Below are 72,089 nucleotides of genomic sequence, written 5' to 3' on the forward strand. Positions count from 1 at the left end.
GTCATCTAGAAAGTAGCAGAACCAAGACTCAAACCGAGGAGTCTTAAGCCCTGAACTTTGTTCTTATTCACATTGAAACTTACTCTGCCTGGTGAGGTTAAGCATAGGGTTGCATTGGGAGGAGGACTACTTCCTGGCAAAATGAAAAAGCTTGTGATTGATAGCTTGGGGGTGGGGGATGCATGCCACATTACATGTGTGAAGGCCAGAGGACAACTCCTCTTGTCTTCCAAAGGAGCCATTTCTCTTCCACTGTATGGAACCCCGAGACGGAACTCAGGCCGCCAGGCAACAGGTGCCTCTACCTGGTAAGACGTCTTGCCAGGCCAGAGGATTGTGGTTCTTTTTAAAATTAAAGGCAGTGAGTGTGTTCACACATTAACTATATGATATCTGTCATAAAACATGTATAGGAAGATTTCTGTGCAAATTTTATCCATCCCATCAACCATGATAATTTCTGTATCACCAGATATTGAACTCAGTATCAATACCTAGAGCCATGAAACTGAGGTTCTTTTTGTTTCTTCCATTTCTTTTACATTTGAGAAACAATTGACAGGAAAGCTCCTGGTAGGCCCATTTACACATGACAAACTTGAAGGAGAATGGCGTGAGGTAATTTCAAACCAACCAGACATGGTTGTTTTAGCTGAGTTCAGTTGTAGGACTGAGGGCTCCTCATTTCTGGTCTGGCAAGTTGTGTTCCTTCCTCCCCCTGGTTGATCTGTGGTGATTCTGGATGTCACATATACAGAAGGACGTCCTGTGCACTGTAAGAGCCTCCACGGGTTAGACAAGACAGTATAACTTGTTAAAAACAAACTCATGGAGTATGAGCACAGCTCAGTACCGAGCATGCTTAGCATACATAAGGCTCCAGATTCAATCCTCAGCTGGGGCGGTGGGCACGAAACGAGGCACAATAAACTTTAAACAGATTTATTTGAGCAAACAGCTCTTTCTGAATCAGGCAAACGTGGTTCAGTGAGCCACCGGGAACATTTTAAAAGGGTGGACACAGAAGTAAAACAAAGAAACAGTTTGCTTGACTGCAGAATATTGTAGCTCATGTTTATAATCCCAGATCTCTGGAGAAGGACACAATAGGATCAGGAGTTCAAGGTCAACCTCTGCTACAAGCAGAACTGGAGACCAACCTGGGCTTCAAGAGACCCTATTGAAAAGAAAGGCGGGAGGGGGAGGAAAGAAGCAGGCAGGGAGGGAAGGGAAAAAACCTGAGGCAGGCAGAGACCAACAGAGGCAGAGAGGAAAGAAAAGAGAATAAAGAAAAAATATTTGACTGGCTACAGTTACTATGTTTGGTGTAGTCCAGTGGAAACTCTATAGATAGATATTTCTTGGCTGCTTCTAAATGGTTGAGATTACATACATACGTACACACACACACACACACACACACACACACACACACACATACACACACACACACACACACACACACACATACACACACACACACACACACACACACACACACACACGCTTTTACAAAAACATTTCCACTTTGATTTGCCCATGAAGCAGAGTAGTTAAGGGCACCTGTGAACCCTGACTTTGTCTTCTCAGAGCTTTAACAGTTCCATAAACAAATCAGGTGGCCTCTAACTCACAGAAATTTCTGGCCTTTGCCTTCCAGTGCAAGGCCTGCACCACTTGCCCTCTAATATTAAACATTTTTGTCTGGTCCTTCTGAACTTTCTTGGAGTTTCCCCTCAGGATAACCACAGCTCAGCAGAGCGCTTCCTACTGCTGGGTTTCACCGACTGGCCCTCTCTGCAGCCGGTCCTCTTCGCGCTGGTCCTTCTCTGCTACCTACTAACGCTGACCGGCAATGCGACGTTGGTGCTACTGGCCATTCGCGACCCTCGCCTGCACACACCCATGTACTACTTCCTCTGCCACTTGGCTCTAGTCGATGTGGGCTTCACCACTAGTGTGGTGCCACCGCTGCTGGCCAGCCTGCGCGGCTCAGTGCTGCAACTACCGCGTGCCGGGTGCATGGTGCAACTGTGCTCATCACTGGCCCTGGGCTCCGCCGAGTGCGTGCTGCTGGCGGTCATGGCGCTGGACCGCGCGGCTGCTGTATGCAACCCTCTGCGCTACGCCTCACTAGCCTCGCCGCTCCTGTGCCGCACGCTGGCGGGAGCCTCCTGGCTCGGTGGCCTGGCCAACTCTGCAGCGCAGACCGCCCTGCTGGCCGCGCGTCCGCTCTGCGCGCCCCGCTGTCTGGACCATTTCATCTGCGAGCTGCCCGCGCTGCTGCAGCTGGCTTGCCGCGGCGGCCGCAGCGCCACCGAGCGCCAGATGTTCGCTGCGCGTGTGGTCATCCTGTTGGTGCCTTCGGCGGTCATCCTGGCCTCCTACATCGCCGTGGGCCGCGCGGTCTGGGGCATGCACTCCAGTTCCGGCTGGCGAAAAGCGGCGAGCACGTGTGGCTCTCACTTGACCGCCGTCTGCCTATTTTATGGCTCTGCCACCTACACCTACCTGCAACCCACGCATAGTTACAACCAGAGCCGCGGCAAGTTCATCTCGCTCTTCTACACAGTGGTCACACCTGCGCTCAATCCTCTCATCTACACACTGCGGAACAAGGAAGTGAAGGGGGCGGCACTGAGGCTCTTGCGGAGTCTGGGGAGACCATAGGAGGGACAGTGGAAAAAAGAAAGTGAGAAGGGTTCAGGGTCCTGGAAATAGGATGCTCATAATTTTTGTCTTTGCATGAGAATCTTCAAGTTTTGTGCACTATGAGTTCTGGGTTAATAGAGAGATTTTTTTTCTCTCACTGGATAAGGTTTGGATTCTTGGAGAGTGAAGGTGGGGGGACTCCTGAAATATATAAACACTATTAAATAGTGATGTGGAAATAGCTTTTGAGACTTTCGGTAAGAAGGGAAGCAGAATGCAGGAGGGGGCCAGATGCACCCTCAGGGGACTTTGTACCGGCCCTAGAGAATCCACATGGAGATAACATGATGAACGCCCTGACTTTTTCTCCAGGCTTACAAAAAGACCATGAAAAATTCTATGGCCTCAGCCATCAGGCGGAGGAGTCTCTCGGGTTGACAAGGAAATCTCTGGGCCCTACCTTACAGACATCTCTTCCAAGAACAGGACCTAGTTTCCGTTCTTGGGGAGACAGTCCAGCTAATGCAAACCCAGCCAGGTGACCACGCCCACTACAGAACGGTCCTGTACAAAGACAAAGGATGTCTGTAAATAATAGGCAACTGTGCTGGGCCTGGTTAAACTGGGACTCCCTTCTGCCAGATAGGATGTGGCTCTTCCCCTTATCAGAGCTTTTTGATAGGGTTAGACACAGTACATGAAGAATGTGCTAGTTTTTTGTTTCATACCAAATATCTTTAAAAAGGCAGGTGATGACTGAAATTCTAAATCATTTATTATACTATGATCCAGTTATGGTAAACAATAGTATTCCAAAATACATTATTTCTCTATACTCTATAATTAGAATTCAGTTTGGTTCAAATCATTCATTGATCCACCTGCCGCTGCCTCCCAAGTCCTGGAATTAAGTTTGCACCACCACGCCTGACTAAAGTTTCAGTTTTTGCTCTCATCAATAACCCTACTAATGAACTATGGTAGAAACAAGGAATCACAGTCTTGACAAATATTTTTAACCCACCCCACTCTCCTCAAATCTTTATTTTATTCTCATTAATGTTTTTATATCATCAAGAGATTCGATTGGTAATAGCTCAAAGGAAATGGGCTTTGAGCTTCTGCCGCCCCATCCCCGCAGTCAGCCCCCAATGCAGCGCGCTGTCAAAAAGAGCAAACTGCCACTCGTGATGTTGTAGTCAGCCATGATCTTTCCATCTTCCAGCCTCTTTCCGTTGCAAGTCACAATCTGCTTCTTGGGGGTCACAGCGGTCACACTCTGGATCATCTCTCTCACCTGGGACACGGAGCTGGATCTTCGAACACGGAGGAGGTGCCTTTGCCCCTCATTTCTTGACTCCACCAGATACAGGGGCAGCTCTTCATTACTGGGCTTCACCACCTTGAGGGTGAGGTGGATAGTGGTTTCCTTGTCAATCCCGTAAGATGACAGTTTTCTATGGGGCTTGAGGATCTTGGAGTCTAGCAGAAGGATCTGGTCCTGTACAGAGACCTTGGTTTGGGACCTAATATGTTCATTTATGTTCTTCACTTTGTCATTCTCAGTGGTATGAAAGGTCATTAGCGGCCATTGCTCTGAATGGACAACCTAAGCAAAGAGTCAAAAGAGTCATCTAAGCATGCCTGCCACCCTCTGCTCCCTGATCCTCACCTTCACTGTTCTGCCTGGTTAACCCTCTGGTTCCTTCCCAACAACCTGCATCTCTCCCTCTCGGAACTTTTAATTACTATATTATAACCCAAATCAGAACATTGGGTTCGTGATGCTACAGGGCTTCAAAAGCTGTACACAGATCCTTAAACAAACCCCAAAGCAGATTTCCAAGATTTGGCAGCCTCACAGGATGCTCTCAGCCATGGCTCACTCTCTGTGACTAATTCAGAAAGAAACCTAATTAAGCTATACAGTCTCTACACTGCTACGTTCTTATTAATGTTCCCGTTCATTTCTGATAATGTCCATGTGGTGGTGATGCTGTGTTTAATGGTGTTAATCTGCATATCTTGTATTTTTATATCTACTGTTATAGAACACAATATCCTCTTTTAATTAGACCAGGAACCCACTCACAGAAGATAGAAACTATATCTAAGTTTAATTTCATTTACAAAGAATTAAGATAGGAAAGAATCAGGCCTTGTAAACCTTATGAAAAGTTTCTCATACTGCATCCAAGAAATCTTCCCAACCTTGATATTCCAGATTCTTCTTCGGTGGAGGTTTTGTCTATGCCCTGTACTGGACATTGCCCTAATTGCACATTCTTTGCATTGGAGCATATCCTGTTTAAAGCAATGCATTAGTTATGCCACCAATTACAAGAAAAATGAGATTTGTGAAGTTTTCCTTTGAAAAGAGAGAGAAGCTTAAGGCTGAAAACTCTGAAAGTTATTTCCCTAATTTCACATCTTGCCAGCCTCATGAAGCACAGTGTCCTACCATTTCTCCTAAGTGGGGCTGGCAAAATGGATCAGCTGTTAAATAAATAGCAAAAAAGTAAATAAATAAGTAAGTAAATAAATAAATAAATAAAAGCTCTTGCTGCCAACCTTACCTCTAAGTTTGATCCCTAGAACCTGTATGGTGAAGGGAGAGAACTGACTCCTGAACGTTATCTTCTGACCCTGACTCTGCATATGCATGCACACATATAATAAATGCATAATATAATATTTTAAAGGTTTAATAAGTCAAATGACCAACCTCTCTTCAGAGTACCCTCTTCCTATTGTGCAGTTATCACTGTCTGCCTTTTCTCCTGAATGTTCCTCCCCCAAATGCCTCACCTTCTAGACCACTGCCCCCTCATGAGTTGTGGAACTGTATTCCCAATACATGGAAATACTTTTCCTTCCCATTCGTTTACCAAACCCAACTTACACAGATGCCGGAAGCCATGTCTGCAGTCAGAGTCTGAATGAGAAAAGAGTCCTCATGTCTGCTTATATGTGAGTAGCTGGGTTGGAAATCCCCAAGTTTGATGTGTTGTCCAGTTTAGCAACAACCTTTGTTCTCAAGAATTCCTTTCACTTTTGCTGGGGTGGAGTCAATAATGGACAGTCTTTGTACACGATTTCCCCCCTTAGCCAATCCATCTGTATTCCTAGTTCTGAACAATAGCCATTCTATGATAGGAATTTTTTCTTGGTTGACAGTCACCCTACCTTCTCCCAATCCTGCCTTAGTACTGCCCAGTCACTTTAATCTTCTACTAGCTAGCTTGATAGTTTGTGATGCTTGGTAGAGTAGCCCTACCTCACTGCCCAAATGAGCCTGGACTGCAGTCATGACTTGGTGTCCTGGGGTACTACTTGTTACATACATTATGCTATAGAAATATGCTCCCTTCTTTTAACATAACTTAACATATAAAGGCCATTCCTCGTGTCTCCCCAGCTTAGAAAAACCTTGATTATAAAATTTTTAAACACACACACACACACACACACACACACTTTGGATTCTTGATTCTTAAACCTCTAATACACTTCTCAAGCTGACTCAGGACTTGCAAACCAAACATACTACTTGAGAACAATCCAAAACCAAGAGTTAAATTCTGACTCCTACCTTTCTCCATATATGCACCACAGTTCCTGGATCCCCACCCAACCCCCCCCCCCACACACACACACACACTGACTCTCAGATGCCTACTCTGAGACCAGAGACATGTGAAGGTGCTATTCCCTCACTATTGAAATTTGGTTGAATGAGACCAAGATTGTGACTGAGTTGTGTGTCCTCAGGAAACCTGATACTCCTAACATTCAAAGTTTGACATTGCCTTCTCAGGCAGAACATTCCATGAAACTAATTTTCAAAATTATTTATTAAACATGCTTCAGGGTCCCCCCCCCAAAGAACTCTGTAAAATTTCCAAATTATTCCTCTTGTTTTCTGTACTTGAAGTGGCTAAACACCCACTGAAAAACCATTTTTTTCTTTTCTTGATCATGCTTTCCCCTCCCCCAATTCCTCCCAAATCTTCCTCGTCACCTCCCTACCCACTCAACTTTATGTTCTTTCTCTGTCTCTCAAACACACACACACACACACACACACAAACAAATTCAAAAATGAAAAAATAAGCAAAAGACTATAAAGACCATGAGACAAAGCAAAGCAAAACAAACAAAACAAAAACCTCCAAACAAAGCAAAAATAAAGCAAAAAGTCCACAAAATATACCATCAGTTAGTAATGGGTCAGCTACTCCTGGGTATGTAGCCTGCCCTAAAGTATGGTTAATTTACCTAATGAGACTCCATTGGAGAATTTTTCCCTTCCCTGGCCAGTATCAATTCCAGAAACTTCTTAGGGGTAGGACCCCATATCTACTCCCCCCCTTTAATAACATCTTAAACAGTGTCATTTTATTCTAGGGGGTTCCATTCTGAAGAACTTGGCTTACAGAGTACCTGTGCCAAGTAAGACAATCCAAAAGCTTGCCTGAATATTCCAATATTCTAATGAAAATTGTATTTGAAGTTCTCATTAGACAGTCATTGGCTAAACTGAAATTACTAATGTATATGATAGAGTAATATACTTTTTTTAAACACATAGCACGAAGGGGAGATTCCCTTGTAGAATACATTGGATGCCACTGGCTCTTCTGTTCTGTTGGCTCTTTCTAGCTCCCTGTTCTCAATGTTTAAAATTTCAGCTTCTGACCTTTAGATGCCACTATTGTCCAATAGGATATTAGAATTCTGAAGTATCATCAGTCTCCGGCAGAAAATGTCATCTCAGACTGAAAGTGAAAGCCTTGCAGTGAGGCAGCAGAGAAGGCCTGGCAGAAAAGAAAGAATAAGCTGCCACACCTGGTCTGCAACAAGCTTCCTTCACGTTTAAATTCCTATCTGCAGTCACTACTTTCTTATACATTTTAATACGATGCAATTCAGAATGGTTTGGGCCAGAGTCCGGGCCCTGCAGCCCTAACAACCTAGGCTTGGCCACCTGTGTCTTCCACATGCTGATAAACAAGTAACAGTGACAAACAGAGAAAGGAGACATATTCAAAGAAAGAGAGACTCAGGCTGGAGAGATGGCTCAGAGGTTAAGAGCACTGACTGCTCTCTCAGAGGTCCTGAGTTCAATTCCCAACAACCACATGATGACTCTCAATAGGTCTTCTGAAGTGTCTAAAGACATCAACAGTGTACACATATATAAAATAAATAAATCTTTAAGGGAGAGAAGGGGGAGAGGGAGGGAAGGAGGAAGGGGGAGGGGGAGAGGGAGAGAGAGAGGGAAGAGAGAAAGAGGGAGAGTCCAAGGAGGTTCTTCAGGTCCCTGCCTATAACAAGCTAGGTGAACTCATGACAAGGCCTCTTTACCAAGGTGTGGTACTTCCATCACCATTACCTAGGCTGTAGTCTACCCTACATGGTACCCTGACAGGTTGCCAGAACTGTGTGCAATCTCTTTCCAGAAGACAAGCTCTCCTCTCCACAATCTGGCTGGCACCAGGATTCAGTCTTTCCCTTCTCCCAGCATGAGATTGCTGGGAAAAAATTAAATTTGGTGGCTAGGAAGGTCCACTACCATTTCAATAATTTGGTAGATAGCTAAAAGGAGGGGCATAAATATCTCTCTGAGTATTTTTGTTCCTGCCAGAGGGAAAGTAGTCATTAAAAATGTTTAAAGCTACACACTATTTTCATTCTTTGTCCTTCCTTGTCTGTCACCTTCTGTGCGAGCAATTGAAATCACGGGTAACAAGAACCCTTGGCCATAGCTGCCAGCAGAGCACATTGCCAGGTTTCCACTCCTAGATATGACTTTATTAGGAATGGTTTTGTCAGCTGATACTGCAGAGCCGTGTCACTGCAAGTCAGCAGGTCCAGCTTCATAACTACCATTCTTCCATTTTCATGAGCACACAGAGTTCTGCCTTCCCCAGCCAGTGAGCATGCCTCTCCCTCCAACACCACCCTAAACACCATGAGCACGAGCAAGAACACCACAAAGGCATCATGGCATCGGAAGCCCCTACTCCTCTCTAGTTCTCAGTTACCCTTCCATACTTCTAAAGCCTTTTGAAGCCTGTCTCTCTAACAATAGGATCATCTCCTTATCTGTCTCCCCAGTAAGTACTTGAAAACCATGAGTATGTACAAGTTCACTTGAATCTCTGCCAATGCCCAGCTTGTTATCCGACAGGACACAGAAAGATTAAGTAAACAAATAATTGGATTAATAACAAAAAAGAAATGCTTAGTGAGAATTTATACTTCTGAAATGGCATAAGATTATTAATCATGATCTCACTTGCTGTTTTCATATCCTGGTGAAGTACTGGTATCTTTAGGGATAAACAAAGCCAACCCAGTATAGTCATGGGAGTACTAGTTAATCAACAAGAGGCCAGTGTATATCTTTGCTACTCTAGTCCTTGGCTTCTGATCATATTGTCGTTGCCTCCAAAGGAAGGAAAGAGAGGAGAAAACACCCAGGCAGTTGGGGATTTCCAGTACGGCGTGATTTGGAGGGAAAGTCTGAGATATTCCTGGGAAAAGCTACCTCAGTGGTTTACACACCAGAGAAAACTTAGATTCTCAGAAATGGAGTGTTTTCAAGTACTATAAACAATAGATCTGGACTCTGATCCCTTCTCTTCCTCTGTCCCTCTTCCTTTCCGCCACTTTCTTCTCTTCATTTGATTTCATAAATAAAAACACCAAGAAGACTTGCATGAAGGAGTATTTACAGATCTCAAAATCAAGCAAACTATCCCAAGAACAGAGAAAGGGGGAAATATTCCGAAATTCAGAATATGTTCACCTAACAGAAATGAAGATAAATCTAAATGCTACAAGTTACCGGAAGGTATTTAAGAGGAAATATGACCCTTGGAGTCACACTGACATCTTCCTGTCTTCCATTCAGAGTTACGCTACTGCTTTTAGCCAAATTTAATGTTTAAAGTAGTTTAGTCCTTAAGAGATACAACATGTGCCTAATTCTATTATAGATAATATTATGTTTTAAAACAAACATTCCAAAGTTATCACAGGCTAATTGAATAATATAACATTTTGGACCACACAGATATTATGTAAATATATAAAACATAAAAAAGTAAAATTATCCACTGCTTTGGCACATGTTGTTGACTCTCTTTGCCTCTTAGACATATGAGTACAAGGTACATACACAGAGGTTATATGCAGCTCAGTGATAGAGATCTTGGTTAGCATGCAGTCTTTAGGTCTGATTTCCTTCATGGAAAAATAGGAAAAAAAACCAAAAGGCTACAGAGAGAATTGGGTTGGATTCCCTTCAGGAATTCCATTGTAATTTTTTAGCTTTTGTGCTATTTTTCTCCACTTACATATATTCTTGTAAATAGTCTACCACTGAGATACATCACCAGCCCCATTCCTACAAATAATTATTATTACATAGACAATTTAAAAGCATATATATAAACAATACACATGGAAAAAAAAGTAATGGTGACACACCTTTAATCTGAGCACTCCAGAGGTAAAGGCAAGTGGATCGATGTGAGTTCAAGGCCATCTGATTTACATAGTAAGTTACAGGCCAGCCAGGCTATACAATGAGACCTTGCCTTTAAAAATTAAAAATAAATATAGGGAAAGATGGTTCAACAGTTAAGAATTCAAAGGACCATATCAGGCAGCTCACAACCAGATGGCTTTAAGGATCGAATATCCCTCTTCTGGTTTCTCTAGCCCGTTGTATCCATGTGCACACACCCACATACAGATACATGCCATTTTAAAGGATAGCCAGGCACCACGCTAGCTTCAAAATTAAGGAAATAACCAACAGTCCTACCCAGATATGATGCCTATAAACCACAATCGCCAGCATGCCATGGTAACCTCCCTAGACTCTCATCCTGTTTCTCAGTTACTAGAACCCATTCTTGTGGAAAAGGTCAGAGATACTTTGCAAAAGACATGTGCTTTGCAATGGAGCTTCAATGCAAACTACCTTTTATTGTGATAAGTATCATGAAAAAAACTTTCTCCAAAGTTGTACTATTTTTTAAGATTTATGATATATATACATACATATATATACATATAAGTATGTATGTGTATATACATATACACACATACATACACACACATATATATATATGACTAGACAGTCTTCAGACACACCACAAGAGGGCATCAGATCCCATTACAGATGGTTGTAGGCCACCATGTGGGAAATGAACTCAGAACCTCTGGAAGAGCAGTTGGTGCTCTAAACCGCCATCTTTCTAGCTCCAGTACTGTTTAAATATGTCAAAAATAAACTGTTCGGGGTCAAACTCCAGACGTTTGACCCAGACTAGTTAATTAAGCTACACTAAGCAGGATTTCTTTCTTGCCTCTTGATGTTAGTTTCTCAGCCAGCAGTAGAGCTTGCAAGGTTTCCCACAGTCTACTTTGGCAGTAGCCAACAGCTCTCTCTAGTCAGACTTAAGGCACAGTCAACAAGAGCAAAATCATGCCCAGTACCAGTAATCTATCCAGCTACCCAAGACTAATGAAGTCATGGATCTTGCAGGGCAGAGTTGTGGAGTCCAGTCCCAACGTATGTATCTACAAAACAACTCCTACACCTAAGGTGAGGGAACATTGCAAAAGAAGGGTCAGAAGATTGTAAGAGAGGGCTGGAGAGATGGCTCCAGAGTACTGGGATTAAAAGTGTGTATCATCATGCCCAGTTTAGTTCTTTTTCTTTCTTTCTTTCGAGAAGGGTTTCTCTGTGTAGCCCTGGCTGTCCTGGAACTCACTCTATAGACCAGGCTAGCCTCAAACTCAGAAATCCTCCCGCGTCTGCCTCCCAAATGCTGGGATTAAAGGCATGCACCACCACTGCCCGGCTAATTCTTTATTTCATGTATGTGAGTACACTGTAGCTGTCTTCAGACACACCAGAAGAGGGCATCAGATCCCATTAGAGATGGTTGTTAGCCACCATATGGTTGCTGGGAATTGAACTCAGGACCTCTGAAAGAGCAGTCAGTGCTCTTAAACGCTGATCCATCTCTCAAGGAAGAGAGAGAGAGAGAGAGAGAGAGAGACCTTAAAAAATAAAAAATAAAAATAAAAGATTGTAAGAGCTAGAGGACCAGGGAGTTTGCTGCGAGACTGTGCCTCCTAGTGATGTAAAAAGCTATACGCATAAAATTTCATCAACATGTCTGCCTGAACATAAGCTAAACAGAGACAATGATAGACATGTCAAAGTAAACCGAAAAAAGGCAAAGCCTCAGCCTTACACAAAGAACTACAGATACTTCTGAAATGGGAGAAATTGCCTTCCCCAGAGAAGAGCACACCAATTAGCCACTGAATACCAAATGGTCAGCTCCAAAAACTTACATGCAAGTAGCATTATGGAGACTGTGAAGCCAATATTTAGGAATATATATATGTATATACATATACACAAGTACTAACAATAAAAAAGAGGACATGAATCTGAAAGAGAGCGGGAAGAGGTATATGGGAGGGCTTGGAGGGAGAGAAAAAGGAATGGAGAAATGATGTCATTTATAGTAGAATCTCGAAAATAGAAATAATAAAAACATGTCAAAAGATCATAACTCTTTTTTAAAGAAACTGAAAAGCATGTGTCTCCACTATGATATTACTGTGCTTTAAAGTTCATACACTTGTTGTGTGTCTTCTTTGTGGTATTAAAGTAAGTTTAAATGTATTTATGCACATAACTTCTAACCCAGCAGGTCTATACTCATACTAATAATGTGTAAAATGAGAGATACTTGTGTGATACTACTTGTAGTAAACATGAAGGCAAGGCACACCAAGAGAACTAACTCAATGACTATAAAGAGGAATTTACTGAAAAATCAGGTTTAAAAGCATCTCTATTACACTCAACGCGGAGAAGGAAATCAGCCATGGGTTTAACTAGCTCTTTTATTTTTTGCCTCTTTGGCTTCACTCTTTCCTCTAACAACCTGGATTCCGGGAAGGGCAGGACTGACAGATAAACATCTTTATAGCAAGAAACTGAAACTACCTTCATGCTGCGGCAAGCCTGACAAACAGCTCCAGGGTGAGGTCACGCTCTCAATGAGGACAACACCTGGTGCTGCAAGAGCAGCCTGAGCAGCAGTTAGCGCCACGGGAGAGAACTGAACAATTTCTCCTAAGGCCTTGGCAGATTCAGGGCTGGCACTACAAGCATCAGGCCGTGGGCCTGACGAGCCTCACCTCCCCTGACACTGTATCCCAGCTCCTGCTTCGTCTCTCTATTATATAAGGTCTCAAAATTTCTGTCAGCTGCTTAGAGGCCATCTTTTGTTCTTCCCACTTGTAGCCACAGTGAGTAGATCTTTTTCTGCCCTTCACCCTTGCTTACTTCTTCAATTGGCATGCTGGGAAGTGGGTAAGATTAGTTTATCAGGGGCTTTCTTGCACTAAATCCCCCCACTTAAAAAAAGGTATTAAGTTATAAAAGAAGAAAGTATGTATGTTTTATGTATGTACGAATATACGTATGTATGTATATATGTATGTATGCATATATGTAGGATAAAACTTGCATGCAATACCTTAAAGGGAAGATATTGCCTCTCACTTGCCTTAATTACAGGAATGAGAGACTTATCATGTTGGGGTTTTGGAATTCTATCAGCCTGTACACACTTTGCGTAAGTTAAATAGATAGACGGACAGATGAGTAGGAGGAATCGAGAGGAATGGAGGGAGAAATGGGAAGGAGGAAAATGAAGAGAAACGGGAGAGAGAAATTGAGAGGAAGAACTGGAATTGAGGGAGAGGAGAGAAGGCAAGGGGATTTAAGTGAGAGAAATGCTTATGAGAGATTTATGTTTCTAGAGGCGGAGCGCTATTACTAGTGCCATTTAAGATGAAGAAATGAAGGCCACAGAGGGAAAACTGTTCCAGAAAGTAATGCTAGAAGCATGGGGGCAGAGGTAAGAACCCAGGCAGCTGGCTGAAGAAGCCACACACTAACCACAACCTTCCACAGGTCAAGCCATTCCTGTAGTAAGACTTGTAGCACTTAGAGTCATAGCAAAGAGACCCACAGTCTAGCCTCTAGATGATGGCCAGGTAGAGTTGTAGACTAACAAGGAATCCCTCCTTTCTCACCATTCACCCTTCCTATACTGATCCTCTCTCTCTCTCTCTCTCTCTCTCTCTCTCTCTCTCTCTCTCTCTCTCTCTCTCTCATTATTTACTTATTTGATGCATATGAGCACACTGTAGCTGTCTTCAGACACAGCAGAAGAGGGCATCAGATCTCATTACTAATGGTTGTGAGCCACCAGGTGGGTGGCTGGGAATTGAACTCAGAACTTCTGGAAGAGGAGCCAGTGCTCTTAACAGCTGAGTCATCTCTCCACCCACCCCTTTCTTTTATAAATCCTTCAGGTACAGCCAAAGGGAAGGAGCAATTGAGGTTTAGCCAAATTAATTATCTCATATAAATATACACAAAAGATTCTTAAAACCAAATTCTGAGTGGTGATGCACACCTATAACTCTAGCACCCAGAGGCAGAGCTAGGAATTCTCTTCAAGCTAAAGGCCAGACTAACCTACACATCAATGTCCAAGACATTCGGGGCTACCTAGTAAGAATCTAATTTTAAAAATAAAAAAAACTGCTGGCCAGTGGTAGCACACGCCTTTAATCCCAGCACTTGGGAAGCAGAGGCAGGAGTATTTCTGAGTTCAAGGCCTGCCTGATCTACAGAGTGAGTTCCAGGACAACCAGGGCTACACAGAAGAACCCTGCCTCAAAAATAAATAATAAATAAATAAATAATAAAAAAAACTTTCAACATAGCAGCACACTTCTTACAGCTATTTCTGTGCTATTACAAGAAATATTTTTCTTGGATTACAACAAAGATTACTGGGGTTGTGGGGGAACTGCCATAGTCATGTACCATATGATGTTCTGTCAGTCACCAATAAACCAAATACACTATGGGAGTCTTGTTATTATAGCTTTTTTTTTTTGGATTTTGGATTTGGTTTTTTTCTGAGACAGGTTTTCTCTGTATAGCCCTGGCTGTCCAGGAACTCACTCTGTAGACCAGGCTGGCCTCGAACTCAGAAACCCACCTGCCTCTGCCTCCCAGAGTGCTGGGATTACAGGTGTGCGCCACCACCACCTGGATATTATAGCTTTTAAGAATACTGTGTATGATTAGTTTGGATAACTACGCTACATTTTGTTCACACATGATTTAGTTATGCAATGATACATTTCTCAAAACGTATCCCCTAGTCTTGAGGCATATAATTGCACTTTGTGTTGTACCTGGGACCAAAGTTAGGGCCTCAGTCATGCTGGGAAAACACTCTAGCACTGGGCTATGCTCACACCCAACCCATACACCATATTTTATTTTCAAAGCTTTTGTCCTCCACCAATGAGTCAGGGGAAAGGGGAAAACATTGCAAAAATCTCAGAGTGATAAAAAGATGCTTTGATATATAGTCTTTGTTAAGAGATCACCAGAGAAGCAAAATCTCCCCCATGGCCCAGTGACATCATGTATCTGAGGACATCTGTGAATGAGGACCAAGACAAATTTTAAAACTTACTTAAAACTAATCACCCAATTCTCTGAATGTAAAAAGGATAATCTAACACCCTTTTCTGGCCTCCAAGGATACCTGCATATATGGGGTATACACTTACATACATTAAATGAAAATTATTTTTTAAAAGAATTCAAAGAAGCAAAGTGAAGTTTGTAGAAAGGTGGGAATGTTACTGCACACACTTAAAATCCGAATTTTTTATTATGCATAAACTGTATCTCAATATTTATATGTATGTGTTCATTCATGTTTATGCATTTGTGTGTATGTGTGCACATGTGGAATTATATGTGTGTAGGTATATATGGAGGTCAGATAATAACATGTCGTATCACCCTTCAGGTACCAACTACCCTGGTTGTTGTTGTTCTTGTTGGCTTGTTCTTTGTTTGTTTGTTTTGCTTAGTTTTGAGACAGTGCCTCTCACAGGCATGGTGTACTGATCAGACAGGCTGGCTGGCCAGCAGTCCTTGCTGATTTGCTTCTTTTCCCCCTCCCTGGAACTGGGATTATAAAGCATGTGCCTGATACATATTTTTTAAAATATGGCTTCTGGTCCAAAACATGCATCCTCGTGCTTGTTCTGCAAGCACTTTGCAAAATGAGTTTCTTCCCCAATCCTTTCTGCTGTGCTTTGTGAAGAGAAGACAGAGAGGGGGGAAGGAAGGAAGGAAGGAAGGAAGGAAGGAAGGAAGGAAGGAAGGAAGGAAGGAAGGAAGGAAGGAAGGAAGAAGGAAGGAAGGAAGGAAACATGATATACTTATGGAAGGGTTGAAATGAGATGAGAGAAGAAGGTTACGATGGCGAAGAGTCACAGGGATAAAGCAATGCCCACTGAAGAGGAATGGATGGTAACCTCTTTGTTTAATCTCAGGAGATAAACCTGCTAACAGATTTCTTCTGAATCCTCCACTTCACTCATAACCGTCATTATCAGCAGTGGCTAATTAACTGTCTATGGGCAGAGGCCCCAGAGCCCTGGCAGAGCTAATGAGTACGTGTCCCTATGGGATCCCTCTCATGGTACCCTTTACTATCTCCAGGGTCACCAAAATGATGCTAACTTCCAGGACTATAGCAGAATGGTAGTGTTGGTGCATGTAGAACTACGAGAGTCGGTCTCCTCTGGTTCAAATCTCAACTCAGATTATACTGTCCTGACTAAGGTACTTAACTTGTTCGTGTATTCATTATTCCACCTGAAATCAAAGAGAACATGCAGTAGTCATATCCAGGTAATATCACTGATGTAGAGTGCTTTGGGAAGTTCAGGGTGGCATTCCCATCCACAGTATGCTGAGCCCTAACACCAGTGCTGTCAAAGAGCACAAGCCATCAATTTGCTCTCACCTTCCGTGGTGTGAAGATCAAGTAAAGACTCCATTCAGGCCAGAAGCTCCTCAGCATGGGGAAGCCTCACCTGACAAGGAGTGAGAAGACTCTCACCTGACCATGGTAAGTCCTAGGATTTTTCTTCTGTAGGCCTGCAAAATCCCCCATGTCTTAAAGAGTGGGGCCACATCTATATTGTCCTGAACAAATTATTTAACCTGTCTGTGCTTCTCTTCATCTGCAAACAAAGGCAGAACGCAGTCATTGTACCTGGGTTGCACAGTGGATACAGAGTGCTCGAGTACTGGATAGGAAGTCAAACAGGGCTTAAAATTCAGGCCCAGCCTTCTTGACTGTGTAATGTTGGGTGAAGTGCTTCAATATCCTAGTAGTGCTTCTCTGTAAAGAGAGAACAATGCTAGTGAATCTTCTAGAAATGTAACATGGAGACAGAAGTACAGAAAGTTCTCAGCAGATGGTGACAGTCATGATGTGGACATCAACAAGGGCAGTATGGCAGGCCACTCCCTGTACCTTCTGGTGCATGCCTAGGTCTTGGGTAAAGAAAAAGAATGACTGGGCAGTGGTAACACATGCCTTTAATCCCAGCACCCTGGAAGCAGAGGCAAGTAGATCTCTGTAAGCTACTGGCCAGCTTGATCTACAGAGTGAGTTCCAGAACAGCTAGGGCTACACAGAGAAAACCTGTCTTTTAAAAAAGAGGAAGACAGACAGAAAGACAGACACCACCAAACAGTCAGACAAAGAATGCATCAATGAAAATGGAAATAACTGGAAGACTGTCAGGTAGAATTTTGGTGTCTCAGAATTAGATGAGGTAAAGGGTGGTGGAGTTTTGAATCACAGCACGAAAGAAAGAAAGAAAGAAAGAAAGAAAGAAAGAAAGAAAGAAAGAAAGAAAGAAAGAAAGAAAGAAAGAAAGAAAGAAAGAAAGAAAGAAAGAAAAGAGAAAGACAGTCAAAGGATGATGGACACTAAAGATCTTGAAAATAATGAACTCAGAGTGACCTGGATAGTAAGAAATCCAGGAATACAGGAAGGACTTTGATGAGTCCACAGCTAAGAAACCCTTGAATTGCTTTTTTTTTTTTTAAGTATAGAATAAAGTTTATTCAGGGCATAGGGAGGGGAGCTGAGAGGGTAGAGACAGAGAAAAACAGAGAGAGAGAAAGAGACAGAGACAGACAGAAACAGAGACAGAGACAGACAGAGACAGAAAAAGAGAGAGACAGAGACAGAGAGAGAGAGAGAGAGAGAGAGAGAGAGAGAGAAGGAAAAGAGGAGGCTGGCCATGAGCACATGGAGAGAGGGGGGGGAGGGGAATGGGAGAAGGGGGAAGGGGGAGAGAACAGAGCAAGAAGGCAAGAGCGAATTGCTGTTTAGTAACACAAGAAGTGCTAAAGACAGCATAGGAAAATCATAAGTCATCATCTAAATAAGAGTGATTGCCTCTTAAGGGCTGGGCAGTGGCGCACGCCTGTAATCCCAGCACTCTGTGAGGCAGAGGCAGGTGGATTTCTGAGTTCCAGGCCAGCTTGGTCTACGGAGTGAGTTTCAAGACAGCCAGGGATATACAGAGAAACCCTGTCTCGAAAAAAACCCAAATCCAAAAAACAAACAACCAACAACAACAACAAAAGCCTCTTAAGGGGTAGGAAGTGAATGTGATCAGGAGAGGCACGCAAATGGCTTCTAAGCCTTTTGCAGAAACTATTATGACAATAAAGCACTTAAAAATCAGGTTCTTCCCTGAGAGAAAAAAATGGAAGGAAGAGAAGACAGGAGACTCAGAATTAAACTGGAGGAGGAAAGATGGTACAGAACTTCCAAACACACAAGAGGGGACCTGTGAGGAGACATAGCCCACCTATTCCCTCCACGGGCCCTGCCCATCCACCTGCAGGGATCCTACCTCTCAGTTGTCGCAGTGACTGTCACTGCCTGTCACCTCTAAGGCAGGCTTCAGTGCCCAGGATGCCCTCTTTTTCTCAACAGTAGCATCACAGCCTGCAGGATGCATCACTGCTCTCTACAGTCCTGTCTCTCCCCCCATGTCACTCCATGGCTCTCAGTTCTGGGGTCCTGTGATTATGTTCAATGTCCTGCTGGGTTTCAAGACCACTCACCTCTCCAGCCTAAGAACTCTGCCACATTGTCTGTTCACATTGTCCATTATTCAAGACAGATCCCTTAGCTTGGTGCCTTAGCCACTGCAGAAAATGGGGACAGACAGAAGAACTATACAAAGTATGTCAGTTTTCACTAGATCCTATGCAAAATATCATTCTTGATAAAGGGCCTTATTAGGACGACAAATTGGAAAATAGGCTGTATATTAGATAACAATAGCAAGCTATTTTAATTCAATTGCTGCATTGGTAGACAATTTTGTAGCAAATCATACTTAAATATGAAGGACCATAACAGTATGAGCAACATTTTCACAAATAATGTGAATAAGAATAATATATAAACACATTAAGAAAAATCAGTAGCACATATCTTTAGTCCCAGCTCAGGAGGCAGGGGTAGCAGATCTCTGCATGTGAGGATTCCTGGTCTATGCAGTGAGATCCAGGTCAGCCAGGGCTACAAATAAAGGGGACAGGGGTGAAATCAAAGTACAAATAAATAAAAATACTAAAATTTGGTTATATCACTTATGGTAGTGTAGGACTCATTGTGGCTACCTTGCAATCTGGTTGTAAATTTGATCTTGGTTTAAAATAAAAGATTTGATTTCAATATGAAGAAAATCAAACAAAATTAAGATAAACCAGGACTGTGTTTGGATGCCCCAAATTAAACATGATAATGAAGTAGGATCTCAAGCTCACAGCTCACCTAGGCTACATACTCAAGGTGAAGTCAGTACCACTGATAATGTAACACTGTCTCAAAAAGGAAAAGAGAGGGAAAATTACATATTTAATTGAATAAATGTTATTTTAAAGGAAAAATAAAATATACCTTCTCTAGCTGCCCATTTCTAAACCTCTTCTTTTTTTAATTTTTGAAAAATGACTTCATTACAGAGGCCGGGCTGTCCATCACTCACAGCTCTTCTACCTGAGCCAGCCCAGTTCTAGGATTCTATGTCCTTGAGGAACTGTTTCATTATAGAATTAGATGAGAATCATCATAGAACCAAAGCTGTGTTTAGCTTTTCTTATTCCATATTTGTAAGATAAAAGACAAACCTTTCAGAACACAAAGAAGGCATTTGCTTTTACTTTAGTAAGCATAATGATTGTTTTTAAAGAGTGATCTCTACACCATTCCACTCTGAATGTTCCTATAATTTCTGATAAAGAATAAAATGAGTTAACTGATCTCTCTGGAAATTGAATTATTTCACGTAGGGGAAAATCTCAGCCACAGGACAGACATTAGTCTCTGAATGCATCTCCTGAAAAAGTATACCAAAGACCAAATATGAGCCATCAACAAATCCATGTCTACACTTAGAAAATGAGACCAATTCTACACTAATGTCATTGATCCAACCACACAGTTGCTTATAACTGCTGTCACTGATAAAGAACAAACACAATAGTTGTAGTGTTCAGATCATACATGGTGCTCAAAAAACGTTTGTTGAAACAATGAAAACTAACTGATCAATGAACTTATTTCATCATGTTTTTCATCAGCCTCCTGTGCTCTCAGGTGAGAGGTCAGAAGAACCAGAGAAAGAATCCACCCATTTCCCAGGACATTCTGGGCTTCCTCTCAGCCACTAGAAAACATTTGACCAGAAGGAACAGGGAAAAGGAGGAAGGACTCTTAGAGAGTAGAGGGAGAAGAGAAACATCCACCATCCACCTCACATGTTTTGACAAGTATGCAGAGTGAGCTTTTACAAAACAAATTAAAATATGTTGTCTGACAGTCTCATCTAGACACAGAGACCATGGTCAACCAGAGCTCCCCCATGGGCTTCCTCCTGCTGGGCTTCTCTGAACACCCACACCTGGAAAAGATTCTCTTCGTGGTTGTCTTGTGCTCCTACCTCCTCACTCTCCTAGGAAACACACTCATCCTCCTGCTGTCCACACTGGACCCCAGGCTCCACTCTCCAATGTACTTCTTCCTCTCTAACCTCTCCTTCTTGGACCTCTGCTTCACCACAACCTGTGTCCCCCAGATGCTGTTCAACCTCTGGGGCCCCACAAAGACCATCAGCTTCCTGGGATGCTTTGTCCAGCTCTTCATCTTCATGTCCCTGGGGACAACAGAGTGCATCCTCCTGACAGTGATGGCCTTTGACCGCTATGTGGCTGTCTGCCAGCCCCTGCACTATGCCACCATCATCCACCCCCGCCTATGTCGGCAGTTGGCAGGTATAGCCTGGGCTATAGGTTTGGTCCAATCCATAGTTCAGACACCTCCCACCCTCCGCCTGCCCTTCTGTCCCCACAGGCAGATAGATGACTTTTTGTGTGAAGTCCCATCTCTAATTCGACTGTCCTGTGGGGACACCACCTACAATGAGATCCAGATGGCTGTGGCCAGCATCTTCATCGTGGTTGTGCCTCTGAGCCTCATCCTGGTGTCTTATGGTGCCATTGCTAGGGCAGTGCTGAGGATAGGTTCTGCAAAGGGGCGCAGGAAAGCTTTTGGGACCTGTTCGTCCCACCTCATTGTGGTCACCCTCTTCTACAGCTCAGTAATTGCTGTTTATCTGCAGCCCAAAAATCCCTATGCCCAAGAGAGGGCGAAGTTCTTTGGTCTCTTCTATGCAGTGGGCACCCCCTCACTCAACCCTCTTGTGTACACCCTGAGGAACAAGGAGGTAAAGAGGGCCTTCTGGAGGCTGCTAGGAAAAGAAGGGGACTCTGAGGAAAGCTAAGGGAGAAATACTCAGTATACTTTCTAAATTGAGATTATTTCAGCCTTTGTAAAAAAAAAAAAAATTCCACCCACTCTTCCATGCCTATCCAAGCCACAACAGTAGACCTAGTGAGTGACAGGCTATAGTGGAGGGGGAGGAGCAGTAAGAAGGAAAGAAGCAGAATCAGAAGATGAATGGGAAGAGAGCTAGATGTTTCTTCCAAAATGACGCATTCTTACCTGGACTGATCAAGGAGACTCATCTGACTCAAGAAATTTAGAAAGAAGAGGGGAAAAAAATCTTACAAAACTCAGGACTTACAAAATTTACAGGACTCTGGTGAATCCTCCTTGAAATGATATAACCAGTAAACAATTGGAAGAGAGAAACATCTCCAAAGATCTAGCTGCAAGCAAGTTATACACCAAACCCCAGTGACCCAATTTACATGTGTCCTCGTCCACGCCTAAGTGAGGCTTTCAGTGACATAGCTGCAATATATCACCCATTCTTCTGTAATTACAATAAACAGACTCATTGGTTGACCAACTTGGACTTAAATGGAATAATTTATTTGGCCTACTTCTTCTGGTACCCTACCTAGGATGGGTTCGTATTTATTGTCATTTGTCTACGGATGAGGGAGAGGAAGAGGAAGACAGAGATACAAAGACAGACAGACAGGAAGACAGGGAAACAGGGCATGTATCTTTAATTCACATTCAAAAACATAGTTAATATTTATTTCTTTTCCATTCATTTTGTTTCGTTTCCACTTTATTTTGTTTATAGGTTCTTAATGCCCTGTGTACATTTTTTCTAGCTGTCCATATTATTATTCTATACTTCATGTAGGGTTTGGGGATTGTGTTGTTTGTTGTTTTTTGTTTTGTTTTTAGTTTTTTTCAAGACAGTGTCTTTTTCAAAACTATGTAGCTCTGGCTGACTTAGAACTCACTCTGTAGACCAAGCTGGCCTCAAACACACAGAGATCCACCTGTCTCTGTGTCTTCTATAGTAAAACTAGAAAGACGCCAGAGAGACTTCCATAAAAAAAAAATGATCCAGGGGCTTCCCTACTCAAAGATGAGAGAGTTCAGAGAATTGGTGCTCGTTTTAGAAATGTAAGATACACACGCAAAATCTTGAGATTACACAACTCCTCCTCATCCTGCTCTAAAACGATGATAAGAGATAAAGTAGTCTTTTAATTCCAGGAATTTTGGTGGGTTGAGGAGATAGAACAAGAAGCATAGAAATCCGTGAACCTCCTGTTCTACTCCAAGCTGATGGAATATCCCAGATGAATATCCCAGTATATCTTCCCAGGAGAAGAGCCTTCTTCCTGTCCAAGAATAAAGGTTCATGAGGGAATTTGTCAAAGAACTTTGACAATCAATAGTGCTAAACTGCAAACCAAACTCTCTATAAAATCTACTGTCAGTGCTGGAGAGATGGCTCAGCAATTAAGAGTGTTGGATACTCTTGTGGAAGACCCAGGTCCAGTTCCCATTACCTACTAGTGGCTTAATACTGCCTCCAGTTCCAGAGGATTCAATACCTTCTGTTGGCTTCCCTAGGTATTAGGGACCCACATAGTGTACTTCATAAACATAAAATGAGAACAAATAAAATTTAAACACACAAACTAATGAATAAATGTTACTTTAAAAACCTACAGTGAATTCTTTCTTTAAAAAAATAGTTTTATTTTGATTTTACTTATGTATATTCATCTCTCTGTGTGTATGCTCAAGAATGTGAAATGCCTGCAGAAGTCAAAAGACCTTGGATTCCCAAAGCAAGAATTACAGGCCATTGTGAGCTACCACAGATGGGTACTAGGATCCAAACACCTGCCGTTGGCAAAGAGTAGCAAGTGCTCTTATGCACTGAGCCATTTCTCCAGGCCTCTGAATTCATATTTACTGATGGTGCAGTTAATATTCGGTGTCTGGGAAGCAGAGGACTTAGGGCATACCTCAGTGGAAGAACATTTGCCTAGTATGTGTTAGTCTCTAAGTTCAGTTTTCAGCACTAGAAGGAAACAAATGCATTGGACAAATGATTCAGATATTAAGAGCATATACTGCTCTTACAGAAGTTCCAGTACCCATATCAGAAGGCTCACAACCCAGGACCAGCAAATCTGACACCCTTGGTTGCTATAAATACCTGCATATACATATACCTACTTGCATAAACCCACAGAGAAGTAACTAAAAATAATAAAAAATAAATATTTTTCTGAAACTCAGTAGAGACAGAATGGCTGGGTGAGCAGTATAGAAAAATCTCCCTAAAAATCATCAGTATATCTAAAATAAATAAAACTCACCATTTCAAGAGCTGGAGATGAGCCAAAAGCATAAAATAAATCCCATTCATTCAAAATTAAAAAAAAAATTACTGAACCTGAGAAAGAACAAGGTCAGACTGAGACATGTTAGTCTGGAACTGGTCCCATCAGGCCTCCACCCGCAAATAACATGAAACAAGGTTATTCAAATATTCAGACAGGCTGCAGGGATCAGGAGTTCTGGTAAGGATGGAACTGCTTTTATTTGGAGCATACATTAATAATAATAGTAATAATAATAATTAATAATAATAATCAATAATGCACACTTGGAGACTATCAAAAGCAACAATACCTCAGTGGGGAATAACTAGAAAATGTCAACAGAGTAGCCAGTCTGAGGTTGCAGTATTGTTTTAAGCGAAGAACTGACCTGCAGGTCAGCCAGAAATATAACAGCAACTTAAGACCAAGTCAATGACAGTCTTAATCCAACTCAGCATAACTCTGGTGTCTGGAAAAGGTAAATACAAAACGCTAGGTGCTGTTTACCTTGCTGAACGCAGAGCTAGAAAATAAAAAACCAAGATAGGTTTATAAGCAGCCTGAACTTGGAAAGCGTTCCCCAAATTACAAGTAAAACTATCAGAAAAAGGCAGGGTCTGCAATTCTGCAACCTCAGACTTGCTTCTTTGTTGACACTTCCTAGCTGTTTGTCACTGAGGCACTGCTGCTTTTGATAGCCTCCAAGTGTGCATTACTTTTTTTCTGTGTGCCCCCAAATAAAAGCAGTTCCATCTTCACCAGAACTCCTGATCCCTGTGGCATGTCTAAATAACCTTGTTTCATACTAATCATGGAGGCATGTTGGAACCAGCTCCAGTCTAACAAGTCCCAGACTGTTCTTTCTCAGGTTCAGTTTAAGCCCAAAACCTCCAACCAACAACTGTCTGACCAAAATTAGCTTTCCTTTCCCTGGTAAAATACTTAGGAAGCCCACCTCAAAAAGAGTATTTTGGGTTTGTCACAGTGGCTCATATCCATAAGAGACCCTGTATCAAGATAGATAATGAGATGGCTCAGAGGTTAAGAGCACTGACTGCTCTTATGGTCCTGAGTTCAAATCCCAGCAACTACATGTTGGCTCACAACCATCTGTTCAGCTACAGTGCACTCATATACATTAAATACATAAATATTTTTTAAAAAGTGATAACGTTTAGGTGAAGCCCAGTGGTAGATAGTGCACATGTTTAGCATGCTCGAGGCCCTGGGCTCAAATTCCCATAATAAAAACATAAAATTTTTTAAAAGATTTACTTATTTTATGTATATGTACACTGCTGCTGTCTTCAGACACACCAGAAGAGGGTATAAGATCCCATTACAGATGGCTGTGAACCACCATGTGGTTGTTGAGAATTGAACTCAGGACCTCTAGAAACGCAGAGTGCTCCTAACTTTGCTGAGCCATCGCTGCAGACCAATAAAATAATTAAAAGTTGAGTTATCACTAAGCTGCACAGAGAAAAAAAACTCAAAAATTTACTCACCAGAGAAATTCAACAAATAAACATAGAATATCTGTGGTTGCTATCTATTAAATGAGGGTTGATTACAATTGAGAATTGTTGCATATTATCCAAAAAATCCAATTTTTAGTAGTGCTTTGTGGCACATGCCTATGATCTCAGCACATGAGAAGCTGGGGAAGGGGGATTGTCAGGAGTTCAAGGCCATCCTGAGTTACATAGGTACATAGGTACATCAAACATAGGTACCTAATAAGACCCTATGCCAATAAGAGGCCCAGTTTCAACCCAATATGAAGGTGTGTGTGTGTGTGTGTGTGTGTCTGTGTGTGTGTGTGTGATGTACACATAAAGGAGGACTATCAATAATGGTTTCTGATGGGTTCGGGGGTGGGAGAAGGGGTGGGGAAGGGCAGTGAGAGAGATCCAGTGGTAAATATGCATTTTGTTCAAACGAGCACAACAATGGTCAGATTTAGAAAGAAAGAACGAAAGAAGGAAGGAAGGAGAGAGAGAGAGAGAGAGAGAGAGAGAGAGAGAGAGAGAGAGAGAGAGAGAGAAGAAAGAAAGAAAGAAAGAAAGAAAGAAAGAAAGAAAGAAAGAAAGAAAGAAAGAAAGAAAGAAAGAAAGAAATGAAAGGACAGAAAAGGAAAGGACAGAAAAGGAAAGGAAAGGGAAGGAAGAGAAGAGAAGAGAAGAGAAGAGAAGAGAAGAGAAGAGAAGAGAAGAGAAGAGAAGAGAAGAGAAAAGAGAGAAAAGAGAAAAGAGAGCGGAAGTTCATTCGTCAAGTTCATTCTGTGTGATCTGGCAAGGTCTCAGGTCATGCGAGGATTGAATTTATCTCTACCTGAGAGCCAGCACGTAGGATGGCACACCTTTCCAGCCTGCCTTTCCTGGAGCGATGCACAGGGACCTGAAGAACCGGTCAGAGCGCGGATATAAAGAACCCTGCATGCACTGTGACTGCTTCTGCTGAGTCCTACAGGGGGCGATCGGGGCGGAGGAATTCCAGAGCTGACCTGGCCTTGGGGTTGGACACGGAAGGCCCCCCGGGGACTTATGGCTGCGGGGCGGCCGCCACCCTCGCTGCGCTCAGCGAGGGTAAACCCGCGAGACCTATGCCGCGTGGTGGTCTGGAACCGCAGCCCGCGTGTGGTGCAGCCCCTGTGGCTCGACTTCCACGGTGCACCACAGCCCTTCCAGACACTGCAGCCGGGCACCAGCCTCCGCATAAACAGCTACCGAGGTCACCCTTGGCTCTTCAGGGATGCAAGAACGAACGACAGACTCCTGGTTAACCGAACTGAGTTATTTGTGCCATCTCTCAAAGCTGACGGGCAGCCTGCTCTGGCCATCATCACGCTGCCAGTCTATACGCTCAAAGAGCGGTGCCTTCAGGTTGTTCGAAGCCTGGTCAGCCCGGAGAACTACAGGAAACTGGACATTGTCTCGTCACTCTACAAAGATTTGGAAGACCACCCCAGGTAGGGAAAGACCTGGAACGGTTTAGCCAAGAACACATTGGAAATCAGTGATTATTAAAAAAGGCGACCAAAGAAAATTACTAAAGAACTTCTGACGATGGTATTGTTGAGTCTTGATTTAGATGTGGAACTGTCCACTTATTCTTTTTTTTTATATAATTATATATTTTTATTTTCTGTATCCTTTGTTTACATTCCAAATGATTTCCCCTTGCCCAGTTTCCCCCTCCCCAAATGTCCCATAAACCTTCTTCTCTCCACCCATTCTCCAATCACCTCTCTCCTTTTTCTGTCCTGGTACTCCCCTCCAATGCTAGATCAAGCCTTTCCAAGATCAGGACGCTCTCCTTACTTCTTCATGGGAGTTATTTCTTATGCTAATTGTGCCTTGGGTATTCAGAGCTTCTGGGCTAATTAATATCCACTTATCAGAGATTGCATTCCATGTGTATTCTTTTGTGATTGGGTTACCTTACTTAGGATGATATTTTCCAGATCCAACCATTTGCCTAAAAGTTTCGTGAACTCATTGTTTTTGATTGCTAAGTAGTATTCCATTGTGTAAATATACCACATTCTGTGTATCCATTCCTCCATTGAGGGACATCTGGGTTCTTTCCAGCTTCTGGCTATTATAAATAAGGCTGCTATGAACATAATGGAGCATGTGTCTTTATTGCATGCCGGGGAATCCTTTGGGTATATGCCCAGGAGAGATATAGCAGGGTCCTCCATCGGCAACTAACAAATTGGGAAAAGATTTTCACCAACCCTACATCTGATAGAGGGCTAATATCCAATATATACAAAGAACTCAAGAAGTTAGACCCCAGGGAACCAAATAACCCTATTAAAAATGGGGTACAGATCTAAACAAAGAATTTTCACCTGAAGAAATTCTAGATGGCCGAGAAGCACCTTAAGGAATGCTCAACATCATTAGTCATTAGGGAAATGCAAATCAAAACAACCCTGAGATTTCACCTTACACCAGTCAAAATGGCTAAGGTTAAAAACTCAGGAGACAGCAGGTATTGGCGAGGATGTGGAGAAAGAGGAACACTCCTCCACTGCTGGTGGGGCTGTAAGATGGTACAACCACTTTGGAAATCAGTCTGGCAGTTCCTCAGAAAACTGTACATGACACTTATTCTTTTAAAATAATGTTTCAACCTTATAGTTAAAAAGAACACTAACTGGGGACTGGAGAGTACCTCAGTGGTAGAGCATTTGCTAGCCAATGCAAAGTCTTGGGCTCAATCATTTAAAAAGAAATGGCATCACAAAAGGCCACTTAATATATGTACATTCTAGAAGTATCAGGAAAAATGTTGCAATTTTGCCTCCTAGTAACTCAGAAAAATTTGAGTGTAGAATATTTGTATAAGTGAATAAGAAATTAAGTAGAAAGTAGTCACATCTCAATAGATGCAATGTGGTTAGCAACCTATCCCCTCCTGCTTTGGGAAGACAAACACCATGGATGTAGAAATGAGAATTGATGTCTGAGGCCCCAGCACTTATTACACCAGAATCCTCCAGTTAGTGAGCAAGCAGCGCGTGATTTGATAGACAGGTTCAGGAGGTGGGCCTCTTTGGTTGGGAAGAGGAAGCTAATTTAAAATGCACTAAGCAAACATAGTGCCTTTTGGAAACTTTTATGGAAAGTATTTTTTCTCATTGTTCAAAGCTTGTCTTTTCTTAGTCCACTCAATTTGCACAGGTGCTGTTGTTGTTGTTGTTGTTGTTGCTGTTACTGTTTGTAAACCAAGATTGGCTTTCCGCAGTTACTGAGGTAACAGTGGTAGCTTATCTTACACAGAAAGTAGCCATGCTCCTGTATAATTCTAGTCTTATGGACTATAAATAAATTGTTGCCAGGTCTGAGTCTTTTTTCTCTCTTTCTTTCTGTGAATCTATGGAATTTCACGTGGTTCAGTATTTTTATCAGCAGGATTTGGGTATGCTTTTCATCTGGCTAGAAAGAGGGTTCAAACCTATAAAGGACATCTTCAGTCTAGTTTCCCTTAACTGCAGGTTTGTAGGGTATTCTGGCATGTTTTACAGTTAAATAAATGTTCATTGCTTTCCTTACAGTTTGGAGTTCATATGTTTATTCATTAACTTCACTCTTTTATTAAATTTACATTTTATTTGTGTGACCCTTTCTAGCATTATAACTGATTTTTTTCCACATTGTCATTAGCTTTTCATAAACATCAGTGTTTAGTCCAACTTGTTATTAATGTAATTTCATCATATTTCCTAGAAGCTACTACAACTGTTCCTTAACACACCAAAGAAACAGTGTAGAGATTCTACAGTCTAGAGAGTATGACCATTCTGTCTATATTCAGACCGCTGAGATGACTAGTGGGTATGATCATGGGTGAAACATCCACTATGATGTGGACATCATATCCTAACTGATGGATGACAGGCAGAATAAAACACAAGTGTACACACACACACAAGCGCGCACGCGCGCGCGAGCAATGGGAACTTTTGTAGATAAATCAGAGAAGTGGAACAGTGTCTAGATGCTGGGTAGAGGGGAACAATGCGACTCTGGTTGTCCCTACTAACAGAAGGAGTGGGTGACAAAGAGGTGGTTGGGAAGAGGGAGCTAATTTAAAATGCACTAAACAAACATAGTGAAAGAAGCTGATTTTATGGAAAGTATTTTTCTCATTGTTCAAAGCTTGTCTTTGGGTGGATGACTTTGTGACTTATTCCAGTAATGCTATTGCTGGCACATTTTCTCCATAGAGTCACCTGTACCCACCACCATAATTACTAGCTAATTATCTGTGGGCGGTGGAACCCCTGGGTCTCAGCTGAATTAATGAGATGTTTCTCTCCACAGGATAGGAGTCCTGGGATCCCTCTCTCTACCACATACCTAATGTCAGGCCTTCCACCACAGGACCACTGAAACAGATGCTAAGGTCTCCACAGACCCTGCTAGTTAAGAGATGCCTCAGCCCGACTTGGCCTCATTTTAACTTTTAGAAAAGGCTGCAGACTGTGGCTGGTGAACTGGCCAGTTCATCTGTGTTTACGCTTGAACTCTGGTGCTTACCACTGTATTGTAGTAGCCTAAGAGATTAAACTTCCTTTGTTAACTTATGTAAAAAGGAAGATACTCATATGTAGAGTTGTGAGGGACAATTGGAGGTACGTGGATAAATGCTAACAGCTTGGCTGGAGGGATTTAGAGTCCTCGTTTAGTATTTGCTCTGTTTATGTAGTGCAAATACTCCTGGCAAGGGAGATTCTAGGTAAGCCTGATTTAAAAGCTATCTCATAAAATCTGAGAATTTAAGAATTGAATAAGCTACCTCTGACAAAAACACAGGAAATGTTCTTCAAAAAAGAGTCTGGTTGCAAAGCCACATGATCCCTATTTCAATCAGAGATCTAGCTGCCCCTTCAGAGACAACCCTTCTTTCTCAGTTTGAGTTTTCCTCCTGATGTCCATGCAGAAACAAGGCACCAATTAAGAATTTCATCATGGATTATTGCTGGCAACCAAAGTAGTCCTTCAGTTGAGGGTAAGTAGAGTATTAATATACTATCAGTTTCCATGTATCCTCAACAATAGACCCCCCCAAGATAGGGAGTGAAAGGGGGTAAAGGGCTTTTATCTGCTTGCTTTGGGGGTTCCATTACTTTGGGGGTTGTTTTTGTTTGGTTTTGCTTTTGAAGAAAATGTACCCCAGGCTGGTCCCAGACACAAACACTACATGCTGCTGCCTCTTGAGTGCCAAGATTACAGGCATTAGGCACTAATACAAAACAGAATGACTTATCAGCCGCTGATCTGATGGCCTCTCTTCCTTGTATTTTGGACAGGAAAATGCCACAGTCTGTCATAGCTCCTCTGTACTGCCCCAGGTATGGGAAATTTTCTCTACCACTCTCTTGATTCCCAACATTTGTCACGTGGGTAACCTTAGAAACCTAACTTGCCCTGAGACTGTTCACTATAAAAATTCATGGTAAAATTGATAAGATCTTTGCAGGGCTGCTCTGGAAACCAGATGTTCAGGGAACTGTTCACCATATGTGGCACATGTGAAGCACTCCATAATTGGAAAATGCTAAAGAAAAGGCAAGGAATGATTACCAGACCTTCAGCAACTATTTCAGGTAACCAGCCCTGACTTGTAGTACAAGAGGCAGAAAAATTCACAGACGAATAAATGCATGCTTTAGAAAGATTTGAACTAGGAAAAACAGTGGTAAGTATAATTTATCAAAAGAGAGAAAAGGTTGACCCCACTAAAGGAACCGAACTCTAAAGAGATCCAGACATAAGGCAGAAAAAAGAAGGGAGTGACCTCCCATGGGAGGAGCCAAGTTAGAGACAGGGTTGGTAAGGACAATAATTGAATGGAGATGAGTGTCACTAAGGTCACACATTAAAAACTGCAGATAAAGAAAGCAAAGGAGGATTAGCTGCTGTCACAGGGTTTCTTTGGGATAATGAGATGTTCTAGAGGTAGATGGTTCTGGTCTGGTCTTTTGACAGGTAAGTGCACTTTTAAAACAATGAATGTGCTTGTTGGTAAACACTGAAGCTAAGCTGGTGATGTGCTTGCTAAGCTGCATGAAGACCAGAGCTGAGAGCCTATGACCCATGGAAAGAGCCAAGAGCAACATTCGTACATATTAACCCAGCATGATGAGGAAGAAACAGAAGGAATCTTGGGGCTTAATGGCCAGCCAGTGTAGCAACCAATTACTGAGCTCGCAAAAAACAAGGTAGATTGCAATTTAGAAAGACACTGGACACCAACCTCTGACCTCCCACAGGATTGCACATACATGTCAGCATGAGAACACACACACACACACACACACACAAATTATATACTTTTGAAGGATAAGTTTCATGCTCTATGAAATACATGTCAAAAAAGAAAACAACCAAGTGCGCTGTAATTCCCTCATTTCTGCAGTAGAGACTGGAGAATCAGGAGTTTAAAGCCAGCCTTTTTTACTACATAGTGGATTTGAGGCCAATCTGGACTACATGGAACTCTGATGTCAAAGGGGGAAAAAATAAAGCCAGCAAGATGAAGCAGCGAAGCAGTTAAAAGTATGTCTGCCAATCCTAACGACCTGGATTCAATTCCATGGACCCTAACAATAGAATTAAAGCAATTCCCACAAGTTGTCCTCTGACCTCCACACATATACCATCTCTCTCTCTCTCTCTCTCTCTCTCTCTCTCTCTCTCTCTCTCACACACACACACACACACACACATCTCTCTCTCTCTCACACACACACACACACATCTCTCTCTCTCTCTCTTTCTCTCTCTCTCTCTCTCTCTCTCACACACACACAAATAAGTGCAGTGTATATTAGGAATATTAATAATTATTTATTTTATATCATGTGTATTAGTATTTTGCCTGCATGTGCGTATGTTAACTACATGGGTACATGGCTGCAGGGACCAAAAGAAGGCATCTTATCTCCGAGAGCTAGAGTTGTGGATGGTTATAATCCACCATGTGGGGGATGGGGACTGTCCTAGGGTACTCTGCAAGAAGAGCACATGCCCTTAACAGCTGAGCCACCTCTCCAGCCCCCACACAATGTATTTTGAAAGGGGGGGGGGGAGAGAGAGAAGAAGGAGGCGGAAGAAGAGGAGAAGGAGAAGGAGAAAAGAAGAAGAAGAGGAGGAGGAGGAGGAGGAGGAGGAGGAGGAGAAGAAGAAGAACAACAAGAACAAGAAGAAGAAGAACAAGAACAAGAAGAACAAACAAGAACAAACAAGAAGAACAAGAAGAACAAGAACAAGAAGAACAAGAACAAGAGCAAGAAGAACAACAAGAAGAAGAACAACAAGAAGAAGAAGAACAACAAGAAGAAGACAAGGACTGATTTCTGTAATGTTGAGAGGCAGTTCCATCTTTGAGGATGTGAAATGGGAAGCCAGGGAGGGGTACACAGGACCCTCTAAGATATGTGGAATGTCTCTTTTACAACCTTAGCCTGGGTATTGGATGCATCAGAGGTTGAACTTGTTTATACTGTACATATTTGTTTTGTTTATAATTTGGTTTGAATATAAATTAATAACAATGAGAAATATCTTGTAGGAGGTAAAACAAGGTGAGAAGAAATGAAATCAGAAGGGTCTGGGAAAATAATGGGACAGTACGTGGGGACCTGGAACTGAGTGTTCTTTCATCTTAAGACACTTCTGGCAGAGTGCCACCCATCTATTGCCTTCCTGTCCTCTGCCAGACCAGAGAACCCTGTGTCCTAAGTTCAGTTTCCAGAGTAGCTGCAGTCTCCCTCTTCCCTCACTGAGCTATGCTCCAATACTTGGAATCACTTCAATGATGGTATTCTCCCATATGAAATGTCCCCCGAATATGCCCTTTATGATTCTTTACCGTCATTCACCCTACACAACCCACATGGCTGGCATTTATAACTGAGTCTTTTAATAATGCAACTGTGAGCCATGGTGATTTTAACAAACCACTCTTACCTCCTGCCTGTTAACGTCTCATGAGGACTGAGTGATTGAACCAACGCTACTTCCTAACCAGGGCAGTGGTTTACTAAAAGATGATTAAAGAAGCTAAGACAGGGGAAATAGTCTGCTATGTATGCATAGAGTCTCATATAGTGGAAGAAAATCTCTCACATGCATAGCACATGCTTAGCCAGGTTTGGTAGCTCACTCTTACAAGTCCAGCATTCCAGAAGCTGATGCAGGGAGACTGCCCAGACCCAGTGGCAAGCCTGTACATCAAAACAAAACCCTATTTCAAATTAACAAAATCAAAAAGACTTATTCATTCTGTGATGACCTACCTTACAAGATAAGAAGTATAAAATAAAAAATACTTCTAGTCATGCCAAAGAGTATTCACCAAGTCAACACAGAAATAATGAGACTTCAAAACTTACCAGAGATATGACCTGAAATTCATTCAAAATAATTGGTTTTAATTTCTTTTATTATTTATTTTTATTTATTTATCTGTTTGTTTATTTGTTTTGATAAACTACAGTTCATGCTTGACAGTTTTCTTGCTCAAAGATACATCCTCAGACCTAAACCACAGTATTTAGCTACTTTCTCCAAGAGATAATAGGCATGAGATAGCACTGAGGAAACAGTGAACTAGTTGATTCATCCATCTGAAATCTGCATTCTCCATCCTTAACCAGAAAGTCAGAGGCACCAATATGAGGATCTACTCAATCTCTACCACAGTCTTCATTTCTTCCTGGCCACTAGACAATGTTTGACCAGGTGAAACAGGTGAAGGCAAGGACCTATTTGGTGATGGGCCTGGAAGTAGACCTTGTGAGAGCAGAGGAAGAAGAAAAATGTCCACCTGGCATGTCCTGACAATGTCCTGAGAAGCACACGAAGGGCATTCTCACCAGGCCCTTTGTACCACACTAATCTGACAGTCTCATCCCTCTAACTGGACACAGAGACCATGGTCAACCAGAGCTCCCCCATGGGCTTCCTCCTGCTGGGCTTCTCTGAACACCCACACCTGGAAAAAGTTCTCTTCGTGGTTGTCTTGTGCTCCTACCTCCTCACTCTCCTAGGAAACACACTCATCCTCCTGCTGTCCACACTGGACCCCAGGCTCCACTCTCCAATGTACTTCTTCCTCTCTAACCTCTCCTTCTTGGACCTCTGCTTCACCACAACCTGTGTCCCCCAGATGCTGTTCAACCTCTGGGGCCCCACAAAGACCATCAGCTTCCTGGGATGTTCTGTACAGCTCTTCATCTTCATGCTCCTGGGGACAACAGAGTGCATCCTCCTGACAGTGATGGCCTTTGACCGCTATGTGGCTGTCTGCCAGCCCCTGCACTATGCCACCATCATCCACCCCCGCCTATGTCGGCAGTTGGCAGGTGTGTCCTGGGCTATAGGTTTGGTCCAATCCATAGTTCAGATACCACCCACCCTCAAACTGCCCTTCTGTCCCCACAGGCAGATAGATGACTTTTTGTGTGAAGTCCCATCTCTAATTCGACTGTCTTGTGGGGACACCACGTTTAATGAGATTCAGTTGGCAGTTGCAGGTGTCATCTTCCTACTTGTGCCTCTGAGCCTCATCCTAGTCTCTTATGGTGTCATTGTCATGGCTGTGCTGAAAACTAACTCTTCAAAAGGGCGCAGGAAAGCTTTTGGGACCTGTTCATCCCACCTCATTGTGGTCACCCTCTTCTACAGCTCAGTGATTGCTGTTTATCTGCAGCCCAAAAATCCCTATGCCCAAGAGAGGGCGAAGTTCTTTGGTCTCTTTTATGCAGTGGGCACACCCACACTCAACCCTCTTGTGTACACCCTGAGGAACAAGGAGGTAAAGAGGGCATTCTGGAGGCTGCTGAGGAAGGATACGGATTCTGGAGGAAGCTAAGGGCAAAATACTTGTGTGTTTTCTGAATTAAAAAGTTTCTTCACAATATGTATGTTGCATTTTTATACCTGTGCATATATGTGTAATAATAATATAATAAAAGAAGCTATAGACTTGAGAGGGAGACATGTGAGGAGTTGGAGTCAGGGAATCTAAGAGTGGCTGGAAGGAGGGAAAAAGGGGAGGGGAAAAGTGATACAATTCTATTTCAATTAAACTATACTTTTTGGAAAAACATTTTAAATGTGAAACTTTCAAGGCCACAAACATGAGGCACACTTCAGTGTGACTATAAAAAGAGAGAGAAGGAGAAAGAAATATGCATTTCCTCTATAGATTTCAAGTTCAAACATTATCTTCGCTTGATATTTCCTGTTTTTCATTGTATTTTTATTGTCTTTGCTTCTATATATTCTCAAACTCTATCATGATAGTTTCTGGGTTTATCTTCTCTCCCAAGTTGTTATATCTGTGTAGGGGAGGCACATATCTGCATGTTCCCTGCAAGCAAAGGCATAGGTTACAATAAATATAAGATTGGAAGATGCCCTTTGATCCTCTTACAATATGACAGAAAGTGATAATCTAGTGACTTAAGTCTCAGTTTGTCATATATCCATCTATTCATCCATCTATCTATCATATATCTATCCATCCATCTATCTATTATCTACCTATCCATCTATAGCTATCATCTATTCTCTTAGTCAGGGTTTCTATTCCTGCACAAACATCATGACCAAGAAGAAAAATGGGGGAGAAAAGGGGTTATTCAGCTTACACCTTCCACATTGCTATTGATTACCAAAGGAAGTCAGGACTGGAACTCAAGCAGGTCAGGAAGCAGGAGCTGATGCAGAGGTCATGGAGGGTTGTTACTTACTGGCTTGCTTTCCCTGGCTTGCTCAGCCTGCTCTCTTATAGAACCCAAGAATACCAGCCCAGGGATGGTACCATCCACAATGAGCCCTCCCCACTTGATCAATAATTGAGAAAATGCCCCACAGTGGGATCTCATGGAGGCACTTCCCCCAACTGAAGCTCCTTTCTCTGTGATAACTCCAGCCTGGGTCAAGCTGACACAAAGCCAGCCGCCAGTACATCTATCTATCTATCTATCCATCCATCCATCCATCCATCCATCTATCTATCATCTACCATCTACCCATCATCTAATTATCCATATCTGTCTATCATCTACTTATATCTATCTAAATCTAAATATCATCTGAGTAGTAGGGAAGAGAATTAATTTGTAAGGGAGGAGAGCTAAGAAGAGAATAGTGAGTGTAGATGTGATTGTTATATACTATGAATAGAAATATGTTATGGGAGCCAGGAGGTGGTAGCGCACGCCTGTAATCCCAGTCTGGGAGGCAGAGGCAGGTGGATTTCTGAGTTCGAGGCCATCCCAGTCTTCAGAATGAGTTCCAGGACAGCCAGGCCTATACAGAGAAACCCTGTCTTGAAAAAACCAAATCCAATATATATATATATAATGGGAAGAAAAATGGAAGATATTAAAATGCTACAGTCAAGCTCCTCTGCTGAGATCCGGATCAGATGACCTCTAAGAATGGCAGTACTCTCAGTTTAAATTTTTGCAAAGGGCCTGGTTCCCACATGGTTGCCCAGCAAGGCATCTTTACATGACTCCATCCTGGGCTGGTATAGCAGAAATGTTTGAGGTTTTTCTTAACCATTTTGCCTTTTAATGCTTTTAAAATAAAATACCTATTTTGTCGTATACCTCATAAATGTACTATACATGTACTATAAATAAACTGTAGTTTATTACCAAAACTAATCAAATTGATTTTAGAAAATATGTTCTTACATCTGGTCTCATGTCATGGCATTGGATGGGACTGGGTGTTTTCATAAGCGTGAAAGCAATATGATTTTTTTAATTAATCATTTTATTCATTTACATTTCAAATAACATCTCCCTTCCCGATTACCCCTCCACAAACTCCCCATGCCATGCCCACTCTTCCCCCTCCCCTTTGCCTCTATGAGTGTGCTCCTCTACCTACACATCCACTCCTGCTGAACTGCTATAGCATCGCCCTATGCTGGGGCATCAAGCCTCCACAGGACCAAAGGCCTCCCCTTCCATTGATGTCAGATAAGACTATCCTCTGATACATGTGTATCTGGAGCCATGGCTCCCACCAGGTAAACTCTGGTTGATGGTTTAGTCCCTGAGAGCTCTGGGTGGTCCTGATAGTTGATATTGTTCTTCTTATGGGGTTGCAATCCTCTTCAGCTCCTTCAGTACTTCCCCTAGCTCTTCCATTAGGGTCCCCCCATACTCAGTCTGATGGTTGTCTGTGAATATCTGCATATGTATTGATCAGGTGCTAGTAGAACCTCTCAGGGAACAGCCATACCAGGTCCCTGACAATAAGCGCTTCTTGGCATTAGCAATAGTGTGGGAGGTTGGTGTCTGGAGATGGGATGGGTCCCTAGGTGAGATGGCCTTTCCTTCAGTCTCTGTTCCATTTTTTTGTCTCTGTCTTTCAATTAGACAGACACATTTCTGGATTAAAATTTTTGAGGTATGTGAGTGGCCCCATCCCTCAACTGGGGTCCATGCCTATCTACTGGAGGTGATCTCTACAGGTTGTATCCCTGCTTTGTTGGGTATTTCAGCTAAAGTCATTACCACTGGGTCCTGGAAGCCTCTCGCTCCTCTGAAGTCTGGGAATTTCCAGTGGCTACCCCCAATTCCATATCCCCAATTGGTACATGTTTCTATTCAACTTCCTGACCCTCTGTACTTCTGTCCCTTCTAATACCTGATCCCCCCTCCCTTCTTCCCCTCCCCCCTCTCTCTCCCTCCCAACCTCTACCTCCTGTGATTGTTTTGTTCCCCCATTCTATGTAGGATTGAAGCAATTGTACTTTGGTCCGTATGTCTTGAGGGTTGTATTGTGGGTATTCTGAGCTTTTGGAATAATCCACTTATCAGTGAGTATATACCATGTGTATTCTTTTGTGTCTGGGTTACCTCACTCAAGATGATATTTTCTAGTTCCATTCATTTGCCTGCGGATTTCATTAAGTCATTGGTCTTAATAGTTGAGTAGTACTCCATCATGCAAATGTACCACATTTTCTGTATCCATTCATCTGCTGAGGGGCATCTGGGTTGTTTCCAGCTTCTGGCTATTATAAATAAGGCTGCTATAAACAGTGGCGCATGTCCCTATTATATGTTAACGCATCTTTTGGGTATATGTCCAGTAGTGGTATGGGTCTTCCGGTAGAACTATTTCCAATTTTCTGAGGAATGACCAGAGTAATTTCCAAAGTGGTTTTACCAGCTTTGAGTCCCACCAGGAATGGAAGAGTGTTCCTCTTTCTCCACATTCCCTCCAGCACCTGCTGGCACCTGAGTTTTTTATTTTAACCATTCTCGCTGGTGTGAGGTAGAATCTCAGGGTCGAATTGATTTGCATTTCCCTAATGACTAAGAATGTTGAACATTCTTCTCAGCCATTCAAGATATCTCAGTTGGGAAATCTTTGTTTAGTGCTGTGCCCCATTTTTAATGGGGTTATTTGGTTCTCTGGAGTCTAACTTCTTGCATTCTTTGTAAATTTGGGATATTAACCCTCTATTGGATGTAGGGTTGGTAAATATCTTTTCCCAATCTGTGGGTTGCCGTTTTGTCCTATTGACAGTATCCTTTGTCTTACAGAAACTTTTCAATTTTATGAGGTCCTATTTGTCAATTCTTGATCTTAGAGCATGAGCCATTGGTGTTCTGTTCAGAAATTTTCCCCTGTGCCAATGTGTTCAAGGCTCTTCTCCACTTTCTCTTCTATTAGATTCAGTATATCTGGTTTTATGTGGAGGTCCTTGATCCACTTGGACTTGAGCTTTGTACTCGGAGATAAGAATGGATCAATATGCATTCTTCTGCATGCCAACTGCCAGTTGAATGAACTAGCACCATTTGTTGAAAATGCTGTCTTTTTTGCACTAGATAGTTTTAGCTTCTTTGTCAAAGATCAAGTTACCACATGTGTGTGGATTTATTTCTGGGTCTTCAATTCTATTCCACATATCAATCTGTCTGTCTCTGTACCAATACATGTGGTTGTAATCACTATTGCTCTGTAGTACAGCTTGGGATCAGGAATGGTGATTCCCCCAGAAGTTCTTTTATTGTTGAGAATGGTTTTCCATATCCTGGGTTTTTTATTACAGATGGATTTAAGAATTGCTCCTTCTATTTCTGTGAAGAATTGAGTTGGAATTTTGTTGGGAATTGCATTGAATCTGTAGATTGCTTTCGGCAAGATGGCCATTTTTGCTATGTTAATCCTGTGGATCCATGAGCATAAAAAGTCTCCCCATCTTCTGACATCTTCTTTGATTTCTTTAAGAGACCTGAAGTTCTTGTCATACACATCTTTCATTTGCTTGGTTAATGTCAAACCAAGATATTTTATATTATTTATGACTATTGCGAACAGTGTCATTTCCCTAATTTCTTTCTCAGCCCATTTATCCTTTGAGTAGAAGAAGGCTAGTAATTTGTTTGAGTTAATTTTATATCCAGCCACTTTGCTAAAGTTGTTTATCAGATGTAGGAGTTCTCTGGTGGAATCTTTCGGGTCACTTAAGCAAACAATCATATATCTGGAAATAGTGATATCTTCACTTCTTCCTTTCCAATTTGTATCCCTTTGATTGCCCTTTGTTGCCTAATTGCTCTGGCTAGAACTTCAGGTACTATATTGAATAGATAGAGGAAGAGACTGGGCAGCCTTGTCTAGTCCCAGATTTTAGTAGGATTGCTACAAGTTTCTCTCCATTTAGTTTGATGTGGGCTAGTTGGTTTTCTGTACATTGCTTTTATTATGTTTAGGTATGAACCTAAAGGGTTAAAGGTTTAAAGGTTTAACATGAAGGGATGTTGTATTCTCTCAAATGCTTTTTCAGCATCTAATAATATGATCATGTGTTTTTTCTTTGAGTTTGTTTATATAGTGGATTACACTGATAGATTTCTATAAACTGAACCATTCCTGCATCCCTGGGATGAAGCTTACTTTAAAATGGTGAGCCATCATTTTACATTATTTGTGACTGTTGTGAAGGGTGTTGTTTCCATAATTTCTTTCTCAGTCCATTTATTTGAACTAAAGGTATATCTATCTTATTGATTCTTTGTATAGTTCTCTTTGTTTCTACTTGGTTGATTTCAACCCTGAGTTTGATTATTTCATGCTGTCTACTACTCTTGGGTGTATTTGCTTCCTTTTGTTCTAGGGCTTTCAAGTGTGCTGTTAAGCTGCTAGTGTATGCTCTCTCCAATTTCTTTATGGAGGCACTCAGAGCTTTGAGTTTTCCTCTTAGCACTGCTTTCATTGTATCCCATGAGTTTCAGTGTGTTGTGCCTTCATTTTCATTAAATTCTAAAAAGTCTTTAATTTCTTTATTTCTTCCCTGACTAAGATATTGTTGGGTAGAGAGTTGTTCAGCTTTCATGAGTATGTGGGTTTTCTGTGCTTTTTGTTGTAATTGAAGGCCAGCCTTAACTCATGGTGATCTTGTAGAATACATGGGATTAATTCAGTGTTCGTGTATCTATTGAGGCTTGTTTTATACCCAATTATATGGTCAGTTTTAGAGACCGTACCATGAGGTGCTGATAAGAAGGTATACTCTTCTGTTTTAGGGTGAAATGTTCTGTACATATCTGTTAAATCCATTTGGTTCATAACCAAATGTTAGTTTCACTGTGTCTCTTTTTAATTTCGGTTTCATGATCTGTCCATTGGTGAGAGAGGAGTGTTGAAGTCTCTCACTATTATTTTATGAGGTTCAGTGTTTTCTTTGAGCTTTAGTAGCATTTTGTTTACAAATGTGGGTGCCCTTGAACTTGAGGCATAGATGTTCAGAACTGAGAGTTCATCTTGGTGGATTTTTCCTTTGATGAGTATGTAGTGTCTTTCTCCACCTTTGTAAATAACTTTTGGTTGAAAGTCTATTTTAGTGGCTATTAGAATTACTATGCCAGCTTGTTTCTTGGAACCATTTGCTTGGGAAGTTTTTTCCAGCATTTCACTTTGAGATAGCGTTTGTCTTTGTCATTGAGATGTGTTTCCTGTATGCCGCAAAATGCTGTGTCCTATTTATGTATCCAGTCTCTTAGCCCATGTCTTTTTATTGGGGAATTGAGCCCATTGATATTGAGAGATATTAAGGACAAATGATTGTTGCTTCCTGTTATTTTTGTTGTCAGAGGTGGAATTATATTAGTATGTTTCTCTTCTTTTGGGTTTGGTGTGAGAAGATTAATTTCTTGCTTTTTAGTTTCCCTACTAGTGTTGGAGTTTTCCTTCTATTATCTTCTGTAGGGATGAATTAGTGGAATGATATTGTTTAGATTTTGTTTTGTCATAGACTATCTTGGTTTCTCCATCTATGGTAATTGAGCATTTTGCTTGGTATAGTAGCCTAGGCTGGCACTTTTGTTCTCTTAGGGTCTGTATGACATGTGCCCAAGATCTCCTGGTCTTTAGAGTCTCTGTTGAGAAATCCAGTGTAATTCTGATAGGTCTGCCTTTATATGTTACTTGACCTTTTTCCCTTACTGCTTTTAATATCCTTTCTTGTTCTGTGCATTTGGTGTTTTGATTATTATGTGATGGGAGAAATTTCTTCTCTGGTCCAATCTGTTTGGTGTTCTATAGGCTTTTGGATGTTTATGAGCATCTCTTTCTTTAGGTTAGGGAAGTTTTCTTCTGTAATTTTGTTGACAATATTTAATGGCCCTTTGAGTTGGGAATCTTTGCTCTATACCTATTATTCTTAGGGTTTTTTTTCTTTGTGTTCTGTATTTCTTGAATGTTTTGAGTAAGGGCTCTTTGCATTTTGAATTGTCTTTGACTATTGTGTTAATGTATCTTCTATGCTTGAAAGTGTCTCTTATATCTCTTGTATTCTGTTGATGATGCTTACATCTGTAACTCCTGCTCTCTTTCCTACATTTTCCATCTCTAGGATTGTCTTCTTTGTGTTTTCTTTAATGTTTCTATTTCCATTTTTAGATACTGGATGGTTTTGTTCAATTCCTTCACCTGCTTGATTGTGTTTTCCTGTATTTCATTAAGAGATTTATGATTTTCTTCTTTAAGGGCTTCTACTTGTTTATCTCCTGTATTTCTTTAAGGGAGTTGTTTGTGTTCTTCTTAAAGTCCTCTATCATCTTCATGAGATGGAATTTTAGATCTGAATTTCGCTTTTCAGGTGTGTTGAGATATCCAGGACTTTCTGTGGTGAGAAAACTGGATTCTGATGTTGCTAAATAGCATTGGTTTCTGTTGCTGATGCTCTTGCACTTGCCTCTAGCTATCTGGTTATCTCTGGTGTTAACAGGCTTTGCTGTCTCTGACTTCAGCCTGTCCCTCCTGGGATCCTGGGATCCTGGATGTGTCAGAACTCCTGGGGAGTCAAACTGCCTATTAGATTGGGCTGAGTGGATGGGGATCCAGAGCATAGGCTCCACTCCCAGGCACAGGTGCAAACTAGAAGGCCCTTATCGTTTTTATTATATTTTCCTGTATTTCTTCAAGGGATTTACTCATTTCCTCTTTAAAGGCCTGTATCATCTTTATAAGATGGATTTAAGTGAGAATTCTTTGTTTAACTCTGTACCCCATTTTTTAATAGGGTTGTTCGGTTTTCTGGAGTCTAATTTCTTGAGTTCTTTGTATATATTGGATATTAGCCCTCTATCTGATGTAGGATTGGTGAAGATCTTTTCCCAATTTGTTGGTTGCCGATCTGTCCTCTTGATGGTGTCCTTTGCCTTACAGAAACTCTGTAACCTTATGAGGTCCCATTTGTCAATTCTTGCTCTTAGAGCATACGCTATTGGTGTTCTGTTCAGAAACTTTCTCCCTGTACCGATGTCCTCAAGGGTCTTCCCCAGTTTCTTTTCTATTAGCTTCAGAGTGTCTGGCTTTATGTGGAGGTCCTTGATCCATTTGGATTTGAGCTTAGAACAAGTGGTTATTAACCTAGAAAACTGGAATACCGAAAACATAATCCACACATCAAATGAGATACAAGAAGAAAGGAGGAGTGGTCCCTGGTTCTGGAAAGACTCAGTGAAACAGTATTCGGCAAAACCAGAAGGGGGAACTGGGAAGGGGTGGGAGGGAGGACATGGGAAGAGAAGGGGGCTTACGGGACTTTTGGGGAGGGGGGGCTAGAAAAGGGGAAATCATTTGAAATGTAAATAAATTATATCGAATAAAAAAATTAAAAATAAATAAATAAATAAATGACAATATCAAAAAAAAAGATGGATTTAAGTAATTTTCGTGGGCTTCAGCTCTGTTAGGATATCCTGTGCTTATGTAGCTATGCACTGAAGATGTTATGTTGGCTTGGCTTTTGCTGATTGTGCTCCTTCCAGGACCTTTAACCATCTGGATGGCTTTGTCCCTGGATTTCTGGTTGTAGTGGGAACTAAGAGGGGATCTAAACTCCATTCTTGTGTGGCAGGCCTCTTCTAGATATTCTTGGGCTTTATTGTTCTGAATCAGCGGGACTGATGAAGGTAGGTTGAGAGGTGGCAGGAGAATGGGGATCCAGTATGAGTAGCAGGCTGCTCAGGGCAGCTAGGGTGCCCCCAGAAGACTCAGTGGACAGAGAAGATGAATGCTGGAAGGGAATCTAACCTGGAACCTAATGCTTCCAGATCAGGAGGTCTGATGAAGGTGGGCAGAGAAGTCCAGGATAACAGAAGTCCACTGGGGATAGCAGGTGATTCAAGGCATATGGGGATGCACCCAAGTAAGGAAGTTAATCAGTATAATATCAACTAAGGAAAGTATTTAGGGAACTAAATTTGACAGGTGAAGTGTGAAGAGCTCTTGGTGCTGCCTCAAGGAAGTTGGCATGGGAAGTGGGCATGGGAAGTTGACATGGGTTGTATCAGGACAGTAGAGTTGGTCAAAAAAAAAAATACAGTTGAAGATATGTGTTTCTAGAATCTTGGCCATCATAAGTTTCCAGAAACAGTGACCATAAGAATTGTTTATGTATAACAGTTCCTTGACCATGCATTGGTCCTGTCCTTAGCATGCACTTGATATAGTATAAAAATAGCTTGGGTAAAGATAAACTTGCTTCAGTGCTTGATGATGTCATGCAATAGTGTTGTGTAATTGTCTTGTTCTTTCACACTCATGCCTTCCACGGGACCCTGTTGATGGACTCAGCATCTTGGTCAGTGAACTCGCATTGTTTTTAATACACAAAGTTTAAAGATTATTCTTATGGAAATGCCCAAGCCCAGCAAAAGCCAAAACCAGAACACATCACACCACAGAGAGGGTGGTTACAAAACCACCACAACCATGGAAATGGTGGCACTTTGTAGCAGCTGAGAAAGAGGGAGATAATTTTGTATGTGTGAAGACACACACCAATCAACTACTTTGTAAAGAAAAGCTATATTTTTAACAATACTTCAGTGACATTAATTGGTTTTCCAGAAGTAAAAAGGCACAAATTTGAGTGAAAAAAAAAAAAAGGAGAGGGAGATGGATCAAGTAAAATTTGGGATAGGGATAAATATGACGTTAAAAGTGCATGAAACTGTCAAAGAATTAATACAAAGAAAAATAATAAAGTGAACTAAATATAATCTACATAAGGATCTTACCATTAGGCAGTATTTCTACTAAGAGATCAGGGACTTTATACATTGTATGAATTCATATATGCAGTTGTTCTCCTTTGTCCAGAAGTTAGGATTTTACTAAGACCTTCCTTGTAGCATTTTAAATATAGACTGTGCTCATAAAGAATGAAGGTCAACTTCTTAGCTGTTGTACTGGCTGGTTTTGTGTGTCAACTTGGCACAGGCTGGAGTTATCATAGAGAAAGGCGCTTCAGTTGGAGAAGTGCCTCCATGCGATCCAGCTGTAGGGCTTTTTCTCGATTAGTGATCAAGAGGTGGGGGCCCATTGTGGGTGGTGCCAGTCTTGGGTTCTATAAGAGAGCAGGCCGAGCAAGCCAGGGGAAGCAAGCCAGTAAGTAACGACCCTCCATGGCTTCTATGTCAGTTCCTGTATCCTGACCCACTTGAGTTCTAGTCCTGACCTCCTTTGGTGATGAACAGTAATTTGGAAGTGTATGCTAAATAAACCCTTTCCTCCCCAATTTGCTTCTTGGTCATGATGCTTGTGCAGGAATAGAAACTATGACTAAGACAGTTGTAAATCAAATTTATGAAACTAGAGTTTTACAATTTTTCAATATCTTTAAGAGGTCTAACAAAACTGCCACTTGTGTTTAGTTTCTGCTCAGCATAAAAAAAGGTGTCATCCATCCCTTAACTTTTCCTCAGTCCTCAGCATAAAATATTACTTTGGAGAAAATACTTTAACTTACTATTTTCCACCTGTGGTAAATGGCCACATTTTCCTCTCTTGGAAGCTAAGTACAAAAAAGCAGATGTGACTGCATCCATACTATTTGTCATTGTTCTGGAAATCTGTTTCCTATCAGAGTATGAGCTCTGTCAGTCTCTGCTTTTGTAGTCTTCAGAGAAGAACGTCGTTTGCATGTGTCATTGAAATGGCAATGGGATGACCACTCCGAGATACACAGAGCATTCAAAGTTCTGCATTGCTGCTCAATCTCTGGATACTGTCTCATGGAGCCCCCAGGGAATTGCAGGATCAGACATCACACTGTACACCACCCTAAATCAGCAAAAATACTTCTCCCTGCCCATAGTAACTTCTGGTAAAATCTGTGTTCAGGGTCTTGTGTCATTGAGTACTACAACCAAAAGAAACGCTCTTGAAGTTCTCACTGACTTGAAACAAGGTTTGTTCTGTAGCTGGGAATCTTTCACACCTGCTTGCTCTCCTCACCCTCAATAATTATCCACTATAGGTATATAGCGTATTGTTCAATATGATGACTATTTTCTTCTGTGGGTTACATTGAGGTGCCTTCTAATGTGACGTTTCACTCCCAACATATACATTAATTTTATTTATCACCTCCTTTACTACTCTTCCCTCTCTTCCTGTGGCTGGTTCCCTCCTTTCTCCCATACATTTTCCATTTTTCTCTTCATTCTCCATACATTCCATTACCCGCTTTTATGCCCCATCTTTTTCCAACTTTATTTTTCTTCCTCTCCTCTCCTAATACCTTTGCTGATTTCATGCACATATATTGCATGAGATATTTTTCTCTTATTCATACCTCACTGTTCTTTTCCCATCTTTATTTCATTCTTTATTTTTCCAGGTTATTTATTTTTAACTATGTAAGGCTTGGTGTATTTGTGTACCTGTTTTCTACAATATATCCTTAATTATTATTTTATTTAATACATGTGGGTGTTTTGTCTGAAAGCACATTTCTGTAGCACTTGTATGTCTCGTTCTCTTTAATGGGGGCCAACAGGGATGTAAAATCTCCTGGAACTAGAGTTACAGTTATGAGACAATAAATGGGATTTTGGAATTGAAGACCAGTACTGTGGAAAAGCACTCAGTGCTCTTGCCATTGAATTCTGGTCCCTCTACATTTCTTACATCTATTATTGTATCTGCTTTATAATTGCATTCTTTCAGCATATATTAAATCTGGATGTGGTGCCACATACTTGTAATCCTAGCACTCAAGTGTGTAAGGCATGATCATCAGGAGCTCCATAATTTCTTGGCTACAAGAATTATGGTGTCAAGAATAAATAGGGCTAGTGAGATGGCTCAGTGGTTAAGAGCACTGACTGTTCTTCCAGAGGTCTTGAGTTCAAATCCCAGCAATCACTTGGTCGCTCACAACCATCTGTAATAAGATCTGATGCCCTCTTCTGGTGTCTAAAGATAGCTACAGTATACTTACATATTATAATAAATAAATCTTTAAAAAAAAATAAAAATAATTCTTAATGATAAATGATCATTCCCAGTATATGCAGTTTTAAAATATTAAATTTAGTTTCCTGGTCTTTTCCTCTTAGATCTTGAATTTTATACAACAATTTCAGAGATATCATGAAGATGGATTTAGGCCTTGGATCACTGTTGCCCTTAGCCTGTTTCATCAGATTACCCTTTCTGCAGGTACTGTGGGGACAGTGTGTTTTGAACACTGTGAAACCTGGCCAGCTCCAGGGAACACATGGACCTAATTGATCTACCCCAACTACTCTGATTGAATGAGACATGGACCTATAGTTTCTGTTAGTTTCTAATTTCTGCTGCCTTCTGAGGGGCAAGAACATGGTGCTAGACATCCCCAACTTTTTTGGATAATTTATAATCATGGCAATACTTTGTCTCAGACAAGAGAAAGCCAGAATTTTTATACGGAAATAGTTTGACCAGACACCTGGGCTGTTAGAATCAAGGATCTGTCAAACATTTGAATCCTTGACCTTTCTAAATACCTTCTGGCTCTGTGGATGGTTCTCTTTTTGCTCTGCCTCTCAACCTTTCCAGGTTGTGGCAGTTTCTGATTGGTGCACTCGACATATACTAAGTATGTATGACGTACATTGCAAGAGTCTTCCTAGTCCTAGTTGTGGAGATTGATTGTTTGGGCTTCCTATGCTCTTCCGCACACCATCACCATGAAGCTGCTGGTATTCTCTGTGTTTATTTATGTCACCACTATCCAGATCTCTTGCTGTAAGTAATGATTCTTTCTTGAATTTAAATTTTGTGGTACAATATAAACACTTACCTACTCTATGGGCCATGAATTTAGGGATGTCTACATGTCTGTACTTTCATTTCATTAGTACCTGATTACATCTGTGTGTCTACTTTAATTGATTTTCTTCATATAATAATGGTAATAACCACCACAATTTTTATAATGATTATATTCATGAGAACTCATGCATGTCAGTCATATGGGGATATTTGAGCCAACTTACAGGGTCTAAACCTGTGACAGAATTGATTCAAATAAGAATGGATATTCAAGTTTTAATAGCACCATTATTATTATAAAGAAGAATTGATATTTCATCTGAGGCTGTCCTTACTCATTTCAGATCCCTACAAAAAGAGATCAGTTGATTAAAGCACAAATTTGGCTGATGAGGAACATATAGGGACTGCTAAAAAGATAACATCTCCTGGGGAAACCAAGGACTCTCCAGACAAATGTGAAAATTGTGATAATGATGATTTCTTTGTGTGTGAGTCCTTTGTATAACGTTTGGGATCCCTAGGTTCCCCATACCCACAGTGGATTGTAACCCAGGTTACCAGTTTGAACATTATTATACTTGACATATTAAAATCAGAAATACTTAATTGTTGCAAAGATCATTTAAAGCACAAAATCTTTCAATAATCATGGTAACCACCTATGGCTTTTCTTTACCTTAATTCTGTTTCCTTTGTAGACTATTCTGAAAATGGAAATAGAAAAGGGATTTGTAAAAAAGACTTCTATGAGTTATTATGGACCATGACATAGAAGATTTCCAAGAGTTTTGAACATCATATAGAATACTTTTCTATTCTGGACAAAGCAATATTATGTATCCTATTTGACACTTTAGTCGTATATCACATATCACATTATTAAAATTGCAAACATATGATTCACAAAAAAATTATTCTTCATGATAAACATTGAAATAATGAAGAAATGTGAGTCTTCTATTGTGCTGCTTTGCCCTGAATGCAAGTTCAAAGCCTTAGCCGAAGTTTGCTTTCAGAATATGTGTTATGAACAATCTTTTATTTTCTGTTCCTTCTTGTATGGGCTTTGGCTAGGCACCTAGTCCAGTGATCTGTACTAGGTAGATGCTATATGAGTTTATATTCATCATTTCCTTACCAGAGAAGCTGGATTGCTTTAAGATATTAGAAGAGAAGTAATGCCCACTGTCTCATTCTTAAATATGTAATATGCAGGACAAATTGGCTCCATTCCAGACTTCATACCCAAGTATTTTGAATGTAAGAGAAAGGTCTATCTATCAATCTGTCTATCTATCTATCTATCATTTATCTATCAATCTATCTATCTATTTATTTGCCTATCTATTTATTTATCTTACCTACCTATCTAACTATATATCTATCATCAGTCCATCTATGATCTATGTATCATCTGTCTAAAATCCATCCATCTATCTATCTACATATTATCTATCTATCTATATATTATCTAACTACCATCTGTATATTATCTATTTTGTGACTAAGTCTCAGAATTGAGCTCACATGGGCATTGAACTCTTCATTCTCTTGTGTCAGCCTCCTGAAGGTTGGGGTGACAGGCTTCTACCTTAAGATTATGATGAATTTTATCATTGAGGGATGAAGGTCTCATGTTTGCTTTAATTCCTCTGAATTTATAAGATCTAGTTCTTTTTTAAATTAAAAAAAAGAGAGAAGACATATGGTTCAAAGGTTGTGGAACCTTCTTAATTTATGTTTTTTCTTTTATAGGTTTACATGGTATCTTTACAAAAGACATAGGCAATGGATCCTTTTACTGTGTATTGAAGTATTTGGAAAGGTGGATACTTTAATAAAAGGAAATGTTTCTGTATATTCTAGGATTGAGACCAGATTAGGTCATATGTGATTTTATTTCCTCTACTTACCCCCAATGGCTGTGTGTCCTTTATGTGTAACATTTTCTTTTGTGCAATAAATGATATACATTAGCAAATCAAAAATACCCTGTGATGGTTTGCATATGTTGAGACTAGGGAGTGGCAGTGGCACTATTAGGAAATTTGGCCTTGTTGGAGAAAGTATGCCACTGTGGAGGTGGACTTCAAGACCCTCCTCCTATCTTTGTAAGAACCACCAGCCTTTTCATGTTTGCCTTTGGAACAAAATGTAGAACTCTCAGCTCCTCCCTAGACATGACCTGCCCTGATGATAATGGACTGAACCTCTAAACCTGTAAGCTAGCCCCAATTTAATGTTGTCCTTTTTAAGAGTTGACTTGGCCATGATGTCTGTTCACAGCAATAAACATACTCTTTTACCTATATGCATTTGTGGGGATTTTGTTGTTGTTGTTTAACGAATCTATTGGAAATCCTAAACATTCTATAGTACTTTCTTGTGTCCTTCTAATTCGATTCTCTATCTGCTTAACTGAAAGATCATTTTATTGTCTTAAAATTTGTCATAGATATCAGGCATATTACTAAATGCTTTGGCTGTTTCAACATGAATGAACCAGTCACTACTATTTCATTGGTTTAACTTTTGAGTTTCACTTGTCTAAATTCTTCTATTAAGTGACTAGGAATTATTCTTATCTGTAGTGAGTTAAATATTACAGGCATGAAGTTAACCTCTGAATCTAGCTACTGAATCTAGCTCACACAGAAAACCAGTCTTTGAAAGTCTAAGAGACAATCTTGTAATCAAGATAACCCAGTGAATTCTGAGCTTTTACCAAACTCTTAAAACACTGGCTTCGGAAAGGTTCCTTCAGTGATTATACTAAATGAAACAAAATAAGAATATCCCTCTGCAGTTCTGTTTGGAGTTCTGGCTTGTTCAGTGCAGTAAAAGCTAAAATATGGTCCTAAAGGCTGATTTGCACAGACCCTGAGTTCTTTTAACGGGGTAAAAGAAACTCTATTTTAAAATTGGGTACATTTAGAGAGAAGAGAGGATTTACTGGGAGTGTCAGGCTTTATCTGAAAGTTTAGAGGTCACAAGTATTCTGCTACTTGTAAAGATACTTCCACAAACCGTACTTCTAAAAGCATTTTTCATCTGGATGCTAGATTACTGTACAGGTTTCTGTAAAAACATGTGAATGCCTAGGGAAGGATTAACAGAATCACAGATTGCCCTTGAATTTACGTTTTCCATTGATATAATCTTCACAGGCCAAACATAGCAACCTCTCCCCAGTTCTGTTTATGTACCAACATAGTAAAGTAGACATGCTTCTCTGGATTTGTGTACCTCGGATATAGATGCAGCCTAAACTTGATAACAAAAGAACAATAATATCAGTTAGAATAATAATAAATGTTATGACTTTTATAATTTTCCATGATAATCTTCAATTTTAACATGATTTCTATATGTTTCTTCAGTTTTATCAGAAATATTTTCAATGTAAATCTTCAATTTTATCAGAAAATGTTTATAATTTCACTTTCAATCAACTTAGAATATTTTATGCCTACCATTTTATCTGTATAATCTTCCATGAAATAGTCAATATATACTTTTTTATTTTTTATTTTTATTTTATATCAGAAATATCTTCCATGTGGATCTTCAATTTTATCAGAAAATGTTTTTTAATTCCACTTTTAATCAACTTAAAAATGTTTTTATGCCTACCATTTTGTCTGTATTATCTTCCATGAAATAGACAATTTTAATGTGTTTTTCTATATATTTCTTGAATTTTATCAGAAATATTTTCATGTGGATCTTCAATTTATCAGAAAATGTTTTTAATTCCACTTTTAGAAATGTTTTTATGTTTTCTATGTAAATCTTCAGTTTTATCAGAAAGTGTTTATAATTCCACTTTTTTTTTTTTTTTTTTTTTGGTTTTTTTCGAGACAGGGTTTCTCTGTATATCCCTGGCTATCCTGGAACTCACTCTATAGACCAGGCTGGCCTCAAACTCAGAAATCCGCCTGCCTCTGCCTCCCAAGTGCTGGGATTAAAGGCGTGTGCCACCACTGCCCAGCTGTAATTCCACTTTCAATCAAGTTAGAAATATTTTTATGTCTAATATTTTGTCTGTGTAAATTTCCATGATAATCTTCAATTTAAACATGTTATTCTATGTTTTTCTATAATTTTATCAGAAATATTTTCCATGTGAGTCTTCAATTCTATCATGAAATGTTTCTGCTTCCTTTTTCAATTGATTTAGCAATGTTCTTTATGTCTACCATTTTACTCTTTAATTTTCCAGAAAATTGTCAATTTTAACGTGTTTTTCTTTATATTTTTTCAATTTTGCCAGAAATATTTTCCATGTAGATCTTCAATTTTATCATAAAATATTTTTACTTCCTCTTTCAACTAAAAACAAAACACCCTCACCCCACCCCCCATCCACCCTCTGACTGTTCCACATCCCATACCTCCTCCCCATGCCCCAGTCTCTGCGTGGATGTCCCCACTCCCAAACCCCACCACCTCTAAACTCCCTGGGGCCTCCAGTCTCTTAAGCGTTAGGTGCATCATCTCTGAATGAACACAGACTCAGCAGTCTTCTACTGTATGTGTGTTGGGGGCCTCATATCAGCTGTTGTATGCTGCCTGTTTGGTGGTCCAGTGTTTGAGAGATCTCAGGGGTCCCAATTAAATGAGATTGTTGGCCTTCCTACATGGTCACGCTTCTCTCCAGCTTCTTTCAGCTTTCCCTAATCCAACAACAGGGGTCAGCTGTGTCTGTCCATTGGTTGGGTGCAAATATCTGCATCTGACTCATTCAGCTGCTTGTTGGGTTTTCTGGAGTGTGGTCATACTAGGTCCCTTTTTGTGAATGCTCCATAGTCTCAGTAATAGTGTCAAGTCTTGGGACCTCCCCTTGCCCTGGATCCCACTTTGGTCTTTCTCTGAACCTTCTTTTCCTCGGGATTCTCTCCATTTCCATCCCTGTAATTCTTTCAGAGAGGCACAATCATGGGTCAGAGCTGTGACTGTGGGATGGCCCCCACTTTCCCTCATTTGATGCCCTGTCTTCCTGCTGGAGGTGGGCTCTATAAGTTCCCTCTCCCTGATGTTGATCATTTCACCTAAGTTCCACCCCCTTGAATCCTGAGAGTCTCTCACCTCCCAAATCTATGGTGCATTCTGGAGGGTCCCCCCAACCTCTTATCTCCTGAGGATACCTGTTTCCATTCTTTCTGCTGACCCTTAGGATAGAAATTTTGAAGGATTAGAATTTCCACTACCCCAAATCCATCAAACTCACCATATTTACAGGTTTTGAAATTGGTCTAGTGTTAGGACTTCTCTTCAACATCTAAGCTCAAAACAGTTTTTACATAAGCAGCACCAGCTGTGAGAAGCAAATATTTCTTCAGCCATACTACCAACATTAACCGAAAATCTTAAACATCATTCAGACACATAAGTCTGTAAGCCCATAAAAAACACAACCACTAACTATGGCCCACCATTCAGCCAAAACTTTACACTGGGATCAGTCACAGCCATAGAGACAGGATCACCGGAAATGACCACAGACAACCGAGTAACCTGCTAACATAATAAGTTGTCACAATGTGTCATAAAGTTAAAAGGATGAAGGGAAATTTCTCAAGGCTTAAGTTAGCTAAAATGTCATCTGGCACTGTGATTTTTAAAGACCCATATTCTAATAAACCAGGCATGAGTGGTTTTGGAGCATAAACGAATAAAGTTTCTTTATTTGGGCTTCAAGAGTAAATACCTATGGGCTCCAACAACTTCAACAGAAATGACAGAAGCTTGCATGCAACTTTAAGTTTTCTAACTTAAAAACATCCAATCAACAATTTCAGCAGCCGGATGCCCATAGTATGCAAAATATGTGGCTTAGTTAGGTTTTACTACTGTGAACAAACACCATGACCAAGGAAAGTCTTATAAAGGACAATATTTAACTGGGGCTAGCTTACAGATTCAGAAGTTCAATCCACTATCAACAAGATGGGAGCATTTTAGTATCTAAGCAGGTATGACGCAGGCAGAACTGAGAGTTCTACATCTTCATATGAAGGCTGCTAGTGAAAGACTGACTTCTAGGCAGCCAAGATTAGGATCTTAAGCCCACACCCACAGTGACACACCTACTCCAATAAGGCCACACCTCCTAATAGTGTCACTGCCTGGGCCAAGCATATACAAACCACCACAATATGCAAATCTCACTCAGGTGTAAATACCAAGAACATATCCTCCGTAGACAATGAAATGAAAGTAAACTCATATTCTTAATCAACTATTGCCTTAGTCCTTGGACCCATGGAGTGCAGAACATGCTTTCAAACACAAGCCCATGGAAACTAGAAAATGTACTCCTTACGATGAGACTGGATACTTCTCTAAGAGTTGTGGTGTTACAGGATACTTGTTCACACTGTGAACTCTTGAGATTGTGTTATTTATAAGAATAAGCTCTTTCTAGATATGGTGTTGCTCAGCCCTAACATCCATCATTAATCCAAAAGATTTCCGCTTATTATAAACAAAATTATAAAATCAACCATGTATTGAGAGGCAGAGCAAACAACAAATTGAGAAGAGTGAACATAAGAAAAAAAAAAAAAAACCCTGAGATTTCACCTCACACCAGTCAGAATGGCTAAGATTAAAAACTCAGGAGACAGCAGGTGTTGATGAGGATGTGGAGAAAGAGGAACACTCCTCCACTGCTGGTGGGGTTGCAAGCTGGTACAACCACTCTGGAAATCAGTCTGGTGGTTCTTCAGAAATCTGGGCATGACGGTTCCAGAAGACCCTGCTATACCACTCCTGGGCATATACCCAGAGGATTCCCCGGCATGCAATAAGGACACATGCTCCACTATGTTCATAGCAGCCTTATTTATAATAGCCAGAAGCTGGAAAGAACCCAGATGTCCCTCAATGGAGGAATGGATACAGAAAATGTGGTATATTTACACAATGGAATACTACTCAGCAATTAAAAACAATGAATTCATGAAATTCTTAGACAAATGGTTGGAACTGGAAAATATGATCCTAAGTGAGGTAACCCAATCACAAAAGAACACACATGGAATGCAGTCCAATGATAAGTGGATATTAGCCCACAAGCTCTGAATACCCAAAACACAATTAACATATCAAATCAGCATTGTAGGGGATTACCAGGACAGAGAAGTAGGAGGGTTGATTGGGTGGAGGAAAGAGGGCGCATGGGACTTATGGGGAGGCGGGAACCTGGAAAGGGGAAATCATTTGGACTGTAAACAAAGAATGTAGAAAATTTAAAAAGGAAAAAAAAAGAACAACATGATAGGAAGATGAGCTACAGTATACTCATATGCATTAAATAAATAAATAGCCAGGCAGTGGTGGCACACGCCTGTAATCCCAGCACTCTGGGAGGCAGAGGCAGGAGGATTTCTGAGTTCGAGGCCAGCCTGGTCTACAGAGTGAGTTCCAGGACAGCCAGGGCTACACAGAGAAACCCTGTTTAGAAAAAAACAAATCCAAAAAAAAATAAAAATAAAAATAAAAATAAATAAATAAATAAATCTTTTTTAAAAAGAAAAACTGGACAGGAAACAAATATATAAAAAATGGCACTGAATATTTTTTACATTGCATTTTAGCACAATGATTTTCAATAAGGGAAACTGAGCACTGCAGTCTGTTCCATGTCACTGCTGTTATTTGAAAGGCCTAAAGACTACATTTTTTGTTTACCTACTTGATACTTGTGAAAAGATCCAAAGCACCAAGGGAATCATAAGGGGAAATGACATGAACACATCATATCCTATATTAAACCTGCCAGAACATCAAGGAGTAATGTTATACAACTACAATAGATAAAATAGAATCCTTCATCCCAAAGGCTTCTCTTCAGTTATAGAATGCCAAGTGCTTGAAAGTCAGTCTTGCTCCATCTTTACCTTTCCTTAACCATTTTGGAAACATCTCAAGATTTGGAGAAACACTAAGCACTGTTCTTAAACTCTCTAGGGAAACAAGAGAAATGTCTGTTTCTTTCCAAATAAAGAACATGTCAATTGGCCTGAAAGGGGGATATAGTGGAGCATATGGCAACTGTGGCTTTATGAAATAAATGTAATTATCAGGGCTGCATAAGAATAATGGACGACTAACACACTGGCACCTGCGCCACAAGTCTCCTAGTCTCTGTCCATCAAGGTCCTATTGGTTGCAGTACATAAGCTATAGATGTAAGCAAATCTCATCTCAGAGTACCACCTAGTTTTGAGACAGAGCTTGATTACAGACTAGGAAAACATAAGCCACATGCAAATCCAGACAGAAACTATGTTGTTTGTGTATAATCTACCCTTGTTCTACTTGGAGAAGTTGTTCAACTTATAGAATAACCTCCAAGAATGGAGATAGAGCAGAATTTTCTATAGTGTGGAGTTACTAATAACAGGATTCAGTGAGCTGGCATCACTACATACAACACTTCATTTTACTTTGGTTCTTAAAGTTTTTCCACCAACTCTTTGTTATTCCCCTTGGGTTTTGATGGGTGGGAGCTGTGGTTCTCTCTTAAGACTGAGAGCATAACAGTGAGACTTCACTCTACAGCAGCACACAATCGTTAATCCCTAGGTTGTCACAAAAGGTAGTCAAGAGAACATGAACACAGTAAATTCATAGGAAGCCCACTATGCAGAGGTGTCATAACTGACATGGTGACCTTCCCCATGAGTGCTTTTTTCTCATTAAAAAGACATGTAATGTTAGTTTCTTTTGCTTGGACTAAAGCACAGCACATGGAACCATAAGACTGGAATAAATATGTCCTAAGCCATTGTGTTTTATGATCCTCTTTTCATGAATGCTTTCTCCTGATATACCAGCTTATGACATGTCTAACAAATGGACTTATTGTATTCCTTGTAACCACAGCTAAACACTGCATTAAAATAGTCCATTTAGGTGTATCCAAGAGCAAATGTAATCAATGTACAAACATGGGTACTTATTTGGAAGCTTTTTTTAAATTAGGTATATTCTTTATTTACATTTCAAATGTTGTCCCCTTTCCTGGTTCTTCCTCCCCTGAAAAATCCCATAAGCCATCTCCCCTTCCCCAATCAACCCACCCATGCTTCCCTGTCCTGGTATTCCTCTACACTATGGCATCAAGTCTTTCCAGGACCAAGGGCCTCTCCTCCCTTTGGTGTCTAACAAGAGCATCCCCTGCTGCCCATGTGTCTGGAACCATGGGTAAGTGCTGGCTGACCGGAGCCAGATATAGCTATTTGGGAGTTTTGAAACTGGAATCGTATGCCTATCTATAGCTTTTCACTTTCAAAAGGCATATTAGAGACAAAATTTGAATCTTCAAATTGTTTTATTCACAGACTTCAAAATCTGAAGAGGCAGAATAATAATATTCTAGTCAGCTGTTTTATAAATAATTTTTATTTAAAAAAATAGAGAATTGGAAACAAAGGATCACACATTCATACACACACACACACACAAACACACACACACACACATGCCCACAGACAAACACATAGCACATTTACATAGAAATCATCTGGAAAAGAAGCTCATGTTCACTCTGTTATTTTGAGAGTTTGGATAGCTAAATCTCTCATTAAGTTACCTGCCAGAGAATTTATTTACATTTATAAAAGCATTTCCCTGATAAATCATAATATGGAATAAATGAAAAAATGTTATAAAGTGAAATAACCTTTAACATGTTGACTGTTGTCATTGAGACTCCTGGGTCCTTATAGAAAGCATGAGCTGTGCTTATCTACCAGATACAAACAGGAAAGATTACAGATAATTCATTTTTTAAGTTCTGAATTAATCAGGGTTCTCTAGAGTGCCAGAATTTATAGAATAAATCTCTCTTTAATCCCAGTACTTGGGAGGCAGAGGCAGATATATTTCTGAGTTCAAGGCCAGCCTGGTCTACAGAGTGAGTTCCAGGACAGCCAGGGATACACAGAGAAACCCTGTCTCAAAAAACCAAAAAAGGAGAAGAAGGAGGAGGAGGAGGAGGAGGAGGAGGAGGAGAAGGAGGAGGAGGAGGAAGAGGAAGAGGAGGAAGAGAAGAAGAAGGAGGAGGAGGAGGAAGAAGAAGAAGAAGATGAAGAAGAAGAAGAAGAAGAAGAAGAAGAAGAAGAAGAAGAAGAAGAAGAAGAAGAAGAAGAAGAAGAAATAGAAATCTCTCTTTATATACACATAATGGAGATTTACTGAAATGACCCAAAATCTGCAATCCAGCTAATTCAACAATGGTAGGCATGTTCAAGAATCCAGTGTCAATTATTTTATTATTTATTTATTATATATTACATTATATTATTTTATGATTATTTATAATTATATTATACTATTCATTATGTCTATTATTTATCTAAAAGGTAGTATTATAAAAAATCTTATTATAAATATAAACCTAGAGCTGGAGAGATGGCACAGCAGTTAAGAGCACTGACTGCTTTTCCGAAGATCCTGAATTCAAATCCCAGCAACCACATGGTGGCTCACAACCATCTGTAACAAGATCTGATGCCCTCTTCTGGTGTGTCTGAAGATAACTACAGTGTACTTACATATAATAAATAAAATAAATCTTTTTTAAAAAGAGTGTACCAACAAATGGAAAAACATAATGTTTAATATAATAGAACAATGTTTTAAAAAAAAATAAGTATAAACCTAAACTTTAATATGAGAAACAATAGAAATTTCTACTTTCAATCTTTAGAGTACACATCTATTCATCAAAATACTTTTTATTAAGTCATGTCAACAAGTTAAGGGCACAAGATATGAGTACAAGAAATTATTTCTCACCTGGATCACATCCCAGCTTTAGCAAGAAAGTTACATCTGCTACTAGTAATCAGGCTGCCATTGTTCTTATTCCCTGACATTAAAAACATCCTTAAGGCTGGAGTAATGGCTCAGAGGTTAAGCACTGCCTGCTCTTCCAGAGGTCCTGAGTTCAATTCCCAGCAACCACATGGTAGCTCACAACCATCTGTAATGAGATCTGATGCCCTCTTCTGATGTGTCTAAAGACAGTTACAGTGTACTCATATACATTAATAAATAAATAAATCTTAAAATAAATAAAAGCATACCTTGCTCAATAATGAAAAGTGTACTTTTCTGAACTTTAACATGTTCCCTTAGATTTTCTATGTCAAAGCCCAAAACTTTTCTACAGGCAATGGTAATTGCTAACAATCTATATCCCCTTAGTTCTTTCCAAGATTAGGGTTGAATCAGTAATCTACTTCAGCAACAATGCTTAAAAATATTCAATCATTAATATTGTAGGTGCCAATGATATTGTACAGTGAAGGTCTAGAAACCCCCTTAAAGTTTCCCTATAACGTCTAGATTTTGAAGGATGTGATGTCAGAGTAGCAAACAGAATAAAACTCCACAAAACATAAAGAACAGAGGAAATATAATCCTCATGGTTCTGTCTCTTCAAGTCACGCCCATCATTATTGTGGTAACCAGTGGACTGCTTTCTATGAGTTCTAAAGATGTTTTACTCTTTCTCTCACACACCCTCCAACAATACTGTAGTTTTCAGTCCATAAGGTTGCATATTTCAGCTTGTCTTCAGTATGAGATATGCTGGCAAGGGCAAGCAGGTAAAGAACAATAGCTTCCTTCTTCTATGTCCTTGGCATGACAACAAAAACAAAAACAAAAACAAAAACAAAACAAATCCAAGCCAGTCACAGACAACATTTACCCATGTCCATAAAGAAATCTCTCAGCTAAAAGCCTCCACTGTCATTTCCAAGAAGAAAAAAACCATCATTCTGAGGCTAATATAGTTATGAAATTCCACATACAAAACAAAAACCCTGCTTCCACTTCAACCCAGCCTGGCATATGTCCCCATGCCCTCATTTCACAGCAATTTATTGTCCATGCTGGTGGACAATTGCTGTCTTTTCTACTCACAGGCCATGTATTCTGACTTTTATCTTGAGAAAACTTTTACATATAATACTCCAACTACAGTATCAGGATTCATGATCTTAACCCTACAGCATAGAAACAATATCTATACCCTAGAGTCTCTCTCAGTCCAAGTCAACTTAATTTTATTATTAAGAAGTCCATGTCTGCTTAAATTTCTCATATAAATACATAACAAATAAAACAAATTAAATTCAAACTTACAACAAGAAATAAAGATTTAGTGGTTTCAAAAAAATCTCCATATAACCCAAAATATCCATATGAACATGGCTGCCAGGAGGCTGTTAATGGAACATGGTTATAATAGGAGAGGGTCCTCAGATTCAGCAGCATCAGAAATGGCAAAAGAAGCAGCTATTTCCATATTCTTTGAAGAAAAATAAGACAGCAGATCTTCAGCAACATCTTGACAAGATGTTGAATGGGAGCGCTACTGTGCACATTCACAACTGGAAACCTTAGTCCTGACCCAATGGATTGAGAGAAGCGCATGCGTATGTAAGAGAAAAACCTCAGAATTCTTTTTTTTTAAACCTTAAAATTCTAACAGTCTGTTTTTCTTACCTGAAATAAGTACATAATCACCTTCTCAAACATCACTTACTGATGCTAAAAACGTGTTTGTGTGCAATATTTATAATAGATAAAAGAACTGACTTCTTTAGGAATATTAATAGAGTCAACTTTATCTACAATGACCTCTCAAGTGTGACATCATGATAGCTCAGTAAAAGAGTTTGTCCCATAAGTCATATGGCATGAGATGAATTCCATAGATGAATAAAACAGACTTTTGTAAGTTGTCACAGATGTCCTTGTGTATTGGCATGCAATGACTCTGACATGTATACCACAGTTAAGATGATTATTATACAAAGACAATCATTTAAATTAAGAATAGCAATGTAATCAGACATAAGAGAACAGGAAGTTTAACATGTACGGATCTACAAATGTGTGTGTTACATAGTAGATATCTATTTACACTCTACAACAAATTTTTAAATATAAAAATCTTTACTTACACCAAAAAAGAAGAAGCATGGAGATGCTAACAAAAGAAGGGGTGCCAGGACTTCATAGGGACAAGTGGATAAACAGGAGGCACACAGGATTAAACTCCAGTACTAGGACAAGGAAGATTTCGGTATTCCGTGTTGTAACATAGTATGTGTAGGGTAGACCAATCAAAAGGTGCCGTGACCTGGTAAGTGAATAATAAGACAGGCTGAGAAGCTGCGCAAATGAGAATCAGCCACATAGTCAGGTGACATTTAGATTGATCATTATTTCAAACATTTGACAGATTCTTGATTCTGATGACACAGGTACCAGTCAAGCCCTTCTCTAATAAATGTATTCTGCTTTCTCTTGTTTGATATGATAGAATGTTGTACTTATAAACTATCTTACAAGTTGGAGATATCCACACAGTCCTCTTGATATCTTCACTGTTCCTTTCAAGACACCAGAAATTAGAAACTTAGAGAATACTCAGATCCATGTCTTCTTCATGAGAATAATCCAGGTAGAGCTGCTGGATCCAAGTTCTATCAAGAGTCAGCAGAACTGCATAATATTCAAATTATTATAGCCCCACTGTGTATTTACTAAGTGTCATTTGATTACATAAGAAGAGTGAACACAACAGTAATCCAAAACCAAATTTGCCCACAAAGGATTTCAGCAATTCTAGTGTAAAATTAAAAATTTAAGAGAAAAAATGAGAACAATTCAACATTCTTTGATTATTTCATCCAAGTCCATTCATTATTCATTTGTTTGTTTTTGTTTTTTGTTTGGGTTTTTTTTTTTTTTGGTTAGTTGGTTGCTTGCTTGCTTGCTTGCATGGTTGGTGCTTGATTGCTTGATTGAGTTTAGTTACCTCAGTTTGTCTATGACATAAAACTCCCATGTCTAAAAGTAGTTTTGTATCAGAACCACTTGAATCTAGCTCCTGAGTGTTAATATTACAGTAGTGCACCATACATGTCAGCTATATATGTTTATAGTACATAATTATATACCAGGAACTATGGCAGATGCTAGAAATTTAATAGAACAAGACAAAAATGCCTCAAGGCATACATACTTTTAAAAAGAAAGAAAGAAATAGGGAAAGGAGGAAAAGCACAATATAACACATATGAAGAAAAATGTTTCTTCATAAATATGTATAAGTCATGGAAAGATAATAAAAACTATGAGTGGAAGAAGAGAAATATAGGGATGGAGGAAGGAAAAATGTCAATGAACTATGTGAGAAAATATTATAGAAGTGGAAATTGCCAAAGATGGACAGCAAACTGCAACACAGAAAATGTTGTCCTGTGAATGATTCAGGAGCTGACCAAACAAGAATAGCAAAAGAATAAAGGACAGACACTTGGACAGAAGGGTTGGGTCAGGTGGTCTAGCCTCCCAGGTGGAAAAGTCACAGCACTTGGAAGGTCAACTTGTTTATTGTATGTAGTTGGACAGAAAGGCAGGTTTGTTACATACAATTTAACATGAGGTGAATATGAGCCTCCACACTTATGTCTTAAAAGGTTTGCAAGACAGCGCATGTGAGCTAAAACATTCCTAAAGATAAGAAGATAAATAGATAATATTGATCTTTTAAGACTGGTGGCATGGGAGAAATTAGAAGAGAAGGAAGGGTGGAGATGATCAACTTATATTGTATGAATTTTTCAATGAAGAAATAAAAACATTAAGAAAAAAACAAGTCGGGCTGTGGTGGTGCACACCTTTAATCCCAGCACTTGGGAGGCAGAGGAAGGCAGATTTCTGATTTCAAGGCCATCCTGGTCTACAGAGTGAGTTCCAGGACACCCAAGGGCTACACAGAAAAACCCTGTCTCGGAGAAAGAAAGAAGGAAAGAAGAAAGAAAGAAAGAAAGAAAGAAGAAAGAAAGAAAGAAAGAAAGAAAGAAAGAAAGAAAGAAAGAAAGAAAGAAAGAAAGAAAGGAAGGAAGGAAGGAAGGAAGGAAGGAAGGAAGGAAGGAAGGAAGGAAGGAAGGAAGGAAGGAAGGAAGGAAGGAAGGAAGGAAGGAAGGAAGGAAGGAAGGATGTAAGTGCCACTGCTTACTTCTCAAATCTGGGTTCCCTAAAACCTTCCAAAGGAATTCATCAGGCCATGTTGGAGGGATCTCAGCAAGACTTAGGCAGAGACAAATTCATTTCAAGTAATCATACATTTCATACATGTATCAAAACAACATACAACGATAGTTCCTGTGATATGATGGCCATTGCAAGGTAGACAGTATACATAAGATTATTGTCTAATATTAAAGATAAGAATTTAGTTATGATAAGTCTCAGGCAAATTTACCATGCTTTGCTGTTGTTTAAGAAACAGAGACCCATTGATGACCTGCATGTTTCACTATCTGATGTAGTACTTAGGTGTCTCAGCAACTGAAAGGGATACAAAGCTCCCCAGGAACCATAAACTCAAACCTCAAAAGCCATGACTCATGCCTCTCAAGGCAGAAAAACAGGACAACCCCATGATTTCCTGCACAATTAGTTTTAAATTTACAAAAATAAAAATAATGTCGCCCATACTTTTTTGTCTAGGGTTGCGTTTTTTGGACGTTTCACCTGTTCACATTGCTACATCTGTTGGTGTCATCCTTTTGCGGGTTACTTTTAGGCAACCATACTAAAAGACTTCATTAGTTTAACTGATACTTTCAGAACAAAAAAATTCACAGAAAGCTTTCTGTTTGTCTTACTAACCATGCTGCTGTTCCCTCTGATTTCTGAGCCGGGGGGACAGGAATGATGAGATCAGAAGAAATAAGTCTTCCATATGGAAGATCATTGGTTATTTAATACCAACAGCCTAACCTAAAACATATACATACAAGTAACATTATAAATGCTGAGAGGTTGTATTTCTGTATTTAGGAACGGGGAGAGCTGTGTAAAACCACAATTAAACATTCAGAGGCCATAAACTGATAAGTGAGTGGTGGTATGTATACTCCAGGGTTTTGATGGGTTAAATGGAAGAGATAATGATGTAATTATATTAATATATCAGAAATGTTAAATTATTTAAAAATAAAAATGATAAGAAAATATTTTATATATATATATATATATATATATATATATATATATAGAGAGAGAGAGAGAGAGAGGTATGATGCTATTAACTGTAAGATTTCTTTAACCTGATTTTAAAGTAAGATAAATACTTTATGACAAATTGAGAGATATTAAAGACAGATGATTATTAGTTCCTGTTATGTTTATTGTTGTAAGTGACATTATGTGTATATGATTCTGTCCTTTTGGTTTTATTATGAGATGATTAATTTCTTGGGTTTTTTTCTTTGGTATAAATACCCTCCTTGTGTTGGAGTTTTCCTTCTAGAATCTTCTGTAGGACTGGATTGGTAGAAGCTGAGGAGGACAACCTCATAGGAAGACTAGCAGTCTCAACTAACCTGGACCCCCTGAGATCTCTCAGACACTGAGCCACCAACCAGGCAGCATACAGGAGCTGGTCAGAGGCCCCAGACACATATACAGCAGAGGACTGCCTGGTCTGGCCTCAGTGGAAGGAGATGTGCCTAACCCTGGAGAGACTTAAGGCCCCAGAGAGTGGGGAGGCTGCTGGGGTGGGGGTAGGGGGATCCTCTTGGAAATAGCAGGGAGAAAGAATGGGATGATGAACTGTGAGAGAGCAGACCAGGAGGGGGGTAACGACTGGACTGTAAAAAGAAAAGTAATTTTAAAAAAATAGCAACAAAACAAATATAGATAAAATAAAAATCTTCAAGATACAGGCATATGACTACAAATACCTTCATAAAATATCAGTGACTCCATAAGTCTTGCAATAGCTCAAAGTATTTTATAAAATAAAAAGGGAAGAAATGCTATGAAATTTTTGTGAACCTGGAATTATTCTAATATCAGAACCAGATAACTCCATAGTAATTAATAAACTAAGTTTTAGGTCACTGTCAATGATTAACATATATCCAAAATTTCTCAATAAAATACATAGCAAAGCCATTCAGATATCCATATGATGATCAATGAACAAAATGAAATAATTCCATTTTTTATTCATAAAATACATTTTTATTGATATTTTTTTATTTACATTTCAAATGAATTCCCCTTTTCTGGGTCCCCACTCCCCGCAAGTTCCATAAGCCCTCTTTCCTCCTCCTGTTCTTCCATCTACCCCTTCCCGCTTCCCTGTTCTGGAATTTCCCTATACTCTTGCACTGAGTCTTTCCAGAACCAGGGGACACTCCTCCATTCTTTTTGGACATCATTTAATATGTGGATTATGTCTTGGGTATTCAAAGTTTCTCATAAAATACATTTTATTGAGCCCCTCAGTAATGGTTTAAAACAATAACATTTATTTAGCAAATTCATGTTCCTCATTAATACTCCCTCAGACAAATCCACTCAATGATGTGAATACGGCATTCATAAATGTGTCTTCCTAGACCGGGCGGCGGTGGCGGCGGCGGCGGCAGCGGCAGCGGCGGCGCTGGCAGCAGTGGCTGGTCCAGCTGAAGGGCCATCAGCAGTGGAACCAAGGCGACACAGGGACCAGTTAGGCCCTGCGCCCACGACCACTGACCTTTGCTGACCAGCCGGGCGGCAAGCAGCTGCAGTTGTGCGGCGCCTTTCCTGCACGGAAGCCACTTCAGAACTCGGCCTCCCACCAGTCAGAAGAGGTGCATCCATCTTGGTTCCATACTCCAGGGATCGGACAGACTGAGGTACACAAACATAATCCGAGGCCAACACCGCGGTGGTCTGAGCCCGACGGGCGTTGGCCTGCACTCAGGCCCTGGGTGGGTCGGGGGGCCATCGGGGTGCCAACCCAGCCAGGAGGTTTTTTGCCCAGGCCTGCTTGCGCGCCGCCGCCATTTTGCCTGCAGGACGACAGAGAGCTCTGGTGGGCAGACCTGTAACAGGCATAGCCTGAGGCTAACAAAGCGGGGGTCTAGGCCCCAAAAGGCACAGGACTGACCCCAAGAACTGGGCGGCTTGGTGGGCCATCTGTGAGTCAACCCGCCCAGGTGATTGTTAGCAAGCAGACTCTCCCTGCGCTTTCAGGGAGCCTGGGCGCGCACGCCCCCCATCCTAGTCACCTGGCGGACCCAATTAACAGTCATAGCCCTAGGGGAACTTTGCTCGGACCTTGGCCTCCCAGGCTTTTGCCTGGACTCAGGGACTGGGCGGCCAGGCTAACCTTGTGTGCGACAGCCCGGTTGGCCGATCGGCTGCCTAGCGGAGTGAGCGGAACATAGGGGAGGTCACAGCAGCATACACCGTCGGCACTCCCTGGGGGTGCACACGGGCTCCATCTGGTCCACAGACACAATCTGGGGCAAGGCCTCAGGCAGAAGCCCTCAGCTCTACTCTCTCCGCTTCTGGATCCAGAAAAGCCTGGGCGGCTGCACCACATCTCCAAGTCCTGCAAGTGGCTAGCTGGGCTTCCGGGCGGCCAGGTGGGAGAAGTCAGTGTGCTCCAGTGAATCCAGCAGGCCCCAGCGGGAGCCTTCGGATGCCTGCTTTGGGATCTGAACAGCCTGGGCAGCAGCACCCTGTCTACAAGCAGTGCAGGAGGTAAGCTGTGCACCAGAGGCCAACTGGGAAGGGGCAGCTTGCACTGGAGAGTCCAGCACTGACAAGACAAACTAACACCAGTGAGAACTAGATGGCAAAAGGCAAACGCAGGAACGTCACTAACAGAAATCAAGGCAATATGGCAACATCTGAACCCAATTCTCCTCTACCAACATGTCCTGGATACCCCATCACACCAGTAAAACAAGATTTGGATTTAAAATCACTGGTCATGATGCTGGTACAGGAACACATGAAGGACATACTTAAAGAAATTCAGGAGAAAATGGATCAAAAGTTAGAAGCCCTTGCAAGGGAAACACAAAAATCATTGAAAGAAATCCAGGAGAATACAAAAGCCAACAAGGAGGAAATGCAAAAAACACTTAAAGAAATACAGGAGAACTTTGATCAACAGGCTGAGGTCATGAAAGATGAAACACAAAAATCTCTTAAAGAAATACAGGAGAACTTTGGTCAACAGGCTGAGCTCATGAAAGTGGAAACACAAAAATCTCTTAAAGAATTACAGGAAAACACAAACATGCAAGTGAAGGAGCTAAGCAAAACCATCCAGGATCTAAAATCAGAAGTAGAAACAACTAAGAAAACTCAAAGGGAGACAACTTTGGAGATAGAAAGCCTTGGGAAGAAATCAGGGGACAGAGATGCAAATATCAACAACAGAATACAAGAGATAGAAGAAAGAATGTCAGATGCTGAAGATTCCATAGAAACCATGGACTCAACAGTTAAAGAAAATGCAAAATGCAAAAAGCTTGTAACCCAAAATATCCAGGAAATCCAGGACACAATGAGAAGACCAAACCTAAGGATTATAGGCATAGATGAGAGTGAAGATTTACAACTTAAAGGGCCAGCAAACATCTTCAATAAAATTATGGAAGAAAACTTCCCTAACCTAAAGAGAGAGATGCCCATGAAGCCTACAGAACTCCAAACAGACTGGACCAGAACAGAAATACTTCCCGTCACATAATAATCAAAATACCAAATGTTCTAAACAAAGAAAGAATACTAAAGGCAGTAAGAGAAAAAGGCCAAGTAACATATAAAGGAAGACCTATCAGAATCACAGCAGACTTTTCACCTGAGACTATGAAGGCTAGAAGGTCCTGGGCAGATCTCATGCAGACTCTAAGAGAACACAAATGCCAACCAAAACTACTATATCCAGCAAAACTCTCAATCACCATAGATGGAGAAACTAAGATATTTCATGACAAAACCAAGTTTACCCAATATCTGTCCACAAACCCGGCCCTAAAAAGGATAATAGGAGGACAACACCAATACAAGGAGGGAAACTTCACCCTGGAAAAAGCAAGATAGTAACCTTTCATCAAACCCAAAAGAAGTTAAGCATTCAAATTTAAAAAATAACGTCAAAAATGATAGGAAGTAACAATCACTATTCCTTAATATCTCTTAACATCAATGGACTTAATGCCCCAATAAAAAGACACAGACTAACTGAATGGATACGTAAACAGGACCCTACATTTTGCTGCTTACAGGAAACACACCTCAGGGTCAAAGACAAACACTACCTTAGAGTAAAAGGCTGGAAGACAATTTTACAAGCAAATGGTCTCAGGAAACAAGCTGGAGTAGCCATTTTAATATCAGATAAAATTGACTTTCAACCCAAAGTCATCAAAAGAGACCCTGAGGGACACTTCTTGCTGGTCAAAGGAAAAATACAAAAAGAAGAACTGTCAATCCTGAACATCTATGCCCCAAATGCAAGGGCACCCTCTTTCGTAAAAGAAACTTTATTAAAACTAAAAGCACACATTGCACCTAACACAATAATTGTGGGTGACTTCAACACTGCACTTTCCTCAATGGACCAATCAGGAAAACAGAAACTAAACAGGGACACAATGAAACTAATTGAAGCTTTGGACCAATTAGATTTAACAGATATATATAGAACATTCTATCCTAAAACAAAAGAATATACCTTTTTCTCAGCACCTCATGGTACCTTCTCCAAAATCGACCATATAATTGGTCACAAGGCAGACCTCAACAAATATAAGAAGATAGAACTAATCCCATGCCTCCTATCTGATCACTATGGAGTAAAAGTGATCTTCAATAGCAACAGAAACAACAGAAAACCCACATACACGTGGAAACTGAACAATACTCTACTCAATGATACCTTGGTCAAGGAAGAAATAAAGAAAGAAATTAAAGACTTTTTAGAACACAATGAAAATGAAAACACAACATACCCAAATCTATGGGACACAATGAAAGCAGTGCTAAGAGGAAAACTCATAGCCCTGAGTGCCTCCAAAAAGAAAATGGAGAGAGCATACATTACCAGCTTAATGACACACCTGAAAGCCCTAGAACAAAGAGAAGCTATTTCGCCCAGGAGAAGTAGAAGGCAGGAAATCATCAAACTCAGGGCCGAAATCAATCAAGTAGAAACAAAGAGAACCATACAAAAAATCAACAATACCAGGAGCTGGTTCTTTGAGAAAATCAACAAGATAGATAAACCCTTAGCCAGACTGACCAAAGGGCACAGAGAAAGTATCCAAATTAACAAACTTAGAAATGAAAAGGGAGATATAACAACGGAAACTGAGGAAATCCAAAAAATCATCAGATCCTACTACAAGAGCCTGTACTCAACACAACCGGAGAATCTGGAGGAAATGGACAATTTCCTTGACAGATACCAAATACCAAAATTAAATCAGGACCAACTAGACCATCTAAACAGTCCCATAATGCCTAAAGAAATAGAAGGAGTCATAGAAAGTCTTCCAACCAAAAAAAGCACAGGACCAGATGGCTTCAGTGCAGAATTCTACCAGACCTTCAAAGAAGAGTTAACACCAATACTCTTCAAACTATTCCACAATATAGAAACAGAAGGAACACTACCCAATTCCTTCTACGAAGCCACAATTATGCTGATACCAAAGCCACACAAAGATCCAACAAAGAAAGAGAACTTCAGACCAATTTCCCTTATGAACATCGATGCAAAAATACTCAATAAAATTCTTGCCAACCGAATCCAAGAACACATCAAAACGATCATCCACCATGATCAAGTAGGCTTTATCCCGGGAATGCAGGGTTGGTTCAATATATGGAAATCCATCAATACAATCCACTACATAAACAAACTCAAAGAACAAAACCACATGGTCATTTCATTGGATGCTGAAAAAGCATTTGACAAAATTCAGCATCCCTTCATGCTTAAAGTCTTGGAGAGAACAGGAATTCAAGGCCCATACCTAAACATAGTAAAAGCAATATACAGCAAACCGGTAGCCAGCATCAAACTAAATGGAGAGAAACTTGAAACAATCCCACTGAAATCAGGGACCAGACAAGGCTGCCCCCTTTCTCCTTATCTTTTCAATATTGTACTTGAGGTACTAGCTCGGGCAATTCGACAACATAAGGAAGTCAAAGGGATACAAATTGGAAAGGAAGAAGTCAAACTATCATTATTTGCAGACGACATGATCGTCTACCTAAGTGACCCAAAGAACTCCACTAGAGAGCTCCTACAGCTGATAAACAACTTCAGCAAAGTGGCAGGTTATAAAATCAACTCAAGCAAATCAGTGGCCTTCCTATACTCAAAGGATAAGCAGGCTGAGAAAGAAATTAGGGAAATGACCCCCTTCACAATAGCCACAAACAGTATAAAGTATCTTGGGGTGACTCTTACCAAACAGGTGAAAGATCTGTATGACAAGAACTTCAAGACTCTGAAGAAGGAAATGGAAGAAGACCTCAAAAAATGGGAAAACCTCCCATGCTCATGGATCGGTAGAATCAATATAGTTAAAATGGCCATTTTGCCAAAAGCAATATACAGATTCAATGCAATACCCATCAAAATCCCAACTCAATTCTTCACAGAGTTAGAAAGAGCAATTATCAAATTCATCTGGAACAACAAAAAACCCAGGATAGCTAAAACTATTCTCAGCAACAAAAGAAAATCTGGGGGAATCAGTATCCCTGACCTCAAGCAATACTACAGAGCAATAGTGTTAAAAACTGCATGGTATTGGTACAGTGACAGGCAGGAGGATCAATGGAACAGGATTGAAGATCCAGAAATGAACCCACACACCTATGGCCACTTGATCCTCGACAAAGAGGCTGAAAACATCCAATGGAAAAAAGATAGCCTTTTCAACAAATGGTGCTGGTTCAACTGGAGGTCAGCATGCAGAAGAATGAGAATTGATCCATCCTTGTCTCCTTGTACTAAGCTCAAATCCAAATGGATCAAGGACCTCCACATAAAGCCAGACACTCTGAAGCTAATAGAAAAGAAACTGGGGAAGACCCTTGAGGACATCGGTACAGGGAGAAAGTTTCTGAACAGAACACCAATAGCGTATGCTCTAAGAGCAAGAATTGACAAATGGGACCTCATAAGGTTACAGAGTTTCTGTAAGGCAAAGGACACCATCAAGAGGACAAATCGGCAACCAACAAATTGGGAAAAGATCTTCACCAATCCTACATCAGATAGAGGGCTAATATCCAATATATATAAAGAACTCAAGAAGTTAGACTCCAGAAAACCAAACAACCCTATTATAAAATGGGGTACAGAGTTAAACAAAGAATTCTTACCTAAAGAACTTTGGATGGCGAAGAAGCATCTTAAAAAATGCTCAACTTCATTAGTCATTAAGGAAATGCAAATCAAAACAACCCTAAGATTTCATCTTACACCAGTCAGAATGGCTAAGATTAAAAATTCAGGAGACAGCAGGTGTTGGAGAGGGTGTGGAGAAAGAGGAACACTCCTCCACTGCTGGTGGGGTTGCAAATTGGTACAACCACTCTGGAAAGCAGTCTGGCGGTTCCTCCGAAAACTGGGCACCTCACTTCCAGAAGATCCTGCTATACCACTCCTGGGCATATACCCAGAAGACTCCCCACCATGTAATAAGGATACATGTTCTACTATGTTCATAGCAGCCCTATTTATAATTGCCAGAAGCTGGAAAGAACCCAGGTATCCCTCAACAGAAGAGTGGATGCAAAAAATGTGGTATATCTACACAATGGAGTACTATTCAGCCATTAGAAACAATGAATTCATGAAATTCTTAGGCAAATGGATGGAGCTAGAGAATATCATACTAAGTGAGGTAACCCAGACTCAAAAGGTGAATCATGGTATGCACTCACTAATAAGTGGATATTAACCTAGAAAACTGGAATACCCAAAACATAATCCACACATCAAATGAGGTACAAGAAGAAAGGAGGAGTGGCCCCTGGTTCTGGAAAGACTCAGTGAAACAGTATTCAGCAAAACCAAAACGGGGAAGTGGGAAGGGGTGGGTGGGAGGACAGGGGAAGAGAAGGGGGCTTACGGGACTTTCGGGGAGTGGGGGGGGGCTAGAAAAGGGGAAATCATTTGAAATGTAAATAAATTATATCGAATAAAAAAAAAGAAAGAGTATATGTGTATGTACTATATAAAAAAAATAAATAAATGTGTCTTCCTAAGTTGCCTCCTTTTATTGGTTTTTATTTGGTTTTGTTCCTGTTTTTGTTTTGTA

The 72,089-nt window shown here is 40.5% G+C and overlaps 4 protein-coding genes and 1 pseudogene across 4 annotated transcripts in view; 4 read left to right on the plus strand and 1 right to left on the minus strand.

Annotated features, from left to right (window-relative positions):
• The window catches only part of LOC127670094 (putative olfactory receptor 2I1), a 3,744-nt gene extending 1,074 nt beyond the window's left edge, over positions 1-2,670 (plus strand). Inside the window, exon 2 of the mRNA XM_052164418.1 lies at positions 1,741-2,670. Coding sequence (XP_052020378.1) covers positions 1,741-2,670 — 930 coding nt within the window. The remainder of the gene's footprint in view (positions 1-1,740) is intronic.
• Positions 2,671-3,411: 741 nt separating this feature from the next.
• On the minus strand, positions 3,412-5,621 carry Ubd (ubiquitin D). The gene is made up of 2 exons (XM_052164008.1): positions 5,555-5,621; positions 3,412-4,261 (listed from the first exon to the last, which is right to left on the minus strand). Exons 1-2 carry the CDS (start codon positions 5,570-5,572, stop codon positions 3,794-3,796), a joined length of 486 nt encoding a protein of 161 aa, XP_052019968.1. The 5' UTR covers positions 5,573-5,621; the 3' UTR covers positions 3,412-3,793.
• A 14,857-nt stretch (positions 5,622-20,478) lies between these two features.
• LOC127669773 (olfactory receptor 2H2-like) lies at positions 20,479-21,468 on the plus strand. The gene has a single exon (XM_052163980.1). It carries the CDS (start codon positions 20,530-20,532, stop codon positions 21,466-21,468), a length of 939 nt encoding a protein of 312 aa, XP_052019940.1. The 5' UTR covers positions 20,479-20,529.
• Positions 21,469-26,340: 4,872 nt separating this feature from the next.
• On the plus strand, positions 26,341-26,816 carry LOC127670095 (von Hippel-Lindau disease tumor suppressor-like; annotated as a pseudogene).
• A 7,433-nt stretch (positions 26,817-34,249) lies between these two features.
• On the plus strand, positions 34,250-35,188 carry LOC127669775 (olfactory receptor 2H2-like). Its single transcript, XM_052163982.1, has one exon. It carries the CDS (start codon positions 34,250-34,252, stop codon positions 35,186-35,188), a length of 939 nt encoding a protein of 312 aa, XP_052019942.1.
• Positions 35,189-72,089: the final 36,901 nt, after the last annotated feature.

Source organism: Apodemus sylvaticus, chromosome 19, assembly GCF_947179515.1.
Source record: "Apodemus sylvaticus chromosome 19, mApoSyl1.1, whole genome shotgun sequence".
In the NCBI taxonomy this organism is placed as follows: domain Eukaryota; kingdom Metazoa; phylum Chordata; class Mammalia; order Rodentia; family Muridae; genus Apodemus; species Apodemus sylvaticus.

Bases quoted from the DNA above. Each gene is read 5' to 3' on its own strand.
- LOC127669773 (XM_052163980.1), top strand. From the start codon at position 20,530: ATGGTCAACCAGAGCTCCCCCATGGGCTTCCTCCTGCTGGGCTTCTCT.
- LOC127669775 (XM_052163982.1), top strand. From the start codon at position 34,250: ATGGTCAACCAGAGCTCCCCCATGGGCTTCCTCCTGCTGGGCTTCTCT.